This window comes from Arachis stenosperma, chromosome 10 (genome assembly GCF_014773155.1).
Source record: "Arachis stenosperma cultivar V10309 chromosome 10, arast.V10309.gnm1.PFL2, whole genome shotgun sequence".
Lineage (NCBI taxonomy): Eukaryota > Viridiplantae > Streptophyta > Magnoliopsida > Fabales > Fabaceae > Arachis > Arachis stenosperma.
In genome coordinates this window covers 107,164,022-107,236,110 of record NC_080386.1, presented here as the reverse complement: position 1 = coordinate 107,236,110, position 72,089 = coordinate 107,164,022, and the positions used below count along the sequence as shown (strand labels likewise).

At 36.5% G+C, this 72,089-nt stretch overlaps 3 protein-coding genes, 1 long non-coding RNA gene and 1 other non-coding gene across 6 annotated transcripts; 4 read left to right on the top strand and 1 right to left on the bottom strand.

The window, feature by feature from the left end:
* Nucleotides 1-8,687: 8,687 nt before the first annotated feature.
* LOC130954922 (uncharacterized) lies at nucleotides 8,688-14,202 on the bottom strand. 2 transcript variants are annotated; one of them, XR_009076494.1, is made up of 4 exons: nucleotides 13,677-14,202; nucleotides 13,462-13,571; nucleotides 10,564-10,631; nucleotides 8,688-10,004 (listed from the first exon to the last, which is right to left on the bottom strand). It is a non-coding gene; the product is annotated as an uncharacterized LOC130954922 (long non-coding RNA). The 2 variants fall into 2 exon arrangements; XR_009076493.1 differs by lacking the exon at nucleotides 8,688-10,004 and having other exon boundaries at nucleotides 10,403-10,631.
* Nucleotides 14,203-19,354: 5,152 nt separating this feature from the next.
* On the top strand, nucleotides 19,355-23,363 carry LOC130957432 (uncharacterized). Its single transcript, XM_057884288.1, has 7 exons — nucleotides 19,355-19,709; nucleotides 21,675-21,916; nucleotides 22,009-22,212; nucleotides 22,320-22,412; nucleotides 22,516-22,623; nucleotides 22,852-23,193; nucleotides 23,328-23,363. The coding sequence occupies exons 1-7, from the start codon at nucleotides 19,355-19,357 to the stop codon at nucleotides 23,361-23,363; spliced, it is 1,380 nt and encodes a 459-aa protein (XP_057740271.1).
* A 7,955-nt stretch (nucleotides 23,364-31,318) lies between these two features.
* On the top strand, nucleotides 31,319-43,361 carry LOC130955780 (callose synthase 5-like). Its single transcript, XM_057882740.1, has 39 exons — nucleotides 31,319-31,508; nucleotides 31,608-31,708; nucleotides 32,924-33,045; nucleotides 33,146-33,353; nucleotides 33,435-33,656; nucleotides 33,789-33,880; nucleotides 33,984-34,113; nucleotides 34,242-34,456; nucleotides 34,571-34,646; nucleotides 34,755-34,880; nucleotides 34,973-35,087; nucleotides 35,279-35,622; nucleotides 35,790-35,842; nucleotides 35,928-35,988; nucleotides 36,119-36,200; nucleotides 36,300-36,349; nucleotides 36,553-36,639; nucleotides 36,883-37,005; nucleotides 37,088-37,182; nucleotides 37,261-37,345; nucleotides 37,446-37,606; nucleotides 37,880-38,003; nucleotides 38,124-38,218; nucleotides 38,326-38,443; nucleotides 38,558-38,709; nucleotides 38,816-38,925; nucleotides 39,011-39,136; nucleotides 39,230-39,298; nucleotides 39,652-39,841; nucleotides 39,943-40,054; nucleotides 40,138-40,257; nucleotides 40,330-40,445; nucleotides 40,538-40,621; nucleotides 40,741-40,853; nucleotides 40,959-41,188; nucleotides 41,276-42,070; nucleotides 42,198-42,248; nucleotides 42,338-42,523; nucleotides 42,742-43,361. Exons 1-39 carry the CDS (start codon nucleotides 31,319-31,321, stop codon nucleotides 42,970-42,972), a joined length of 5,760 nt encoding a protein of 1,919 aa, XP_057738723.1. The 3' UTR covers nucleotides 42,973-43,361.
* LOC130959328 (small nucleolar RNA J33) lies at nucleotides 39,227-39,307 on the top strand. The gene has a single exon (XR_009078419.1). It is a non-coding gene; the product is annotated as a small nucleolar RNA J33 (small nucleolar RNA).
* A 926-nt stretch (nucleotides 43,362-44,287) lies between the features above and the next one.
* Nucleotides 44,288-47,013, top strand: LOC130954175 (BTB/POZ domain-containing protein At2g13690-like). Its single transcript, XM_057880911.1, has 2 exons — nucleotides 44,288-45,404; nucleotides 45,689-47,013. Exons 1-2 carry the CDS (start codon nucleotides 44,700-44,702, stop codon nucleotides 46,628-46,630), a joined length of 1,647 nt encoding a protein of 548 aa, XP_057736894.1. The 5' UTR covers nucleotides 44,288-44,699; the 3' UTR covers nucleotides 46,631-47,013.
* Nucleotides 47,014-72,089: the final 25,076 nt, after the last annotated feature.

Sequence of the window (72,089 nt, the reverse complement as noted above, 5' to 3'; positions counted from 1 at the left end):
ATCCAAGGCTTCCAACAAGGAGATAATGAATCCCTTTATGATGCCTGGGAGAGATACAGAGAGATGCTAAGAAAATACCCCTCTGAAATGTTTTCAGAGTGGGTAAAGTTAGACATCTTCTATTATGGGCTTACAGAGAAAGCTCAGACTTCTCTAGACCACTCAGCTGGTGGGTCTATACATATGAGAAAGACAATTGAAGAAGCTCAAGAGCTCATTGATACAGTTGCAAGAAATCAGCATCTGTACCTAAGCAGTGAACCTTCCATCAACGAAGAGGCTAAAACAGTAACTGCTGAACTCAGTCCTACAGAACAAGTTACTGAATTCAATCAGCAACTGGATTTTCTAACAAAACAGCTAGCCGAATTCAAGGAGATACTACAAGAAACAAGAATGGCTAATATGAATATGGAAGTACAGTTGAATCAAACAGAACAGCAATTATCAAAACAAATAACAGAAGAATGCCAAGCAGTTCAATTAAGAAGTGGAAAAATATTAAATACCTCACTTCAAGATAGCAGGAAGCCAAGAAATGAGCAAACTAACCAAAATCCCTCTGAGGACAGCAAGAGCCCAGAGAGGAATAATTCTGGCGCTCAAACGCCAGAGAATGGGTGGAAAAGTGGCGTTGAATGCCCAAACCATGCTCAGTCCTGGCGTTCAACGCCAGAAGCAAGCAAGGAATTGGCGTTGAACGCCCAAAGGAAGCACAGTTCTGGCGTTCAGATGCCAGAAACAGGTAAGGAGTTGGCATCTAACGCCACTCCAGCTTCTACCCTTGGCATTCAAATGCCAATGGGGGATCAGACACATGCAAATGCTGATAATAACCCTTCTAAAAAGGCTTCTCAACCTACATCTGTAGGCAATAAACCTGCAGCAACTAAGATTGAGGAATACAAAGCCAAAATGCCTTATCCTCAGAAACTCCGCCAAGCAGAACAGGATAAGCAATTTGCCCGCTTTGCAAACTACCTCAAGACTCTTGAAATAAAGATTTCGTTTGCAGAGGCACTTGAGCAAATACCTTCTTATGCTAAGTTCATAAAAGAGATCTTAAGTCATAAGAAGGATTGAAGGGAAACTGAAAAAGTTTACCTCACTGAAGAATGTAGTGCAGTCATTCTGAAAAGCTTACCTAAAAAGCTTAAAGATCCCGAAAGTTTTATGATACCGTGCACATTAGAAGGTACTTGTACCAAGCAAGCTCTATGTAATCTTGGGGCAAGTATCAACCTAATACTGGTATCTACTATCAAAAAGCTTGGGTTGACTGATGAAGTCAAACCAACCCGGATATGTCTCCAACTTGCTGATGGCTCCATTAAATACCCATCAGGCATAATTGAAGACATGATTGTCAAGGTTGGGCCATTTACCTTTCCCACTGACTTTGTGGTGCTGGAAATGGAGGAGCACAAGAGTGCAACTCTCATTCTAGGAAGACCTTTCCTAGCAACTGGACGAACCCTCATTAACGTCCAAAAAGGGAAAGTGACCCTGAGAGTCAATGAGGGCGAGTTTAAGTTGAATGTTGTCAAAGCTATGCAGCATCCAGACACCCAAAATGACTGCATGAGCATTGATACTATTGACTCTCTGGTAAAAGAGGTCAATATGACTGAGAGTCTCGAATCAGAGCTAGAGGATATCTTTAAAGATGTTCAGCCTGATCTGGAGGAACCAGAGAGAATAATAGAACCTCTGAAAATCCCTCAGGAAGAGGAGAAACCTCCCAAACCCGAGCTCAAACCATTACCACCATCCCTGAAATATGCATTTCTGGGAGAAGGTGATACCTTCCCTGTAATCATAAGCTCTATCTTAGAGCCACAGGAAGAGGAAGCACTAATTCAAGTGCTAAGGACACATAAGACAGCTCTTGGGTGGTCCATCAGTGATCTTAAGGGCATTAGCCCAGCCAGATGCATGCACAAAATTCTATTGGAGGGTGACGCTAAGCCAGTGGTTCAACCACAGAGGCAGCTGAATCCAGCCATGAAGGAGGTGGTGCAGAAGGAAGTCACTAAATTACTAGAGACTGGGATTATTTATCCCATTTCTGATAGCCCCTGGATAAGCCCTGTCCAAGTCGTCCCTAAAAAGGGTGGTATGACTGTGGTTCATAATGAAAAAAATGAACTGGTTCCTACAAGAACAGTTACAGGGTGGCATATGTGTATTGATTACAGAAGGCTCAATACAGCTACCAGAAAGGATCATTTTTCTTTACCATTCATAGACCAGATGCTAGAAAGACTAGCAGGTCATGAATACTACTACTTCTTGGATGGATATTCAGGTTATAATCAAATTGCAGTAGATCCCCATGATCAAGAGAAAATAGCATTCACATGTCCATCCGGAGTATTTGCATACAGAAGGATGCCATTTGGCCTGTGCAATACACCTGCAACCTTTCAAAGGTGCATGCTCTCTATTTTCTCTGATATGGTAGAAAAATTTCTGGAAGTCTTCATGGATGACTTTTCAGTATTTGGAGACTCATTCAGCTCCTGTCTTGACCATCTAGCACTTGTTCTAAAGAGGTGCCAAGAGACTAACCTGGTTTTAAACTGGGAAAAATATCACTTTATGGTAACTGAAGGAATTGTCCTTGGGCACAAAATTTCGAACAAGGGAATAGAGGTGGATCAAGCTAAGGTGGAGGTAATTGAAAAATTACCACCACCTGCCAATGTTAAGGCAATCAGAAGCTTTCTAGGGCATGCAGGATTTTATAGGAGGTTTATAAAGGATTTTTCAAAAAACACCAAACCTCTGAGTAATCTGCTAGCTGCTGACACGCCATTTATCTTTGATAAAGAGTGTCTGCAGGCATTTGAAACTCTGAAAGCTAAGCTGGTCACAGCACCAGTCATCTCTGCACCAGACTGGACATTACCATTTGAATTAATGTGTGATGCCAGTGACCATGCTATTGGTGCAGTGTTGGGACAAAGGCATGACAAGCTTCTGCACATCATTTATTATGCCAGTCGTGTTCTAAATGACGCACAGAAGAACTACACAACCACAAAAAAAGAGTTACTTACAGTGGTTTACGCCATTGACAAGTTCAGATCTTATTTAGTAGGATCAAAAGTGATTGTGTATACTGACCATGCTGCTCTTAAATATCTACTCACAAAGCAGAATTCAAAACCCAGACTCATCAGATGGGTGTTGCTTCTGCAAGAGTTTGATATAGAAATAAGAGACAGAAAAGGGACAGAGAACCAAGTAGCAGATCACTTGTCCCGAATAGAACCAGTAGAAGGGGCGTCCCTCCCTCTTACTGAGATCTCTGAAAACTTTCTGGATGAGCAACTCTTTGCCATCCAGGAAGTGCCATAGTTTGCAGACATTGCAAACTACAAGGCAGTAAGATTCATACCTAAAGAGTACAGTAGGCAGCAAACAAGGAAATTGATCACGGATGCAAAGTACTATCTTTGGGATGAACCGTATCTCTTCAAGAGATGTACAGACGGAGTAATCCGTAGATGTGTGCCTAAAGAAGAAGCACAGAAGATCCTCTGGCACTGCCATGGATCACAGTATGGAGGACATTTTGGAAGTGAGCGAACAGCCACAAGAGTCCTCCAATGTGGCTTCTACTGGCCTACTCTCTATAAAGACTCTCGAGTGTTTGTACTTAATTGTGACAGTTGCCAAAGATCTGGCAATCTACCTCACAGTTATGCCATGCCTCAACAAGGAATCTTGGAGATTGAGTTGTTTGATGTATGGGGTATTGACTTCATAGGGCCATTCCCACCATCATACTCAAACACTTATATTCTTGTGGTAGTGGATTATGTATCCAAATGGGTAGAAGCTATATCAACACCCACTAATGATACTAAGACAGTGCTGAAATTCCTCCAGAAATACATCTTCAGTAGATTTGGTATCCCTAGAGTACTAATCAGTGATGGGGGCACTTATTTCTGCAATAAACAATTTTACTCTGCTTTGGTTTGATATGGAGTTAGCCACAGGGTGGCCACTCCATATCATCCACAGACAAATGGGCAAGCTGAAGTCTCTAATAGAGAACTTAAAAGAATCCTGAAATGGACTGTGATTAACTGTAGAAGGGATTAGACAAGAAGCTTGGATGATGCTCTATGGGTATACAGAACAGCATTCAAGACTCCTATAGGGACCTCTCCATACCAGCTTGTGTATGGAAAGGCATGTCACTTGCTAGTGGAACTAGAACATAAGGCCTACTGGCAACCAGATTCCTAAACCTTGATGCCAAGTTAGCTGGAGAAAAACGATTGCTCCAGTTAAATGAGCTAGAGGAATTTAGACTTAATGCTTTCGAGAATGGAAAAATTTACAAAGAGAAAGCAAAAAGATAGCATGATAAGAAACTGTCATCCAGAGTCTTTGAGCCAGGACAGAAAGTTCTTCTATTTAATTCTAGGCTCAGATTATTCCCCGGGAAATTGAAATCCCGGTGGAGGGGACCATATGTGATTACAAGTGTGTCACCATATGGATACGTAGAACTTCAGGATAATGATTCTAACAAAAAGTTCATTGTTAATGGACAGAGAGTCAAACATTATCTTGAAAGCAATTTTGAGCAAGAATGCTCAAAAATGAGACTTAACTAAAGCTCAGTAATAATCCAGCTAAAGACAATAAAGAAGCGCTTGCTGGGAGGCAACCCAGCCATTTACAAAGCTTATTTGTTAATTAATTGATTTTTACAGGTATATGTCAATTATCTTCAAGGTAAAATAGCAATTTCTTAAGTTCACAGAGTTACAGAAGGATTCAGAGGATAAAATAGCAAAAAGGAAGTTGACTGGTGCAAAAAAGCCAGTAAAAGCTATTTTGGGCGTTGAACGCCCAAAAAAAGCACCTACTGGGCGTTCAACGCCAGTAAGGATAGTCATATGGGCGTTAAATGCCAGAAATGAGCATCTTCTAGGCGTTGAATGCCAGAAAGAAGCACCTTCTGGGCGTTCAACGCCAGATTTACAGCATCCTGGGCGTTCAGAAAAACGTCCAGTGACAAAGAAGTTCCTGGCGTCAACGCCAGCTAGAAGCAACAGCTGGGCGTTGAATGCCCAAGAGAAGCTGCACATGGGCGTTAAACGCCCAAAACATGCAGTGTTTGGGCGTTTAACGCCAGGATTGTGGGGAGGAGGTAATTTTGTTTTCAATTCAAATTTTTTCCAATTTTCATGTTTCAATTCATGATTTCTTGCATAAACATGTTACAAACTCTCATCTTTCAACTTCAATTTCAAAATTTTTTTTTCCTAAACATATTTCATGATTTTTCTTTAATTTCTTTTCAAATCTTTTTAATTTCTTCTCATATCTTTTTCAACTCATCATATCTTTTGAATTTCGAAATTGCCTCTCCTTCTATTCCTCTCCTTTCCTTTCTTTTGCTTGAGGACAAGCAAACCTCTAAGTTTGGTGTGATTTTCCATGATCACTGAGCTAAAACTCATCAAGATCATGGCAACTAAGGGAACAGGAAGAGCAAGGATGTAACTTGAAGGAACTGAAGCGTCAGAAATTATCTCTTGAAGGACCAAGCACCCCACAGACTAGAGGAACATCCACTTCCCAAAATAAAGGTTGTTGAGTCCTAATATTTGCCTTAACTCTGTGATAATTGTTCTTATTATGAATTTACCTTAGAAGTTATATATTAGAAGTAGTAATTAGTATCTCTATTTTGATTTTATTTCCAATTAAGTTATAATTTATTTTTCTCATCATCATCAAACATGAATAAAATAGTAGATTTTTAGAATAAAGAGGCAATTTAATTTTTTTCGAGTTCTTAATAAGGAAAATTCTAATTATTTATATGTGGTGGCAATACTTTTTGTCTTCTAAATGAATGCTTGAACAGTGCATATTTTTTATATTGAATTTTATGAATGTTAAAATTGTTGGCTCCTGAAAGAATGATGAACAAGAGAAGTGTTATTGATGATCTGAAAAATTATGAAATTGATTCTTGAAGCAAGAAAAAGTAGTGAAAAACAAGCTTGCGAAAAAAAAAGCAAAAGAGGTAGAAAAAGCCAATAGTCCTTTAAACCAAAAGGCAAGGGTGAAAAGGATCCAAGGCTTTTAGCATCAATGGATAGGAGGGCCCAAGAAAATAAATCCAGGCCTAAGCGGCTAAATCAAGCTGTCCCTAACCATGTGCTTGTGGCATGCAGGTCCAAGTGAAAGGCTTGAGACTGAGTGGTTAAAGTCGTGATCCAAAGTAAAAGAGTGTGCTTAAAAACTCTGGACACCTCTAATTGGGGACACTAGCAAAGATAAGTCACAATCTAAAAAGGTTCACCCAGTTATGTGTCTGTGGCATTTATGTATCCGGTGGTAATACTGGAAAACAAAGTGCTTAGGGTCACGGCCAAGACTCATAAAGTAGCTGTGTTCAAGAATCAACATACTAAACTAGGAGAATCAATAATACTATCTGAATTATGAGTTTCTATGGATGCCAATCATTCTGAATTTCAAAGGATAAAGTGAGATGCCAAAACTGTTCAGAAGCAAAAAGCTACTAGCCCCGCTCATCTAATTAGAATCTGAGCTTCACTTAAAACTCTGAGATATTATTGCTTCTTAATTTCTTTTTATCCTATTTTATTTATCTAGTTGCTTGGGGACAAGCAACAGTTTAAGTTTGGTGTTGTGATGAGCGGATATTTTATACGCTTTTTGGGGTAATTTCATGTAGATTTTAGTTAGTTTTTAGTATAATTTTATTCATTTTTAGGCAAAATTCATATTTCTGGACTTTACTATGAGTTTGTGTGTTTTTTTGTAATTTTAGGTATTTTCTGGCTGAAATTGAGGAAGCTGAGCAAAAATCTGATTTAGGCTAAAAAAGGACTGCTGATGTTGTTGGATTCTGACCTCCCTGCACTCAGAATAGATTTTTTGGAGCTACAGAAGTCCAATTGGCGCGCTCTCAATTGGGTTGGAAAGTAGACATCCAGGGCTTTCCGGCAATATATAATAGTTTATACTTTGCGCAAAGATAGATGACATAAACTGGCATTCAACGCCAATTCCATGTTACAGTTTGGCGTTCAGCACCAAAAACATGTTGCAAGTTGGAGTTCAATGCCAGAAATAGGTTACAACCTGGCGTTCAACTCCAGAAACAGCCCAGACACATGAAAAGCTTAAGTCTCAGCCCTAGCACACACCAAGTGGGTCCCATAAGTGGATTTCTGCACCAATTATCTTAGTTTACTCATTTTCTATAAACCTAGGTTACTAGTTTAGTATTTAAACAACTTTTAGAGACTTATTTTGTATCTCATGACATTTTTAGATCTAAAATTTGTACCTTTTGGCAGCATGAGTCTCTAAACCCCATTGTTAAGGGTGAGGAGCTATGCAGTGTCTCGATGAATTAATGCAATTATTTCTGTTTTCCATTCAAACATGCTTGTTCCTATCTAAGATGTTCATTCGCGCCTCACTATGAAGAAGGTGATGATCCGTGACACTCATCACCTTCCTCAATTCATGAATGTGTGCCTGACAACCACCTCCATTCTACATCAGATTGAATGAGTATCTCTTAGATTCCTTAATCAGAATCTTCGTGGTATAAGCTAGAATTGATGGCGGCATTCATGAGAATTCGGAAAGTCTAAACCTTGTCTGTGGTATGCCGAGTAGGATTCTGGGATTGAATGACTGTGACGAGCTCCAAACTCGCGATTGTTGGGCATAATGACAAACGCAAAAGGATCAATGGATCCTATTCCGACATGATCGAGAACCAACAGATGATTAGTCGTGCTGTGATAGAGCATTTGGACCATTTTCACTAAGAGGATGGGAAGTAGCCATTGACAATAGTGACACCCTACATACAGCTTGCCATAGAAGGAGCCTTGCATTTATGAAAGTGAGGAAGCATTATGTTATAGAAATTCAGAAGACAAAGCATCTCCAAAACTCCAACATATTCTCCATTATTGAGTAACAATTACTTATTCCAAACACTTTCACTTTTTACAATTAAATTCAAAGAACCTTATTGGCATCCTGACTAAGATTAATAAGATAACCATAACTTGCTTCATACCAACAATCTCCGTGGAATCGACCCTTACTCACGTAAGGTATTACTTGGACGACCCAGTGCACTTGCTGGTTAGTTGTGCAGATTGCAAAAGTGTAATTACAATTTCGTGCACCAGACAGCTACTTTAATGCTCATCCAGTGCACAGCAAACAGAGCGACTGATTTAATGGCTAAGACTGCTACTTTAAACAAGCAGGTATACCTAGAGTGGTTACTGCCCCCTAATAATTTAGACATTATTATTAGAGAATAGTGCTACACTTTCTCTTAGGTCTTTTTTCTTTGTGTTATGTTCAGTCACAAAAAAATACTATAACTCACTTTATGATGAACATATAATTTTTGTTTTAATTATTATTACATGTTTTTAACTTAAAGGGTTAAGTACAATTTTGGTCCCTAAAGTATAGGTCAAAAATTTTTTTCATCTCCAATCTCTTTTTGCATAAAAAAATTGTCCTTAAGATTTAACTTAGTTTTAAAATTGTCTTTTTTTCCAAAATTTTAATTTTTATTACCAAAATAACCCTAACCAAAAAATTATAAATTTAAAAAGAAAGGAAAAAAAGAAAAGCAGAACGGATAAGAGGGAAGAAGGGGGGATCACGCGAGGGGGAAGGGGGGAAGGAAGAAGAGGGGAAGGGGGATGGCGCCGGCAAGGCTTGGGGCTTGCCATCGCCGTCGAGAATCAGAGCCAGAGGGAGAATGAGCCTTGGTGGCTGTTGTTATTGTTGTTGTTGTTGGATTGCCTTTGATTCTGATTTTTCCAACTAAAATTTGGGTGATTTCTCCATCCCAAATTGGATGTCTTGGAAAGGGATCGTTGTTGGGTGATCTTGAAGAATTACCCATATAATTGACTTGTTCAGAAAGGGGTTACTCATAGTTATAGCTTCCAAATTGAGACACTCCGCCACCCATGTCATATAATGTGTCATGGGTATTTATAGCTGAAACTTGCATGCCTCCTAAGTGTACGTTGAGTGATGGCATTAATCTGTTGAGACATGGCTTTATTTTGAACAAGAATAGTATCTAAGGCATCCAATTCCATGACACCCTTTCTCATGGTTCTTTCTGAAGAGTATAAGTACTGATTATTGGCCACCATCTCTATCAAATTTAAGGCTTCATTAGTGGTCTTCATGTGCAAAGAACCTCTTGCAGAATTATTCAGTGAAAGTCTTGAAGTCGAAGTGATCCCATCATAAAAAATCTGCAGTTGTACCCAATCTGCGAACATGTCTGGAAGGCACTTTCTCACCATAGTTTTGTACCTCTCCCAACCTTCATAGAGAGACTCACCCTCGAGCTGTTTGAATATCTGTCCTCAGCTTAGTCAATCTCTGATGTGAGAAGAATTTGGTTAAGAACTTACTAACCAAATTTGCCCAGGTTGCTATACTTTTTTTGGGTTATGTCTCAAGCCACTGACTATCTCGATCCCTCACAATGAAAAGAAATAACAACAAATGGTAAACATCAGCAGGAACCCTATTGGTCTTGACTGTATCACAAATCTTTAGAAAATTGGAGATGAATAAATTGGGGTCCTCTTGAGGGCTTCCACTAAACTGACAGTTCTGTTGGACCAAAGTGATTAGTTGAGGCTTCAACTCGAAATTGTTGGCATGCACAACCGGTGGGACTATGCTTCCCACATAATTCCCAGGATTGGGGTTAGTATATGACCCCAGAGTTTTCCTAACAGGTGGGCATTATTGGGGTTGTTGACAATAGCATGTTCATTGTTGTCTGCTATATTGACTTCAATTTCCTTTTTTTATTTGTCCCTGAGAATTTCTATAGCTCTCTGAGCTCTGACTTGTGCTCTGTTTCTCCTACAAGTTCTTTCAATTTTAGGATCGTATAGAAGAGGTTTTTTATCCCTGTTTTCCTGTATAAACAAATAGAAAACAAGAAAAATTAGGTTCTCAACATCACAGTGAAAAGATCCCTAGTAAAGCACATGAAAATAAAAGAAAAATAAATAAGAAAATAAAATGGTGAAAACTAAAGAAAAAAATAAAATAAAAAATGAAATTAAAAACAAAGAAAAAGGTCTAATCTAGGTAATCAATAAACTGATAGTTGTTAATTACGCTTAATGTAACACCCTTACTTTTAACACCTCATGGTCGTACTAAAAGTCCAGGTGTTACTTACCTCTAAACTTTTACTTTGATACTATATTTGTTTAATGTTGAGCCTTCGTGAATATAAACTCAATCTTTAATTATTAACGCGAAAAGTCTTTACTTTAAAATCACATAGTCGCATATCATATTCACATAATCATAAATACATAGGCTTATTTAAAATCTTTCAAATACAAATCCTACCCTCTAATAACCAAACAATAAATAATGAGGAGAAACTAAATTCTAAAACTAAACTAAATACAGAAAATGAAAACATATATATATATATATATATATATATATATATATACACACATTAAAACTCTATAGTCGGTCCTGACTTTGCGCTAAAGCTTCCTGAACCTGTCATTGAAAAAGAAATTCTGTAGGGGAGTGAGAACATCATCCTCGAAAGGGTTATTATAGTAGAGATTTTAAGAATTGCCATAAGAAGATACGTATAAATAGAAGAATTAATTTCAGGGCAGTGATATTCATTCGTCCTATGAATCTTTAAAACTTTAAAAACCAACAGCTAAACATCCAAAAACCTTTTTTTAAAACCAATATTTAAAGATCAAGAAAACCAAAACCTTTCTTTTCTTATAAATGAATCGTAATTAATTTCCTGGACTGTATGAATGACCAATCTGTTCCAAGCATAGGTTCAATAAATCTATGCTAAACCAGCTTAATTTTTCATACTTTCCTAAAATCTCAATTAGAAACCAATCATAGCCTCCAACTCGAGTAACTCAAACAAATCCAGCAATCAAATCATCATCTCATCATCAATATCCATTCTCAAGGTACCACAACAGAAACAAACACAGGCAAAACAGACAAGGAAAGCACAGGTATAGATAGCAGTTACAGCAAATAACTCAGATAGCAGTTAATAACAGTTAAGCAATTAGGAAAATCCAAACAAATTCAAACTCAAGCAAAGCATACAAATGCATATGATGAATGTTTGTCCTATGGCTAATGAGCTCATTTGTCGGTTATACAACCAACCCGACATGTCCAGTAGCTAACCCGGACACTGTCTCTCTGTTGCGCATTAATATCATTAGAAGGAATATGTGCTCTGTCACCATTAGAGGGATTATGTGCCCTGTCACCATTAGAGGGAGTAGGTGCCCTGTCACCCTTACAACTAGAGAGAAAACATATACTAATCATCAAACATCCTCAATCATGACTTATTTACTATATTCATTCCAGTTCATTCATAACCATTCATAAGTCACACGTTAAGATCATAACCTCATTATTCTTCATTCGCATTCTATCATCATCATTCCTCCTATCACACCTCTCACTCCATTCATCAATAATTTCAAATCAAACATAATTCATTTATTAACAAATCACGTTCAAAATATAATTCTTTTCTTACTAAATTGAAACTCAAAGAATAATCTTTTCTTAATAAATCATATGCAGAACATAAAGCTTTTCTTAATAAATCAAAATCACATATGTAACTATTTTCTTAACAATCGAACTCAAACATAATTTTTTTTCGAAATAATTCAAACTTGAAACATACTTCTTTCCTCAAGAAATCAAACTTAAAACAACTCTTTCCGTAATAAATCGAAATCGAATAATATGATTCTTAAATCCAATTTTCTTTTTAAAGAATGCTTCAAACAAATTCTTGGAGTTTTATAAAATTTCGACAACATCTCCTCTAAAACTCGGACTCTGCCACCCTTCTTGGATCCCAACCAAACCATTTTTTTCAAATCCTTTACAACAATTTCCAATAAATCAAACTAATTTCAATACCAAAAGTCATTTCCAAATCTTAGAATCTGACGCAGGAGCAAGTAAAGTTAGTAGGTTAATTATATTAGTTAATTGTAATAAGGGAATACAAGTCCCATATTGTTTAGGATAGTGAACTTTGTGTTATGTTTTAGTCCCACATCGTCTAAGTTATGAAGGCTTTGAGATACAGTTGAAGTTTATTTTTGAATATGAAATAGAGTTGAAGTTTATTTTTGAATATGAAATAAGCTGTGTGCTTATTTTCCTCTAGGCTCTTTGAGAGTAAGAGGTGCATTATTGTCTTGGCCAACCAAGGTGGGTTTATGGCTAATTTCACCATAGTGGAGTTGTTAACCTCGGCAAGATTGGTGACCCAAGCGACGTTCCGACGTCAGTTTGGTATCAAAGCAAGGTCGGTCCTTGTGGCCTTCACCTTGCTTTAGTAGAATTTTATTTGATTTGTGGTGCAGGTTTTTGGCGTTGATTCGCTAATAGGATCTTTTGGTGTAGATTCGTCAATAAGATCGTCTGCTATTACGGATCTTGTAAAATTTATTTGATTTATGAGTGCGGGTCTTTGGTGTGGAGTCACCAATAGGATCTTTTAGTGTGGATTCATTAATGAGGTCGATCAATCTTTTGGTGTGGATTCATCAATGAGATCGATCATCTGCTTTCACAAGTCTTTTCATGCAAGAGTTCTTTCAACCCAGGGAGAATGATGCAGGAGCAAGTAGAGTTAGTAGGTTAATTATATGAGTTAATTGTAATAAGGAAATACAAGTCCCATATTGTTTAGGATAGTGAACTTTGTGTTACGTTTTAGTCCCATATTGTCTAAGTTATAAAGGCTTTTCCTTCTTCTACTAGTATAAATAACTCATGTACCTTTTATTTATGAAATAGAGTTGAAGTTTATTTTTGAATATGAAATAAGTTGTGTGCTTATTTTCCTCTAGACTCTTTGAGAGTAAGAGGTGCATCCTTGACTTGGCCAACCAAGGTGGGTTTATAGCTACTTTCACCATAATGGAGTTGTTAACCTCGCCAAGATTGGTGACCCAAGCGACATCCTGGCGTCAAAATCATATCCGATAAATCAACAAAACCCATTTCCAATATCGGTTCCTTTTCAATATCAAATTAACTTCAAACCGGGAAAATAACTTTTCATAGTATTTAATCAAACCAACTTTTCAACTCAATAATAAAAAACAGTCACAATCCAATCATCATCATAACAACCTTAAACCAAGTACAAACCCGACTAAACATCTTCCATGAATCATAAACCGTTGAAACAGGCATTTACATCCGTTAAAGGCAACTCAAGTCAATTCATAAGACTCATGTAATCACCAAAAATATATTTTTGCATCAATATCGATTTATAATAATTCTCGAAAATAAAATGAGTTTAAGGAAACTCTCTACCTCGATCGCGACTTAATTACGCAATAAGCTCCATTTTCTCTTGGCTTACAATCTCAGCAGCCACAACCACAGCCCATTCCACCCTTGCAACACAACGGCAACTCCAATCGCTACATGCAACAACCAAGAATTGATCCTATGTTACCAAAATCTTAGAATCTTTAACCAAACATAACAGAATACCAATTTCAGAAGTTCCAGAACGAAATGTTTACCGAGACGACAGGGGTTCCACTTATAGTTACCAGCAACGGTGGCAATGACGGTGTCCACGACAACGGCACAGTGGTTCTTCCCAGCTCATTGAGGTTTAGGCCTGCGTCTCCTCTCTCTCGTTTGGGCTCGATGGCGACATGGGCTTCACGATGAGAACGCGACTGGGCGCAGCGGCAACGCACGGTTCCCTCCTCCTTCGGGACTCTCTCTCTCTCACCTCAATTCTGATTCGGGACGGCGGCTTTAAGGCAGATCTGTGGCGTAGTGGCGATGCAAGACAGGGCAGAGCATGGTGGCGGCAAGGCAATAGCCCCTCCCTGACCGGCGCGCTCTTCTTCTCCTCTGTGAACTCTCTCTCTCTCACGCGTCCCCTTTTCCTCTCCTTCCTTTCTCCCCGTTCCACTTTCCCCTTTTTTCTTTTATGTTTAGTTTGTATATAATAGTTGTGCTGATTTATATATACTAAGTACAAATTGAAATTTGAAGAAGTGGACCTTTTGGATGATTGAAAATGTCTAAAGTGCTGAGATAAATGCAATTGCAATGTTTCCCTATGATAAGTTTGGGTTTTATTTGTCTTGTCTTGTGATTTTATTATGCACCGCCATTTACATTATATATACGAGTTGGCAATAATTCTATATAAATGATATTATTATAGAACCAAAAAGGTTAGGTTTCAAAATCTCAATTATTTAATCTAAATCTATAAAATTCTTATTATTTTGTAATTATCAAATTTTATAATTTAAATATAGAAAATTATTCATTAATTATAAAATTAAATAAAATTTTTAATTTAATTATCGAAACTTTATTTAATTATTTTTAATAAAATAATTTCTAAAATTAAAATTTTTAATGAATAAATAAATTGAAATTAATGCATTATAAGATTTTCAAAAAATTTTGGGTGCCACAGTTAATCCTCGGCAACGGCGCCAAAAACTTGATGCAGATTTTACACCACAAACTACCGACAAGTGCACCAGGTCATATCAAGTAATAAACTCACAGTGAATGAGTATAGATCCCGTGAGGATTAATGGACTAAGCAAGTAATGGTTGACTAATTATTCTAGTTAGACAAGTGATGTAAGACCCAAAACCTTTGAAAAGTCTTTTTATGAGTAAGTCTCAAATCATATAGTTATTTATAACCTTAATTTCAGAAATATTTTATTAGAGATAATTAAGGCAATTTTTGATTTATTGGATTTGAGACGAGTTATGATTATTATCCAATTTTATAATAATTGGGTTATTTTCTATATTTAAATTATAAAGTTGATAGTTATGAAATAATAAGAATTTTATATGATATGGACTAAATAATCAATATTTTAATATATTGATATTACTATTTTGGAAAATAGAGAAATTAATTATATTATTTCTAAATTTTGGATTTGGACATTTTATTGAAAATAATTTATGAAATTGATAAACAAATAGTATTTCCTATATATAATTAGTATTGGATTTTATTTGGGTTTCAATTACTATATTGCCCCTAACCCTAATTTTTGGAAAAAAAAAAAACACACACACACACACGCACCAAACACCCTCAGCAAACTCACCCAAACCTGAAACCCTAACCTCCCTCAACACCTTCAGCACTGCAAACCCCCCTTACTGCCGCCACTTCACTCACAGTCAACACACAAACACAGGAACGGGGAAGAAGGGAAAGATAGCGCCGCTGCCGTCACGCTTGGCTGCAGCCGTCGCCGTCCTTGCTCCGAACTCGCCGACGAGTGGTCGCCACTGTGGCGCGCCGAGAGGAGAGAAATCGTGCCTGGAAGTCGTCTTGTTCTGCCGCCAAGGGTTCCATCTCAGTCAACCTGTCACAGTTGGTACTGCGGCCGTCCCTGATGGAATCCACTGTGGAGAAGAGAACGACGCAAGACAGAGGAGGACGCGCTACCGCTCCTGCCATGAATCGCGACCAGAGGAAGAAGCGGGTCATGTAAGAGGAGCAGAGGGTGGTACTTATGCCACTACGCCCCTTGCCGCCGCCGTCGAGGTCACCACGCAGTCCACTCTGCCAGCTTCCGAAAGAGAATCATGGTGGAGCTCCGTTTCTGCTTCTAGGTGGAGGAAAGCCAATGAAGGGAAAGAACGCCATTGAGTGGAGAAAAATGCCGCTATCGTGTTTCTCGGTCACTGGTAGTGGAGCTCGCATCGTTGGGTGAGCTGCCGTTCTTACCATTGCTCTGCTTGGGTTCTGTGTTGAGCACGCCGCCGTTGCCTTTGGAAGCCACTACTGAGGCCAGGATGCTATGGTGGTTGCTAATGGAGCTGCCGTTGATGAATGTGATACGGCTATGCTGATTCTGAGTTGCTGTGTCTCGGCAGAAGTAAGAAACACACTGGAATGGCAGCATCGGAGCTGCTGTTCAGTTGATGCCGCTGCCTGGGTCGTTGTGGTACAAGCCGCCGTTGATAGAGCTGCTCTGTTTAGTGATTTCTGCGAGTTTCGACCTTTCGGTAAGGGTTTTAAATTTGTGGTTTCGGTCATTTGGAATTTTGAAAAGGTTTTGATGCTGCGCGGTTTTTATAGATGACCCACCGGAGCATCTGGCCACCGCCGGAGCTGTTGCCGAGCCGGTTCGAAATTGCAGCTGTTCTGTTTTGTTAATTCGGTGAGTATATCTATTTTCAAAAACTCTGCGTTAGTGTTCTGTTCTGTGCGATAAAGTATTTGCGCTGTTAATGGTTTTAGGAGTTAGAATCCGGTTCGTTTATGCCGCTTGTAGCTGTTTCTGCTTTCGAGAGAGCAAGCAGAGCCGAGGTTCTGATTGCCGGTGATTTCGGGCTGAGCATAAAGGAATCAGTTAACGAGTTTGGGCTATGGAATTGCGTTTTGAGGTAGGGGCGCTTTCCAAAAACTATGTTTTATGTATTGGAATTATTACATATGGATACTGATGTGAGACATTGTGTATTTGGTGATTGTATCTGCCTTATGTATTATTTGATTGACTCGAATGATTATGGATGTTGGTTTGGCTGAATTGTTGTGCGGCTTTGTGAATTGTAATGTTTGAAGTTGATTCTTTAAAGATTTGAAATCTAAGTTTAATCCGTTGAGGATTGATTTGATTTGAGTTAATTATTTTGATGATTTGAGAAGTCGAATGCACTTTTGAATTCAGCCTGGTTTACTTTAATTGACTTGGTTTTGGACAAATGATTTATTTTTGAACCGATTCTTTTAAGTTTTGGAAATGAGTTAAATCAGTTGATATTGAGTTGATTTTGAAATGGTTTCCTTGAGATATTCCACTGAGGTGACTGTTGGATTTAGCTTGCTTTTGAATTGATTTCTGGTTTTGAGCTGTTGAAAAGGAATGAGTAATGGTTTAGTTGGGACCTGAACCGGGTGGCAAAAGTCCAAGTTTTAGGGGAGGTGCTGCCGAAATTTCTACAAAATCCTACTCTTGTTTGTAAAGTTATTTAAAAAGGGTTGGATTTGAGAAATTGTATTATTTGATTTATTAAGAGAATATTTATGTTTTCAAGCTTAATTTATTTAATGAACTTTATGCGTTGAGTTCGGCTTATTTAGAAATGAACTATTTGTACAGTTTGAATCACTAAAGGAAAGAATGATGCTCTAATGTTGATTTCAATATAAAAAGGAGCTTTTAGTGATTTTAAAGGAATCTAGACTTTTGATTGAGTAATCAAGTTTGAGGCATTTTGGAAGAGTTAGAAAAATGGGTTCCAAAAAGAAACCTGAAAGTGGTTTGATTCAAATGAACCGGTTCCGTTTCAAATGAGTCGATTTTTGGACCGGGTTGGAACTTGTGATTTAGTATGGCCGATTTTATATAGTAAATTCAGTTTTATTTACTTGAACCGAGAATCTATGATTTTAAGAGTTTCAATGAATTTTAAGGAATTGATATGGGTTGACCTTCCCTAAAGACTTGGGACTCTGCCGAGAAACTTTTGTTATAAAATCCCATTGTTGGAGGGGTGATTTTGAATACTTTGAAATAAATCTTTAACTTTCCATGGTTTTGGAAGTTTTGGAAAGAGAATGCCGAGAGTGACTTTGTTTTAAAAAGAGAACTCACTTTGAGTAAATTTGGCTTATGAGCCTGAGATGATTTGAGAAATGAGATCTTTAAAGCCAAGGCTAAAAAGAGTTAAAATTTGATTTCAAAGTGAAATGGCTTGAGAAAAGTGAGTTATGGCTTAAATGCCAGTTTTATGAATTTGATGATATTGAATGATGGAAGTACTGTTTTTGTTATGGGCCAGAATGGCTATGTATGATTATGAATATTGGCTGGTTCTAGATTGAACCGTGAGCCGGAATGGCTGTGTGTGATATTGATTTATGGCTGATTGCCGAATGAGTTATAAGCCGTATGGCTGGCTATGAATTATGAATTTAAGCCGAATGACTGTATTTATTGATAAATTGGTTGGTTCTGGATTGAACCATGAGCCGGATGGCTGAGATGGATGGTGATCCATGATTGAATATAAATGCATGTATGCAATTGAATGATTTGTGAATTTAAGCCAAATGGATGAGATGAAAGTTGTAAGCGAGTATGCTTGTGTTTTCTCTCTGGTTGTAAGGGTGACAGGGCACCGATCCCCTCTAATGGCGACAGGGCGCAGATACCCTCTAATGGCGACAGGGCGCAGATACCCTCTAATGATATTAATGCGCAACAGAGAGACTGTGCCCGGGTTAACTACCAGACACATCGGGTTGGCTTGATAACCGACAGATGATATCATCAGCCACTAGGACAGGCATGCATCATATGCATCTATGTGACATTGTTTGGGTGTGCATATTGTACATGGTTTGCCTTTGTGATTAACTGCTAATTGTTCTACTTGCTGTAACTGTTTGTTTGTGCTTGAACTCCTTATCTGTGTTTGCAACTGGGACTCTGTTGGAATGTGGTGATTTGATTGATGGTTGGATTGCTTGGGCCTAGGGCCGTGGTTGGATTGAGATGGACCGACGGTTGGTTTCGGTTTTGTGTTTCTGGTTTGGAAAAATATGAAAGGCTATTTTGGTTCAGTATAGATAAACCTTTTGAAAGGCTTTTGATGTTTTTGAGAACTGAACGGTTCCTCTTTTAGAAAAGATTTTCGACCTTACTTTTATTGTAAACTGATGTTTTTGAAAAGAGGCATAAGACGGTTATTAATCACTGGTACGATTTATCTTCACGTATCCTATTACAGTAATTCCCAAAAACCCTCTACTGAGAACCCTTTCGAGGATGATGTTCTCACCCCCCTACATTTTTTCTCTTTCCGGATGTGGGCACAGAATTCACGAAGAGTTTATTTAATTGTTGTTCAGATGTTCTGTATTGCTTTAGATTATTATTTATTGTACCCTCGCCTTTATCTTGAGATATTCTGTAAGAAGGATAGGAATTGTATTGGATACTGCTTGTGATATTATTTATAAATATATGTATCTATATGGATGTATCCTTTATGAGTTTTTGTAAGTTATATGGTATCTATGGATGTACGTTGTCGAATGAAAGTATTCTTGGGAGCGGTATTGCGGTTTAAAGTTTTAAACAGGCTCATATTTTTAGTATTAAATAGTATAAGTGTCGTCGTAATGTCCGAGCTATCAGAGTTGCACAGCCGGAAGCGTGAGCTTTGGTAGTTTGCAAGTATGACTCACTCACAAGGATCAACATGTAGACAAGAAAAAGAACTTCCTTCTAAATCTACTGCTGTGGCTCACAAGATTACTAACGAAGTAGATTCTAGAATGACTCAAGATTTGAAGAGAAAAGAGACCACAAATGAAGATGATATTGAAGAGTGTGGCAGTTTGCAAGAAAGGCCAACTAAGAAGGGAAAAACACGTCAATTTGCTTCAATGCCGATTGATACTTTTCTTCAACTTAACAATGAACCTGATGATGAAGAGCAATTGGATGAGAATGAAGGAGATATTATAGAGGAGCAGGACAAGGATTATATTAATCCAACTGAGGCTGAGAACATAGACAATACTTTGAAAGGTAAACTTTTTGCAGGTTCTCAATTTTTTTTCCTGTTTACTTTTTCTTAGTTTAGTTAGTTTGTTCAGTTTTTGTTAAATTAGTCAGTTTAGTTATGCATGCTTAGTGGATTATAGGTGGTTAGGAAGTTTTATCTGAATTGTAGTGGATTTAGGTTGAACTTTTTGGTTGCTGCTGATGCCTTTTATGAATGGTTTTATGAGCTGCTTTATCCTTGTTAATGGCTGATTTCATGCCTTATTTTGATTGAGCAATGATGCTGATGGCCTTATTCTGAGCCGGTTTATTAATGCTGCTTTGGTTTTAGCGAGTTCATATGGGTTGATCCCAGCTGTTTAGTGCTGCTTTATCCCTGTTAATGGCTGATCTCATGCCTTGTTTTGATTGAGCAATGATGCTGATGGCCTTATTCTGAGCCGGTTTATTAGTGCTGATTTGGTTTTAGTGAGTTCATATGGGTTGATTTTGCTGTTTAGTGCTGCTTTATCCTTGTTAATGGCAGATTTCTTGCCTTGTTTTTATTGAGCAATGATGATGATAATGGCCTTATTCTGAGCTATTTTATTAGTGCTAATTTTGTTTTACTGAGTTCATATGGGTTGATTTTACTGTTTAGTGCTGCTTTATCCTTGTTAATGGCTGATTTCATGCCTTGTTTTGATTGAGCAATGATGATGATGATGGCCTTACTCTGAGCTATTTTATAAGTGCTAATTTGGTTTTAGTGAGTTCATATGGGTTGATTTTGCTGTTTAGTGCTGCTTTATCCTTGTTAATGGCAGATTTCTTGCCTTGTTTTTATTGAGCAATGATGATGATAATGGCCTTATTCTGAGCTATTTTATTAGTGCTAATTTTGTTTTAGTGAGTTCATATGGGTTGATTTTACTGTTTAGTGCTACTTTATCCTTGTTAATGGCAGATTTCTTGCCTTGTTTTTATTGAGCAATGATGATGATAATGGTCTTATTCTGAGCTATTTTATTAGTGCTAATTTTGTTTTAGTGAGTTCATATGGGTTGATTTTACTGTTTAGTGCTGCTTTATCCTTGTTAATGGCAGATTTCTTGCCTTGTTTTTATTGAGCAATGATGATGATAATGGCCTTATTCTGAGCTATTTTATTAGTGCTAATTTTGTTTTAGTGAGTTCATATGGGTTGATTTTACTGTTTAGTGCTGCTTTATCCTTATTAATGGCAGATTTCATGCCTTGTTTTTATTGAGCAATGATGATGATGATGGCCTTATTCTGAGCTATTTTATAAGTGCTGATTTGGTTTTAGTGAGTTCATATGGGTTGATTTTGCTGTTTAGTGCTGCTTTATCCTTGTTAATGGCAGATTTCTTGCCTTGTTTTTATTGAGCAATGATGATGATAATGGCCTTATTCTGAGCTATTTTATTAGTGCTAATTTGGTTTTAGTGAGTTCATCTGGGTTGATTTTACTGTTTAGTGCTGCTTTATCCTTGTTAATGGCAGATTTCTTGCCTTGTTTTTATTGAGCAATGATGATGATAATGGCCTTATTCTGAGCTATTTTATAAGTGCTGATTTGGTTTTAGTGAGTTCATATGGGTTGATTTTGCTGTTTAGTGCTGCTTTATCCTTGTTAATGGTAGATTTCTTGCCTTGTTTTTATTGAGCAATGATGATGATGATGGCCTTATTCTGAGCTATTTTATTAGTGCTAATTTTGTTTTAGTGAGTTCATATGGGTTGATTTTACTGTTTAGTGCTGCTTTATCCTTGTTAATGGCAGATTTCTTGCCTTGTTTTTATTGAGCAATGATGATGATAATGGCCTTATTCTGAGCTATTTTATAAGTGCTGATTTGGTTTTAGTGCGTTCATATGGGTTGATTTTGCTATTTAGTGCTGCTTTATCCTTGTTAATGGCTGATTTCATGCCTTGTTTTGATTGAGCAATGATGCTGATGGCCTTATTCTGAGCTCTTTGTATAGAGACAACAGTGAAGAAAACACGAGGTCCTACACAATGCTTGAAGATTCATGCAAGACAGATGGAGGATAGAGAAGAAATTACTCTAGATAATGAAGGAGAGGCAATTGGTCCTACTGATGAAGCTGTAAATAACTTGAGCAAATTTTTGGGCACAGTGGCAAGGAATTCAGATTTTTGTCCATTAATTTACACAAATTGGAAGGGGATTAAAGATAAAGAAGCCATTTGGGAATATGTTAAAGTGAGAATATTATTATTGTTTCTTTTAGAAACTTTTTGGAAATGTACACATGTATTTTATTCTTACTAGCAAACAATTTTTGTGTTTTATAGGCTAAGTTCATTATTCCAACTGAAGGAAAGAGGATAGTCCTTGCTCGTATCAATGACAACTGGAGACGGTATAAGACCACAATCAAGCAAAATCATTTTCTGCCATACAAATGTGTTAACGAAATGCTGAAAAATCGTCCTAAAAGCATACCTGAGAGTCATTTTCGCAAGTTGATTGCTTATTGGAGAACTGAGAAAGTTAAGGTAAGACATGTGCAACTTATTGTAGTCTGTTTATGCAATTATGAGTTATATGAATTTATGAGTGAAATATGATAATTTTTTGATAATACTTGTCTCTTGCTATGTAGAAAATGTCTGCGCAGAATAAGAAAAATAGGGCACAACAGAAATTTAGCCATCGAAAGGGACCAATAAATTTTGCAAGAATACGTGCAAGATTGGTACAAATTTTTATTCTTTGTGCATTTGTATGTGTATGTGGGGTGCAAGAATACGTGCATTATTTTTAACTCTATATAAATGCTTGTTGAACTGGACTTATAGGCTGCTTCTAAGGAAAATAATGAACCACCTACTCAAGCAGAAATGTTTGTTGAGACTCGCCAAAGCACAAAGGGAAAATCATTGGATGAAGACACTTTGGATGTTATTGTAAGTATTGGGAGTTAATTTGATTAAAATAGGTTATGGATTTCTTGTGTCTTGGTAATTTGTCCATCATTTGTGGTTATCTTTATGCTTGCAGTTGAGTTAAAACAATGCTGATACTATTCTTAATTGCTATTATTTGATTTGATGTTGTCAAATGATATATGTTTTGAGTCCAAGTGTGTAGTTACTCTTTTTTGTTATTATTATTTTTTCTTCACATTAATATAGGCACATCTGCAAGCTGAGAATAAAAAGTCTAAAGAATCAGCAATTAGAGCTTTTCAATCCATATTTGGCAAAGAGAAGGCAGGGAGAGTGCGATGTCACGGAAGAGTTACCACACCAACTTTGTTGAAGAAAAATGAAGAAATTGCCACCCTTAAGCAGCAACATGCAGTTGAGAAAGCATCATTAGAGGGTAAAGTTGATGTGATGCAAAAAGAAGTAGATGAACTAAAATCACTTGTTAAGATGATGTTGCAACAAAAAAGTTCAGGAGTGGACCTTGAGATGTTAGCTGCTCAACTAGGAAGCACTTTAGGCAATCCGAACAATGATGCGCATGAGGAGGTATTATTTATTGTTAAAGTTTCTATATTGTTATGATATATATGTTTCTCCTCTCTCTCTCAAACATTTTTAGTAGACATTATTAGTATTAAAGATGTGTAGTTTTATATTTGATTTTTTTTCTTTTTTTACAGGAAAACTATGTTGAAGGGGAAATCGAACTTGGTTAAGGTCAAATTTTTAAGAGCAAATGTTACAGAGTAAAAGTCATGAACTTGTGGATCGGACATGATGATAAATCTATTTGCTACTTAGCTATTTTAACTCTTCTTTGTTATATTTTTTGCAACATTAGATGATATAGTTGAGGTTGTCATGATAGTATTGTGGTATCTTGAATGTGATTGTGGATCTTACAACAATCTTTGTAAGTCAAATTTGATGAAAAATGTTCAATTATTTTTTTTTGTGACTTTATTTAAATAGTTTAGATTATTTATTGACTATAAATAATTAAAAAAATGAAATTAATTTCATTCACGAAAAAACTACTATTGTAAATAAAGAATTATATATTACAAAAAACCGTTGTCAAAAGTTAAAAAGGACAACAGTGTTAAAACCGTTGCCAAAAAATAACAACAACGGTAACGCTTTAAAACCGTTTGTCTTACATTACTATAAAATGGCAATATTTTAAAACTGTTGCCAAAAAAACTAATGGTAACGCTTTTAAACCGTTGTCTTAGATGACTATATAATGGCAATGGTTTCAAAACCGTTGCCATAAAACCAGCTGGTAACGGTTTTAAACCGTTGTCTTAGACAACTATAAATTGGCAACAGTACAAAAACCGTTACCAAAAAACGACACCAACGGTAATGCTTTAAAACCGTTGCTATTGTGGATAACAAAACTACAACAGTTTAAAACCGTTGCCAATCCAGGTACGATTTTAAACCGTTGTATCAAGATAGAGAACGGTCTAAAACCGTTGCTTTCCGAGTAACGGTTTGAAACCGTTGTTTAAAATTTGTGTTCAAAACCGTTGCCTATACCAGTAACTTTGGCAACGGTTTTTTGGTTATCGTTGCCTTAGGTCAAAAACCGTTGCCTTTGAGCATTGGCAACGGCCGCATATACCACAGGTCAAAAACCGTTGCCAAAGCGTTGCCTAAAGTTTAGGGAACGGTTTTTCAGTCTACGGCAACAGTTTTTGACCGTTGCGAAAAGCCTTATTTGTTGTAGTGGCTATTTTGGTTCAGTATAGATAAACCTTTTGAAAGGCTTTTGATGTTTTTGAGAACTAAACGGTTCCTCTTTTAGAAAAGATTTTCGACCTTACTTTTATTGTAAACTGATGTTTTTGAAAAGAGGCATAAGACGGTTATTAATCACTGGTACGATTTATCTTCACGTATCCTATTACAGTAATTCCCAAAAACCCTCTACTGAGAACCCTTTCGAGGATGATGTTCTCACCCCCTACATTTTTTCCCTTTCAGGATGTGGGCACAGAATTCACGAAGAGTTTATTTAATTGTTGTTGAGATGTTCTGTATTGCTTTAGATTATTATTTATTGTACCATCGCCTTTATCTTGAGATATTCTATAAGAAGGATAGGAATTGTATTGGATACTGCTTGTGATATTATTTATAAATATATGTATCTATATGGATGTATCCTTTATGAGTTTTTGTAAGTTATATGGTATCTATGGATGTACGTTGTCGAATGAAAGTATTCTTGGGAGCGGTATTGCAGTTTAAAGTTTTAAACAGGCTCATATTTTTAGTATTAAATAGTATAAGTGTCGTCGTAATGTCCGAGCTATCAGAGTTGCGCAGCCGGAAGCGTGAGCTTTGGTAGTTAGGGTGTTACAAGTGAAAAGTAAGAGTTTTGAATATCAAATAGTACAGAAGACAGTGAATTGCAGGATACAAATAATAAACGTGTGAGAGAATAATATGAGAAGAGAGATAAGACTTTGGAGATGTTTAAGTTTTCGAATTAACAATCATTGTCAACTACCTTGATCATACAAAGATTTAGTTCAAGACAAACCTTAGGTGAATGAATTTCAATTCCTTGACAATTCAATCTTTTCTAACCCAACCAACTGTCAATTTCTTGATCAATCAATTGTGTTAAAAGATTAGGTTCAAATTCTGATTTATAAGCTACACAATCCCTAAGAACCAAGAAATAATTCGATTATATGTTGCATATCACATTAAATCGAGAGAATTGAAGAATTGTGAGAAAAGGGGTTTCAAGATTTGATTCCAAGTATTTAACTTTTCCAAGATTCAAAGAAATTCAATGTAGATTAGAGTTATTTTCCAATATACTCAATCCGTAGGATGAAGAACGAAACCAAATCTTAAACAGAAATTAATTGATAAGGATTTAAAAGGATAGATAAATGGGGTTTCCTACTAGACATCTAAGATACTTGTTCTTAGCAACCTAGGTCACTAGAAAGGATTTCCTACTAGACCTTTAAAGAACTTGTCCTTGACAACCTAGATCAGAGGGATGAAAATTAAATCACTCAATTTTCTCCATGCAACAAGCGAAGCAAATCACTCACCTCACCTAATCACACTAAAAAAATGTGCATAAAGCACTAAAGAAATTTTATTCATCAAAAATTATCCTAAATGGTCTCACCAGAGGTGTTTAAATAGGCTACTAACAAACTAACTAAAAGATAAGATAAGATAACTTAATTTAAATCTCCTAAAGATAAGATAACAAATTTAAATCAGATTTGATCTTATTGGATTAGATCAGATTTGATTTAAATTTTAAAATCCTAAAGATATGATAACTAATTTAAATCAGATTTGATCTTATTAGATTAGATCAGATTTGATCTAAATTTAAAATCCCTAACAATACTACTAAGAAAATTAGAAGTAATTCAAATCTTCTAACAAACTCTGACAGCAAAACAAATTTAAAATAAATTACTAAAATTTCAAAAATTAATAAAAATTATGCCTCCCATTGAATTTGAAAAGCTTTATTGGGCTTCTTGTTGTCTTGTCAAAGCCCAACGGGCCTTATGAATTGTTGCTCTTTCAGAACCACTATTTTTGAGACGGACTCTTGGTCTTCTTGATGTCCAAGATTGGCATGACATAATTCTTTTAGAATTCCGATCCTTGAATATGACAAGATTATCATTCCATCCCTTAGCTCTAAGATGACGAAAATGTCCTCCTGACCACGTATCATTCTCTCCCTCTTCAAAAAGATTCGTTCTCGAATCTTGAATGAGATGCTCTTCGTCCTTCCAAGGAATCCAAACTCAATCTTCGGGTTCAAATACCATTGTTTGATGGCTCTTCTCTATCCACTGAATTGTAGCTATGTCCCTCATGTGTGCAAGTTCAATCTTTCCAACCATCTTTTTACCATCTTGTCCAAATTGTACAATTTGTCTTTCTTCCCTTTCATCCATATTAATGCCTCCATAATTGACCAGTGAATCTACAAAGCTTGGAAGAGTTGATATAAAAGCACTAGAAATTTTATGATTAGATGTATGAGAAACTAAGGACTCTGTGGAATTCAATGATACTAATGCACTCTTGTCTAAGCTAGAATTTTCTAGATCTCTCTCACAAGTGTGTTTACTGCTTTCAGTTTCTTTTTCGCTCATTGACTCCTCTCGCTCAATATTCTCATCTTTTCTCTCAAAACTCTCACTTTCAAATAAACATGGATTCTTTTCACTCAAGTACTCACTCTCTTTTTCAATTTCTTTTCTCTCATATTTTTCAAATTGCTCACATCCCAAGGACTCAGTTGAGAAATTCTGCACGTTTGAATCTTCCAAGAATACATCACCATCTACAGCATACTCAACAGATTCTTCCATCTCTGACTTTGAAGAAGAATAAAAGATAGGTGTAGAAGAAATCCTCTTCTTATGGGGATCTATCATTTATTGCACCTGCTCCCAGTCAATGGCCAATTTGACCAAATCCTCCATGGTTGCGTAACGGTAATGTTGGACGTTATCTGCAAGTTCTTCACGTAATTCAAACAAAAATTTACCTCAGGACTCCTTTTGATATTAGCCTTGTCCATCAAATATAAAAACTCCTTGTGGTACTCCATCACTGATTGTGAACCTTGTTGCAACTTACAAAATCTTCCAAAAAATTCATTGTGGTAAGATGATGGTACAGCTGGATTCCTCATGTGGTATGATGATGGCACAAACTGGCTCCTCATGATTTTCTTCATCTTCTCCCAGCTGTAAATTGGGCTCTTTCCGTACCGTCTTCTAGATCTTCCTAATTCAGTCCACCATATACAGGCAGCATCGGAAAAATTGGCTTGTACCAATTGAACCTTCTTTTCCTCTGAAAGGATGTAATTTGCAAAAATCGATTCTACCTTCCTTTCCCATCTAAAATACGCTTCAGGATCATTCCTCTCTTTGAATGTAGGGATTTGAAACTGAGAACACTTTTTCGCATATGAGCTTCCTTCATCATCACTATCGTAATACGCAATCATTTTTTTTTTTGCAAGTCTTTTTGTTTTTTTGGTTTTTTTTTTGGGACTCTATTGTGAATTTGCAAAAATTAAAGAGAAAAAAAAGAGATTAAACAAGACCCATATAACGTGTAGATAAATAAGAATTTATCTATAATCTATAACTGATACCAGATGATAAGGATTTAATAGGATAGATAAATGTGGTTTCCTACTAGACCTCTAAGATACCTATTCTTAGCAACCTAGGTCAGCAGAAAGGATTCCCTACTAGACCTTCAAAGAACTTGTTCTTGACAACCTAGATCAGAGGGATGAAAATTGAATCACTCAATTTTCTCTATGCAACAAGCGAAGCAAATCACTCACCTCACTTAATCACACTAAAAAACGTGCAAAAAGCACTAAAAAATTTTTATTCATCAAAATTTATCCCAAATGGTCTCACCAGAGGTGTTTAAATAGACTCCTAACAAACTAACTAAAAGATAAGATAAGATAACTTAATTTAAATCTCCTAAAGATAAGATAACTAATTTAAATCAAATTTGATCTTATTGGATTATATCAGATTTGATTTAAATTTTAAAATCCTAAAGATATGATAACTAATTTAAATCAGATTTGATCTTATTAGATTATATCAGATTTGATCTAAATTTAAAATCCCTAACAATACTACTAAAAAAATCAGAAGTGATTCAAATCTTCTAACAAACTCTGACAGCAAAATAAATTGAAAATAAATTACTAAAAATTTGAAAATTAATAAAAATTATGCCTTCCATTGAATTTGAAAAGCTTTATTGAGCTTCTTGTTGTCTTGTCATAGCCCAATGGCCTTATGAATTGTTGCCCTTTTAGCACCACTATTTTTGAGACGGACTCTTGATCTTCTTGATGTTCAAGACTGGCATGACACAATTCTTCTAGAATTCAGAACCTTGAATATGACAAGATTATCATTCCATCCCTTAGCTCTAAGATGACGAAAATGTCCTCCTGACCACGTATCATCAATCCATTACTCAAGAGTAGAAGAACAAATAGTATTAATCCATTAAAGTAAACAGAACTCCTAACCTTAACATTGGAGGTTTAATGACTCATGGTGCAGAGAAAATCTTAAAGTGTAAAAGTGTGTAAAACTAAAACGTGTCAAAGCGGAGAAGAGAGAAGAGCTTGCAGGGCAAATTTTTTCTCATTTTATATCAAATCCTAATTGATAAAAAAAAAATAAAACTAACTAACCCTAATCATATCTTTTCTATTTGTTTATTTGATTAAAGAATCAAATCCATTGCCTTTCGTATGATTGTTGATGTGCATGGGGACCACTCCAGGTTTCACTCCCGGCGCTAAATGGGTCTTTGCTTTTTCAGGATAAGAAGGGGTAGAGAAAATGTCTCGAGCCAATGTTCGAGTACCAGGTGCTACGACACTAAAGTAACCCATGCCATACTCCAAGAAAAAGCTCAAACGACCTTCAACAAAAGGGTACCTATACCCGAAACTGACACCGGTGGGTAGGTAGAGAATACCTAGGGACGCGAGACAACTCTCTCTAAGGAACTTGGCAAAATAGCCCTGTAATTTCGGGAGAAGGGGTGCCCCCTCACAAAGGAGGTCGTAGTGACCAGGCGGGTGATGTGGCGTTTAGCGCACCTATCCAAAAAATATTGCACACAAATCCAGGGGCTCGGCGCTGAACGCCGAGTTGTGGCGTTTAGTGCCACCTATCTTGCAAGGCCACACACACTTTCCAAAGACCCGGCGCTAAACGTTGGTGATGTGGCGTTTAGCGCCGCCTATCCAGAGAAGAATGGAAAGTTCGTGTGACCGGCGCTAAGCGTCAGTGATGTGGCATTTAGCGCTACCTTTTCAGAAGGGGATAGTGAGCTTCTTCTTTAAACAGTTTTCCACGTCTTTTCATCCAAATACTACCTATAAATAATGTAATGCAACAACGATTTAAAGAAGTATCTAATAGAGTGTAAATCACTTAAATCTTTTAAAAAATCAACTAGTCACCATATAAATCATGTAGAAAAGCTATGAATGATACTCAGGCATTTGGTACTTAACAAATAACCCATTGACACATCATCATCGTTAAGTGACACATAAATAGATTCCATCAAATTTTAATACTAGAGATAACAGAAAGACCACCATGTCTCACGACTACTGAAAATAAAAACAAAGTGGTACTTTTTTTTTGACAAGGTTCAGCTTATCCTTCCAAAAAATGGATAGAAATTAAGTTGAGATTTTACTCCAATCATAACTGATCCTTTCTTTATTTAGCAACTATATCAGCTCTTTAAACCTCTATACAATTATACCTTATCATTATTATTATCTCATATACCGTTATCAACACTAACACTATTAATGTTATCATTTTCTTATGTTGTAATTTTTTGTGTGATGCTATTTTTTTAAAAGATTTATATACTGCAATTATTATTTCTTCTTTGCAACATTACTTTCTGTAATAATCTTTTTTTATTTAACTATTATTAGTAAAAGAATTTTTTAAAAATAAATTTATTAATAATTTGTAAAGATTCAATAAAAATACTGAAAGTCAAAATATCCTCTTTTTTTGGGACAAAAATCGACTTATAATTTAAAAAATGATTAGAAGCCAAGGTCTTTACTCTCATCTTTATATGAAACATCTCTATATAAATAACTACTATAATTCATTTTAAAATTAAATGTGCATTATTGTTTGGCTATTCACATGAAGATAAATAGAATTATCTTACGTAAAAGAACTAAAAATACAAGTTCAATAACTAACAGTTATCATGTGACAGTTTTACCGAAAAGTGGGTTTATTTATAGAAACGATTACTTGCAATATGACAAGAAAATCAACCAGCCCGATTCGATTCAAATAATGAATCACTTTTCAAAAACAAATCAATTTTTGTATGAACCGTAATATCAGTAAACCTACAATTTTGATGAGTTGTTTTCTACTTTTTAAAGTCTTTCTACGTTACATGGTATTACTGAAAGCAGCTCCTTAATCTTAGTCGCTTATTAATATTTTTGAGGTGTCATGCAACAACATATATAACAACACATTATTACCGCCATAACCGTAGAAGAGCTTCGTAGTTGTCAAGTTCGTTTCACGCAAGCTAAGCATTATATTTGTATATTTTTGGCGCTTCTCCTCCGAAAACTCTGCTCTTCCAATCATTACTACTCTTTGACGCTCTTACAGCTAGTCATCACTCTCCCCCATGATGCCACGTGTCACATCTCTCTCTGTGTCTGTGCTTCTGTCCCTCTATTTTTCTTCTTTATTCTTCACAGTTCACACCATAATAATAATAATACCTTAATAGAAGCGTGCAGCGGGGAACACCTCTTCAGCGTCTCTTCTGAAAACTCGAAATCCATTTGCTCTTCTTTTTTTACTCTCTTTTTGGAGTGTTTCATCCCTGAACTCATAATAGGTGCCTACATTATTTAATTTGTTCTTAATTATAATGATCTTAGTTAATTAATATAAGTACGTGCATGCATGCAAGAAGGTAATTAACGGTTAGGCTTTGATATGATGATGAATATTACTGATTTTGATGATGCAGGGGGGAGACTAAGAGGTGAAATTAGAAAGAGGGAGGGGTGAGGAGGTCGACAGAGATGTCGAATCTCGAGCCGGCGGCTCCGCAGACGCTGGTACGGCGGCCGTCGAGGAGCGCAGCCATGACAACGTTCTCGACGGAGGTGTTTGACGATGATGTCGTAGTGCCGTCGTCACTGGCCTCCATCGCGCCCATCCTACGTGTCGCCAATGAAATCGAAAGCGAGCGCCCTAGGGTTGCTTATCTATGTGCGTTAATAACCTTCGACTTAATTAATTACAGATAAATCATAATTACCGTTGGTGGAATTCAAAATTAAAATTGGTTGTTAATTTTTTGTTATGAAGGTCGATTCTATGCGTTTGAGAAGGCACACAGGTTGGATCAGAGCTCCAGCGGGCGTGGTGTGAGGCAGTTTAAGACGCTGTTACTTCAACGTTTGGAGAGGGTACGTACGTGTTTTTAAAGTTTAAATTTTAGGATATTTTTGGATGTTATTAAACTAAAATAAAAATTTTAATTAATTTTTTCATAAAAATTTAGTGTATTTGGTAAATTTTTAAGTAAAATTAAAATTATTAGAAAAAATACATTTTTTTAAAAAATTACAATTCTCATATGTTTATTTTTTTATTTTAGAAAAATATATTTTAATATAATAAATAAATAATACTTTTATATTATTATATTTAAAAATAAGTAATAGATAAAAATTATTTTTATATAAAATATTCAAATGTTAAATTATTTTTATTTTTTTTATTTTTTTATAAGAAAAAACCACTTAATTTTTTTTTTAAAGTGCACACAAATAAACTTTTAATATATAAAGCATTTTATATGAATATGATCATCTAAGTAGATTCGTGTATTTAGATAATTTTTTAACTAATAAATTTTAAAATTAGTTATGTTTATTAATATAATAATATACCGTTAGTTATTTGTATAAATTAATTTTTTTAGTTTGGATAAATAACATGAGTGGTAATAATAATATACAGGGACGGAAGTATATGAAATATTAGAAGGGATAAAAAATATGTATATAATAAAATAAAATTAAAATAAAATTTACAAAAAAAGATTAAATTAAAATTTATATATAATTTACATGTAATATGTTACTATGTAGCTCTACCCTAATAATACAATTAGAGATGGAGAAGCTAAATACAAAAGAAATGCCAAAGTTGAATAAAATATTAAATTTTTATTATTTTATCAAATGTTTCATATATATATAAAATTTACATTCGTATTAAACAGAATTTGTATACATAAATTGATAAAAAATATACATTATTATTAATATAATTTTGCACGCCTTGATTTCTCATAATAGTTATGTTTTAATTTACTATTTATATATTATGTACAGTTACATAATTAGTAAATATTATTTTTAGTCAATAATAATTTATAATATTTTGTATATAAAAATATATAATTTATATTCATATTTTTTAAAATTTTTATACATATAAATTAATATAATTAATTCGTATATTTTTTAAAATTTATATACATAAATTAATAAAATTTATCTATTAAAAATAATTTAATAATTATATTAGTTAAATAATGACTAAAAATATTAAAAATGGTTGAGTTTCTCGTTATATTTGTATGGAAGTGAAAATATGCGCATGCATGTGTGTAGGACAATGCGACAAGTCTTGCCTCCCGAGTTAAGAAGACAGATGCAAGGGAAATCCAGGCCTATTATCAACAATACTATGAGCACTATGTTAGAGCTCTTGACCAAGGAGAACAAGCTGACAGGTCCATGCACACCCTTAATTTATTATATGTTATTAACCTTTTCACTAAACTAACTGGTTGGTCTCCTTTGAACTGAAAATTAAACTCTTTGTTGTTGCAGAGCACAGCTTGGTAAAGCATACCAAACTGCAGGGGTACTCTTTGAAGTGCTTTGTGCAGTTAACAAGACTGAGAAAGTTGAAGAAGTTGCTCCTGAGATTATTGCAGCAGCTAGAGATGTCCAAGAAAAGACGGAGATTTATGCCCCTTTCAACATTCTTCCATTGGATTCTGCTGGGGCTTCTCAGCAAATTATGCAGCTGGAAGAGGTATCCATATGCGCACCATGTGTTTGATGTTTTGTTTATTTGTAAATATTGTGCTGATTTGTTCCTTGGTGGTGTTGGTAGATTAAGGCAGCAGTTTCTGCTCTGTGGAACACCCGGGGGTTGAACTGGCCAAGTACGTTCGAGCAACACAGGCAGAGAAGTGGGGATTTGGACTTGCTTGATTGGCTTAGAGCCATGTTTGGCTTCCAGAAGGACAATGTCAGGAACCAAAGAGAGCACTTGATTCTGCTTCTTGCTAACTCTCATATAAGGCTCAATCCAAAACCTGAGCCTCTCAACAAGGCACCTACCCTCTCCTTTATTTGAAAAACAAATAAATAACAACTAATTAAACTTGGTTATTATTTATTATACTCTATTTTCACTTACATCAGGTTGACACACACTTTTGTTTTTGTTGAACAATTATTACAGCTGGATGACCGGGCTGTTGACGAAAAGATGAATGAACTCTTTAAGAATTACAAGAATTGGTGCAAGTTTTTAGGAAGAAAACATAGTTTACGGTGACATACATATAAATATAACAGATCTGTTTTTCTTTTTTCGTTTTTTCCCCGACAAAATTAACTTTGCATAAAAATGTTCTTGTCTTGTTATTTGACACAGACTCCCCCAGCAAGGTCAGCAAGAGATACAGCAGAGAAAGCTACTATATATGGGGTTATATCTTCTCATATGGGGTGAAGCTTCCAATCTTCGTTTCATGCCAGAGTGCCTATGCTATATATTTCACAATGTGAGTACACATTTTTATATTTTTTTTCTCTTCAGTCTTTACACTACTACTGTCTGAGTTTTCAAATAATTTTAGAAGCTACAAGTAATGTTCTACAAAGTACTAACAGAATCCAACAATAATATCAGATGGCCTATGAACTTAACGGTCTATTGGCCGGAAATGTTAGCATTGTCACGGGTGAAAATATCAAACCTTCCTATGGTGGTGAGGATGAGTCATTCCTTCGCAAAGTTGTAACTCCCATATACCGAGTTATTGAAAATGAAGCACAGCGGGGTAAAAATGGAACTGCACCCCACTCATCATGGTGCAACTATGATGATCTAAATGAGTATTTCTGGTAGCACATTTAGCTTTATTTTTCTTATTTCATTTTGTAGTTAATAGTTTCTTTTCTTTTCTTTTTTGGCTTTAACTTTGGGATAATTGCATTATTCTATATATATACATTCAGGTCACCTGATTGTTTTTCGCTTGGATGGCCCATGCGTGATGATGGTGATTTTTTCAAGTCCACATTTGTGTCACAGGTATATCTCATTGATATTAATTTCCATATATTAATATGGAAGCAAATGTAAAATACGTAGTTTCGGTTCAATTCTAATATTGAAATTCCATGCATATTTATATATCAGGGAAGACACGGTGCTCGTAAGAAAGCTGGGAAAACGGGCAAATCAAATTTTGTTGAGAGCCGTTCATTCTGGCACATCTTTCGCAGTTTTGATCGTCTCTGGACATTCTATATAATGGCATTGCAGGTATGTATATATAGAGAACGGAAATGCGCTTATTACAAAGTAGATATTTTTCTCTTAAGGCCTAAAACACTTGGTTCTTATTCTTGTTACAGGTTATGATTATTATTTCGTGGAACAATACTCAATTGAACGAACTCTTTCAAAAACCACTCTTATTCAAACTCTCTAGTATATTCATCACAGCAGCCATACTACGCTTACTACAAGGTATGAAGCGCTACCTTCATGCAAATTAATTAAACTTCACATGACACTATCAGAAGAATTAATTAATTAATTAATTAATTAGCAAGAAGTCTTACTTGAACAAAGCTACTATTATTTTCCATGCAAATATATATCATATATCTATCATCTCACATCAAATGTTCCTCCTTGCTTCATTTGTTTTGTCTTAGGTATCTTGGACTTGGTTCTGAACTTTCCTGGGTATCATCGTTGGAGATTCACTAATGTACTACGGCTTTTACTGAAAATAATTGTTAGCATACTTTGGGTCATAATTCTTCCACTGTTGTATATTGGTTCCTTCGAGAATAATAATAATGTCCCAGAGTTTATCACGAAGATACTTTCGTTCTTGGGTGATACAAAGGGCCTTCCACAATTGTATTTATTGGCAGTTGCAGTGTACTTGCTTCCCAATGCATTGACAGTATTTCTCTTCTTCTTCCCAATGCTCAGGCGTTGGATTGAAAACTCAGACTGGCGTATTGTAAGATTCTTCATGTGGTGGGCTCAGGTAGGAAACTACTATTTTCATTCACATTTAAAAAATATGAAGATTACAAGGGACTATTATATGTGTGGCCTAAAAATAATTATATGAACATTTTATTGAACAACTTGTGATCTTTGGGTATAGCGCCTGCATTAATTATTTTCTGAGTGATTCTTCAACCTGTGCAGCCAAGAATCTATGTTGGAAGAGGAATGCATGAGAGTCAATTTTCTCTCTTTAGGTGAGCTTTTCAGGACACCATCTTATTCCAGTTTTCCACTAGAAATTTATCTCACCATTGAACTAATTTTGGTTTTGATTTTTAGGTACACATTCTTTTGGCTGCTTCTTTTGGCTTCCAAAGTGGCATTTAGCTATTTCATCCAGGTAATTTTTATAGATTTACATGTGATTTTTTTATTATTAGTATTATTTTTTAAGAGTAGCGGTGTACTCACCTTTTATGTTCGCTAATTCATTCTCGCTCTTTTAAACTATGTGACTTTTGCCACTTCAGATTAAACCTCTAGTGGAGCCAACTAAGGAGATAATGAGGATTCGCCATGTTGATTATGCTTGGCATGAGTTTTTCCCTAATGGTATACTTTCTTCTTTTTAATGTTTTTGCTATAATTAGTTCATCTGAGATCTATTGGTCTAGTCTAATACATATATATATATTTTTGCTAAATGTGCAGTTACACATAACTATGGTGCAGTCATTGCACTCTGGTCACCTGTAGTGCTGGTGTGTATCCTATACTTTTCTGGTTACGTTAATGAAATATTTAAAACTCATAAAAATCGATGTCTTAAAGTTTTAGAGAATAACCAATTCTTTTTTTATTTAATAATTAGGAGGATGTTTAAGAAAATCAATTAAGAAGATAAATCATTATTCTCATTATTCACGTCATGGCAACATCTCAGTTCACATTTATGAATATACAGGTCTATTTCATGGACACTCAAATTTGGTATGCCATTTTCTCAACTTTGTCTGGTGGTGTTGTTGGAGCCTTTGATCGTTTAGGAGAGGTAATTATCACTTTAACTTTATTTCTAGCTAGCTTCCTAGATGTGGAAAGAATTTCATATTAAACTACTTTATTTATTTTCTTCATTTTTGTGCATACAAAAGATTGAACTTATTTTATCAAGAAATTTGTATTATCCATTTTGGTGCATGAAGTACTGAATCATGATTATGCATGCTTATTGTTCAAATTTAAAGGTCTTCAAGGTGTAAAAAACTCAAATTTCCATTTCCATTTTCTGCAGATTCGAACTTTGACCATGCTAAGATCACGGTTTCAGTCATTGCCCGGCGCATTTAACGCATTCTTGGTCCCTACTGACAAAAACCAGAAGAGGAGATTCTCTTTGTCAAAGCGTTTTGCTGAGGTTTCTATCATTTTCATTGGCAACTAACTACATGAAACTAATGTAATCATTTATGTTCACTTATGTTTCCATTCTTTTACAGGTTACTCCCAGTAGAAGGGTTGAAGCTGCTAAATTTGCTCAATTATGGAATGAAATTATCTGTAGTTTCCGTGAGGAAGATATCATAAGTGATAGGCAAGCCCTTAGAACCAAACTCTAGCTATTTGCAAAATCACTTATTGGGGTCTAACCTCTCAGTTCACATCACTGCAGGGAGATGGATCTTTTGATGGTTCCTTACTCATTAGACCCTAGCTTGAAAATAATTCAATGGCCACCATTTTTGCTTGCAAGCAAGGTCAGTGGGATTTTCTTTTAATTCATTATTCATTTACATTTTTTGGGAAGGTTTACGTGTTACTATTTCCTCTAATTAATTCCATGTTATACCTTTGTAGATTGCTGTAGCACTAGATATGGCAGCTCAATTTCATGGAAAGGACTCTGATCTTTGGAAGCGCATTTGTCATGATGAATATATGAAATGTGCTGTCATTGAATGCTATGAAGCTTTTAAGAATGTTCTAAATACTTTGGTGGTTGGTGACCTTGAGAAAAGGTAACTTTTTGAATCTTATCTATTGACCTTTTTGGTTATTTATTAGTTGACCTTTGGCCATTTATGTTTACGTTTCATGATATCAGATATGATATCCCCCACGTTATTTTAGGAATTACTTGCTTGATCAAATTTTAGGTTGAACCACAGTAATTCAAAATTTGACATAAGCTTCTTTTGTTGTTATTCTTGATTAACCTAGAATTGAAGCTATAGAAATTTCATAAGCATCAAATTTTTGAAAGTACATCTGAATTCATTATGATGACACAGGACGATCTCCGTGATCTTCAAGGAAGTTGAGAACAGCATCTCCAAGAATACCCTTCTTACAAATTTCCGAATGGCATTTTTGCCCAACCTTTGTAAGAAATTTGTTGAGCTTGTTGAAATTTTGGTAAGTCATTCATAGGAAAACCAATCTTTTTAGTATCTTCACTTTATTTTAGTCTTAATTCTTAATTTCATCTCTGTAGCTATATTTTTTGGAAACTTACACATTCCTTTATGGTTACAGAAAGATGCAGATCCTTCGAAGCGAGGAACAGTGGTAGTCTTATTGCAAGATATTTTAGAAGTATTTACCCGTGATATGATGGTGAATGACATTAGGTTGGTTGACACTTAATTGCTACTCTAAACTTGGAATGTAGTTATACTTGCACCACTTTCACTAAAAAGTAACAATGCTTGCTTTTGCATGGTGTAATTTTCATCAGTGAGTTAGCAGAACTTAATCATAGTAGCAAGGACACTGGAAGGCAACTTTTTGCTGGTACTGATGCAAGACCGGCCGTGTACTTCCCTCCTGTGCTTACAGCACAATGGGAGGAACAGGTAATTAATTAGTGATACTATCATAAAATCAGAGGAAAATTACTCTCTCATAGGTTATATTTTGACTAAGAGATGCTTCTATAACTCATGAGTCACGAACCGTTGTTGTTTCAGATTAGACGCCTGCATTTACTTTTGACAGTGAAGGAGTCTGCTATGGAGGTCCCAACAAACCTTGAGGCACGCAGAAGGATTACATTCTTCACCAATTCATTGTTCATGGATATGCCGCGTGCTCCAAGGGTTCGCAAAATGCTCTCATTCAGGTTTGTGATGCTTATTTCTTGTGCAACAGCCCATGGCGCTGTTGTATTTCTGAAGTTGTACAGTGCCTTCGTATGTATTAAAGAACATTTTGGTTTTTCTTTGTAGTGTCATGACTCCATACTATAGTGAAGAGACTGTCTATTCCAAGAATGACCTTGAGGTTGAAAATGAGGATGGTGTGTCAATCATATATTACCTGCAAAAGATCTACCCTGGTAGGAATAGCTTACTCTATACAATTAGTTTGATTTCATTTTTTTTTTCTAAAGAGGAAAGATTGCCTAAGAAGTGTATTTATAGATGAATGGAACAACTTCATGGAGCGACTTGATTGCAAGAAAGATAGCGAGGTCTGGGAGAAAGAGGAGAATGTGTTGCAATTACGTCATTGGGCCTCGTTAAGAGGACAAACTCTTTGCCGGACAGGTATATATACAAGGGTGTCCCTCCCTTTTCCTTCCCATATGCAAGGTTTGATCAACTAATAATTTTTCTTCTTGTTCCTATAAATTAATGCAGTTAGGGGAATGATGTACTACAGGCGAGCTCTTAAGCTCCAAGCTTTTCTTGATATGGCTAATGAAAGGGGTAAGAATGGATACTCTTTTAATTTTTATATAGCCATGAATAGAGTTAAACACTACAGCCATCTTTCATCCACATTTTCATACATTTTTGTAGAGACAAAAAGCTTTGTTTAGCAGTCCTCAACTATTGACCAAGTTTAACCCCATAAAGAAGTATTGCCCATACATTTGAAAAGACTAGACATTAGTAACATTTATTTATACAAAACTATACTATATATGACAGCAAATATAAACTTCTGCATCAAAATATTTCTTGTTATTATTAAGATACCAGTCTTCAACAATATTATTGGCAAGGCAGTTAGTTATGTGCTAAGATGATTGTTTAAGTTTTTTGCTACTTGTGGACAGAGATACTCAATGGCTATAAGGCTGTTACTGTTCCATCCGAGGAAGATAAGAAGAGTAAGAGATCTCTGTATGCCAGTATCGAAGCTGTTGCTGACATGAAATTCACATATGTCGCCACGTGTCAGATCTATGGTAATCAGAAGCGCAGCGGAGACCGCCGGGCAACAGACATATTGAATTTGATGGTTAAGTATGTCATTGTTCTCCAACTGATAAATTCGAAGTTAGTCCATTTGGAATTTTTATTTCACTTAATTTAAGAAAATTACATACGGTTCTTAATTTTTGTAGCAATCCTTCCCTTCGTGTGGCTTATATTGATGAAGTTGAAGAAAGAGAAGCCGGAAAAGTACAGAAGGTTTATTATTCTGTGCTAGTCAAAGCTGTGGACAACCATGACCAGGTAAATTCTCTTATATAATAATACCTTTAGTAATTTACTTATGCTTGGTTAACTTCATTAGGACTTATGTTTTTATTATACAGGAAATATATAGAATAAAATTGCCAGGTCCACCCAAGATAGGAGAAGGAAAACCTGAAAATCAAAATCATGCTATCATTTTCACTAGAGGGGAAGCTCTTCAGACAATTGACATGAACCAGGTATATATAGCATTATATTATGTAACCTTTGAAGCTATATAATAAAATTCACACTGGACATATTCTTTCTAGGATAATTACTTGGAAGAAGCTTTGAAAATGCGTAACCTTCTAGAAGAATTTAATGAGGATCATGGCGTTCGTCGACCTACTATACTAGGTGTTCGTGAGCATATCTTCACTGGCAGGTAGGAAGAATTATTTTCCATGTATACTGTTGGTGACCACTGCATCAAGTTATAATTTCTATATTATATAAAATTTTGTCTCTTGTGTGCAGTGTTTCTTCCTTGGCTTGGTTTATGTCAAATCAAGAAACAAGTTTTGTCACTATTGGCCAAAGAGTTCTTGCAAGACCCCTAAAGTAAGTAGAACTCATCCAAACATGAGACAATAATTTACTTTAAAAGGGAAATGAATGCAAAATATGTAGACCCTCAAATAAATGTTTCTTTTCTTTCCATTTTCCTTGTCCAATTGCAGGGTTCGGTTCCACTATGGTCATCCTGATGTTTTTGATAGAATTTTCCATATCACCCGTGGAGGTATCAGCAAGGCTTCTCGTGTAATAAATCTTAGTGAAGACATTTTTGCTGGTAAAATTCTTGTAACATGTTTCTTAGCACTATATATAGTAATTTTTTACTTTTATATTCCTTCCTCTATGCTGCATCACATGCATGTCTTTTACCTGAAAACAGGATTCAACTCCACACTAAGGCGTGGAAACATTACTCATCATGAATACATCCAAGTTGGAAAGGGTAGAGATGTTGGTCTCAATCAAATCTCACTCTTTGAAGCAAAGGTGGCCTGTGGTAATGGAGAACAGACACTTAGCAGGGATGTCTACAGGCTGGGGCATCGTTTCGACTTTTTCCGCATGCTATCATTCTATTTCACATCTATTGGATTTTACTTCAGCTCAATGGTAATGGTCATTTCATCCAGAAGAAAGAAAAATTTTTTTGGTCCCGTATGCATATGACATTAAATTATTTCTTGTATTCATTCACAGGTTGTGGCCCTCACTGTTTATGCATTCTTGTATGGCAAACTTTACCTGTCATTGAGTGGACTTGAGGCTGCAATAGTTAAGTTGGCAAATAGAAGGGGAGATGAGGCACTGAGGGCAATAATGGCTTCACAATCCCTTGTTCAAATAGGGCTATTAATGACTTTGCCCATGATCATGGAAATAGGACTTGAGAGAGGTTTCAGATCCGCTATGGGAGAGATGATAATAATGCAGTTGCAGCTAGCACCCGTTTTCTTCACTTTCTCTCTTGGAACCAAGTTGCACTACTACGGACGCACCCTTCTTCACGGAGGTGCAAAGTACAGAGCAACTGGTCGTGGCTTCGTTGTTCGCCACGAGAAGTTTGCTGAGAATTACAGGCTGTACTCTAGGAGTCACTTTGTGAAAGGGATTGAGCTTTTAATATTGCTCATAGTTTACAGGGCTTATGGTTCAGCAGCAATTGGTGGAGCTTACGCTTTCCTTTCATGGTCAATGTGGTTCTTGGTTTGTTCTTGGCTGTTTGCTCCTTTCCTTTTTAATCCATCTGGATTTGAGTGGCAGAAGATAGTTGAAGACTGGGATGACTGGAAGAAATGGATAAGTAGCCGAGGTGGCATTGGTGTTCCTGGAAATAAAAGCTGGGAATCATGGTGGGATGAGGAACAAGAGCATTTGCAATACACTGGGTTCATGGGAAGGTTTTGGGAGTGTTTCCTAGCCCTGCGTTTCTTTGTCTATCAATATGGCATTGTGTATCAGCTCCATATATCAAGAGGCGACAAGAGCATTGTGGTAATTATTCTAAGTACCTTTTATTTTGCATTTTCATGCATGTACTGGCACAAAATAGTATACTTCACTCTGGTAATTGGTAGTGCCTGAAATATGTTAACTTGTTCATATGCAATTTTCCTTGCAGGTTTATGGTCTGTCCTGGCTTGTCATAGTAGCTATCATGATCACCTTGAAGGTCAGTATCACCATTTTGAAAGATTAGCAGCGTTTTTCTTTCCTTTATCTTAATACTGATATCATTTACTGGTGGCATGGAAACTGCAGATTGTGTCCTTGGGTAGCAAGAAGTTCAGCGCGGACTTCCAATTGATGTTCCGTCTTCTCAAATTCTTCCTATTTGTTGGAACCGTTGTCGCCTTTACCTTAATGTTTGTCCTGCTAGGTCTCACCGTTACTGACATATTTGCCAGCCTCTTAGCCTTTTTTCCAACAGGCTGGGCTCTTGTACAGGTACTCTTTTAGAACTCACGCAACTAGATACAACCCTCTTACAATGTTTCTGTCTTGTCTTTGTCCCCATTATCTTAATATCTCTGTATTTTTGTCATGAGATACCAAATACATTCTTAGAGTGAAAATGTGAATATGCTTGGTATACAATACAAAGTCTAAACCATTTTTTGTTCCCTTATGATCCATGTACTTAGAATGCATCTTAACATGTGCAGATAGCACAAGCATGCAAGCCTATTGTGAAGGCCATAAGAATGTGGAGTTCTGTCAAAGCTTTAGCAAAAGGCTACGAATATCTGATGGGAGTTATTATCTTTGCACCTGTTGCTGTATTGGCATGGTTCCCTTTTGTATCAGAATTTCAAACTAGGCTTCTCTTCAACCAAGCTTTCAGTAGAGGGCTTCAAATCCAGCGTATTTTATCTGGCGGTAAGAAGAATAAGTAAAGAATCATCCAAACACCTTTGTGGCAAATTGTTGCTGACAGAATATGAGATAAGAGTACATGCAAATTGGGAAATCAAAGCAAATTTACATGATCAAAGAGCACATGCTGCGGTTAGATTATTGTATTGTAGAAATGGCCAGTTGAGTCATGGTTTTTGGAGGGGGAGTTCAGCCAGCATTTGTTCATAAATTATTTTATTGCAAAAGAATTATATCTTGATTCTAAAGTATCATAAAATTTCACCTTCAATTCTTCATTCTTGTTATTCTTTTTAATTTTAGGAAAGGAAGAATTGAATGTGAACTTTTGTATGTACCCTATTGATTCTGTACTCTAATATTCCTAATTGTGACTCTTCAGCTTTTAGAGTCAGAAGGGCAAGTTTTATTTGTGGGGTGTTTGTAACTCAATGAAAAATGAGAATTCTCCAAAAGTTTGTTGACCAAATCTTCATGATAATATTAGCTTATAGCAATTTTTTTATTGAATAATAGCATATAATTAATTAGTGGTAAATAATACCTTGAAAATTACTTATAAATTTTTTTATATCATAACTCTATTATTACTGCAAGCAAACCATGTATCAATTAACCTGTTTTTGCAAATATAGTTGGATTGAACCTTTACCCGTAAAAGGGGGAGGAAAACACAAACAGGCTTTATTTAACTTATATTGTTCAAAAGAGTCAATTAGCAAACCCCCAAATATATATATATATATATATATATATATATATATACAAGAAAATTATACTAAAACAACATCTCATTGGTCTCGAGAGGATAATAAGACACTTAAAATGTATCATAACATAATAATAAGTAAAGTATTATTTGTTTAAAGTAAACCAATAGCTTTCATACAGTACGATACTCGATAATAAATTAAAAAGTAGAATTATTAGTTAAGTTAAAATTGAATAAAAAGTTAAAAACACTTGCTGAAGAAGCACCGCAAGAATCTCATCATCGCATTCGCATCATTTAACTTTGCGGGTCTGTGCGTAACAAACAGACAATAGGGGTGAAGCAACTAAACAGAAGAAAATAAAACATTGAACGTAAAGAAAAGCAAAATCTTATCTATCCCTTTAATGGAATGAATGATTGGATTGGAGTCCGAAAGGAGATTATGCCATCCCTGACCAACAAGCAACAAACAAGGCAAAAAAGCATAAATACATTAATTGATTTTTTTTATATTTATATTTATATAATATAACAAAACAATTCCCCAAAACGATGCTATTGATGGGGCCACCTCAGTAATAGAGTAGTACTACTTTTCATCATTCATCATCATCTGTCCCTCACTTCGGTCGCTCTTTTCTTTTCCTCCTTAAATTCCAAACTAACATTACAACTCATACAAACAGAATCACAAAACTCCCTAAGCCTAAAACACACCACTAAACCAGATTAATTAAAAGGTCACAGCTTGCAGATGCTAAGCACTATTTCCTCAATTTCTTCACCGGAACACAAAAACAACCAAACAAAACCCATAAAATAAAAAACACAATTCCCAAGAAAGTAAGTAAATAACACCCGTTCCAAGGAAAGAAAATAACAACTATAACATTTAACAGAGCATGACCATGATATGATGCTCCTGCTCCTCACTCTTCAGCTCCAAACATAAAAAACAGAGCACCCACTTTACCCATTCAGTCACAACTCTTCAATTTTCGACCTTTATCGGTTTTTTGAAACCCCATTTCGATGGAACGTTCGTATCGCCGGCGCCGGCGAACATGGTGCTGCTCCTTTGCCGTTCCGCCGTCGAGCCCCGACAACTTCTATTCTTCAACCCATTACTCGAAACCGCGTCAGGGGAAGTCTGAAACCTTCTCAAAACCGAATCTTTCGGTCCCAAGCTCGCCCCAGAGCACCAAATCCGGGTCCAGAATGGCGGGTCGGATCGACCCTCGGAGGATCTTGTCCCCCGGCAGAGTATCCCCCATTGACTCCGATCCCGCCGCCGTCGATTCCGCCGCTCCCGTCCCCTCTCCGGCCATCGATTCCGAGCCCAAGTTGCGATCTCGGAGCTTCCGGGCACCGACACCGCCTCCGCTGCCTCCTGCGGTGGTGGAAGAGGAGGGTTCTGGCAGCGGAGGAACTAAAGACGGTGTTTTTGACGTGAGGATGTGTTTGAGAGGGAAGGATGGTGGGTGTATGGTTTTGGAGCTGAATTCGGTAGTTCTGTACGCGAATTCCGAGGTTTTTGCTGGTTTGATAAGTGATTACAAGAAGGGTTCAGGTTCAACTTCAAATGGTAGTGGCTGTAGCAGCAAAATGTGCAGGATTGAGGTTCCTGAGGTTGATAACTTGGGGTTGTTCAGAGAAACCATTGAGCTCATGTTCGAGGATGATGTTACCAAAAGGCTCGCTAAGATTGGTGTTTTTCGATCCATCGACGTTTTGGAGGTACCTGAGTAGTTGTTACTTTCTTTTCCTTTAGTAAAATATTTTATCTTCATTTCTGTGTATGTTTTGTTGATGATTTAATTTGCAGCTAGTATATGGTAGGTATGGTTTTTTGAGTGTTTTGGGAATAAGCTGGTTTAGTATTGTGTGGCATGAAATTAAAAGGAAGAAAAATGGAGAACTGGAACTTGCATTTGAACATTTTGATTTTTCTAAGAAAACAATCTTGGTTGTGTTTGAATAATTGCATTTGTCTTACATGGTTGTTATGATTGTGTTTATAGGTGGCTGCTGGTATCAAGTTCACAAGGGGTGTATTATCCTGTTTGAAGTACCTCGAGGCTGTTCCTTGGACTGAAGAGGAAGAAGAGAAATTGAGGAGCTTGTTCACGAGATTCAAGTTCGATGATACGACAACCAGGGACATCCTAGGTAGATTCTACTTGAATGATTCAGCAGATTCACAGCCAAATGTAGCAATGCAACTCGTTTGGTCTATCACCGGTTCTGCAGATGCCAATGCAAGGAACGAACTTAAGTCACTAGTAAAGGGTCTACTAAGTAAAAGCTCAGTCTATGAGAAGAACCATGTTGACCTCAGCAAGGAGGATCTATATTCTGTTTGCCACTCGTGTCTCGCTTCTCTCGTTAGCCTATTTGAGGGGAAACCCGATGACAACCGTCATGAACAATCATTGCCGATGAAAGATATGAACAAGCCTTTGATCGAACGTGTTGCAAGACAGGTTGATAACATCAACTGGTTGCTGGAAATCATGTTTGATGGGCAAATGGCGGAAGACTTTGTTGATATATGGGCCAATCAGCAGCAGCTACTTAAATTGCATGATGATGCCTCTCCCATGGTAAGATACGAACTGAGTCGAGTGTCGGCAACATTGTTTGTCGCCATCGGCACCAGAAAACTACAATGTCGGTTGGAAGCTAGGTGGGGGCTTCTTCAGGCGTGGTTCAAACCAATGCTGTTGGACTTTGGGTGGCTGCAGAGATGCAAAAAGGGGCTTGATATGAAGGCATTGGAAGAGGCAGTGGGTCAGGCACTTCTTACTTTGCCTCTCAAGCAACAACACATGCTGTTTATGGAATGGTTTCGGTATTTCTCAAAGCATGGTACTGAGTGTCCAAATCTAAGTAAGGCATTCCAGATATGGTGGCGCAGATCATTTTTAAGGGGCTCTGAGACTCATGAAATTGAATCAAGGTAAAGAAAAAAAGAATACTGATGCTTGTGATGTTTACTTCTGTCTACTCTGTAAAGAGTTGCAATTAGGTGAGAAATTCTAAGCTATGTACACTGAATAAAGTAGATGAACTCCATATGAATATGATCATTGTATTAGTTGATTGATGCCTAAATAGTATCGAATTTTCTAGGAGGTTTTTGTATTATTTTTAATTTAATTTATTAATATTTTCTTAATGGCCTAGGTCCTAATGAGGCCTCCAAGAAATCCTCATAAAAAAAGAAAACACGTTGCTGTACCTTAGAAAGGTCTATTCTTGTAGCACATCTGTTGCCATGGTCATGCTATTCTCGTTTGTTTAACTTTGTACAAAGTGATGAACATCTATTTTTATCTGTCTTATATGCTAATTCTCTTGTGATTTTATTTTGGTGCCGAAATTGTGGAATTTATTTTTAAGGTAGGTATCAAATATTTTAAAATTATTTGTTTTTATATTTTTAAATTAAATATGGACTTTTAAGCTTTTTTAGTAAATTAAACACTAGACTTTAAACACCATAGCAATTAATATATATAAAGGAAATACTCTTTTTTTTTTTCTACAAACGCTCTGATTTATATTATTCTATTGATATTTTTTTGTTATAATTTTTCGAATTTTATTTTTTATAGATTTTTCACTTTCTTTTATTATCTTTCTTTGTCTTATAATTTATACTAGTATTTTCTCTTAATTAATAATAAATTTAATATCATTATTTGATTATTTTTTAGCCAAAAAAATTGTTTTATTGTTTATTTGTCTTTCATTCTATTATAATATATTATTTTGTTTTTATATTTTATTTTATGAATCAACAACTTATATGTTAAATAATTAAATTTTTATAAATCGTTATTTGAAATAGAATTATAAGTGAAGTCATTTCATATTAAATGATGTTAAGAGAAATTACTGAAAACATATTTAAATTAATTTTATGTATAATAATTTTATATTTTGTAACTTAGTGTAAGTGATGTCAGGGGTGTACCTCGCCCAGCTTGAAAGTCCTGTCAGACCCGAATACTTTAGGGGGTTAATTTAATGTGATTTTATTGGGTTTAAGGTCGGATAAGAGTCTCAAAAATAGGTTCGATTATTATTTAGAGTCGGGTCCGGATTAATGCGAAACCGGCTTCACCCAGCTTGTTGTGCACTTTAAGAAGATTAAAAAAGGTATATATGTTTTAAATTAATTCCAATATTATGTTATATTGTTTATAAGCTTATTTTTTATTTTTAATCACACTTAATTGAATTAAAAAATAGATCAAAGAATCACGAAATTAGAATTTATGGACAAATTCAAGTTCAAATATAGATATTAACTTCTTGGTAATAAGTATATTTTTTTTTCTTCTTTATAAATAAGTGTATTATAATTTTTTGACATAAAGTTTATCAAAACCCGAACTTCACCGATTTAGACCTGGTTCTAGTGTGGCCCGAAAGTAGTATGCTTTCACCGGGTTTAGGACTGGGTAAAGGTCTCAAAAAATAGACTCGATTATTATTTAAGGTCGAATTCGAGTCAAGACAAACCCGGCTTTACCCGAGCCATATACACCCTAGGTGATGTATTGTAACATCCTACCATACAGAGCTTTATGCCTAAGACGTAAATCAAAGGTGGTGAGGCGCTACAACCTCTAAAAATAAAAATAAAAATACTTATATAATATAATTGAAAGAATTTATAACTAAGAGTCTTGAAAGAGAAGTCATACAAAATACAAACAGAAAAGTATATCACTCACGAAAAATAAGCATAGATTGATAGAAAGATTTGGAAAGAAGGTAAAAAACATAACTATATGGATGAAAATTCCAAAATACAGATAACTAACTCCGAACTCAACCCACGAAACTAAGGCCAACCAGATTATATATATATATATATATATATATATATATATATATATATATATATATAACCCAAAATATAATTCAAACTACAGAATAAACATTTGTTTCTCCAAGTCAACCTCTAGGAGAGACAAAATACAAAATATACATGTGGAGATTCTATAAACATATATACATAGTATAAAACAAAATATAACAGCCCAAAAAATAGTTCTTCGCTTGTAAGGAGGGTCTCCAGATGCTCAACGAGGTGCCTCTCGACCTATATTTGAAAAACAACAGAAATATGTATGGAATGAGAACCGGAGGTTCTCAGTATGGTAAACGTGCCTGCATAGTTAATATAAAAGGTCTCGAAAAATTCAGAGGCATTCCTAGAACTTTGACACTCAAATTTCAGTTTAATGATTCAACTAAACCAGAAATTAAGTAAATTATCTAAGGTATTCCAAGTTCTGAATCTAACTTTAACCTAACACTCTACTTTCTGTCTTCTCCAATCTTCCGAATCACCGGTGGAACAAACGCTCCCCCCCTCCCGCCACCCCTCACACCTCCGCCAAGAGAGTTCTCTCAGAAAACATGCACATACAATTCAAGCAAAGAAAACAAGATAGAGGTGCAATTACAACAAGTAGAACAAGTAGCAGATAAGCAAAGTTAAGTAGTTAAGCAAACGAAAACAATGTACACTCAAGTAAAACAAATAAATGGATATGATGTATGTCTGTCATATGGCTGATGAGTCTTATCTGTCGGTTATACATTCAACTCGATATGTCCTGATAGTTAACCATTGGATAGTCTCTCTGTGCGCGTATTCCCAAGCTCAAAAATAATATCCATGGCGTCAAACTCTAAACTCAATAATTTAATATTCTATGGGTGAGACAGCCCAAGCTCAAATTCATATATATACATATATATGAAGGTTGTGGTAGGCTTAGAGAAGGGGGTTGAATCTATGCCTTCCTTTTTTAAGTTGCTGTTATGACCCTTTTTAAACAAAATTACAATTCTGATTCTGTTTGAACTCAGCAACGGAAATTTATGAGACAATTTATTTTTGTCTCATGAATATCAGAAAACAGAACTTAGCAAAGAAGAGAAAAGCGAACACCAGCATGTATCCTGGTTCGGTTACCTTGTGCTATGCAACCTACATCCAGTCTCCTCCATAATTATAGAAGAATTTCACTATAGTTAACAGTATTACATACACCAATTTCACACTCAAGTTCTAACCTAACTTGACATTGGCTATGCTAACTCCTAACTATTCACTCTTAGTGCTAACCCAACTAAGAAAGGGATACCAAACAGGTACAAGATACAAGACACTTAACCAACCTAAAGAAATCAGAAAAATGACTCTAAGCTTTTCTCTCAAGTGTATCACTCAACCTTTTTCCACTCATGGCTTTTACTTGAGCTTTCTCACAATGCCTTTTCTCACAAGAAATTACAGAAAGATAAACGTAGAAAAGTACATTACAATCAGTAAAACATGAAGGAGATTGACTTCATCAGCAGCCTCTTTGCTATGTGCAAAACCAGATTCGCAAACCTCAGATGCAGTTCTTCAGTATTGGCTGAATGCTTCTTTGAAAGAAAGCATTATCCAAGTAGAGGAACTTCTTAACAGCACACTGTTCTCACTCTCTGGTTTTCTCTCCTTGCCTCTGAATGAACAACAAGCTTCTTTTTATCTCCTTGCATGTTTCTTGGTTCTTCTTCCAAGGTTAACACCTTGAGTCTTGAGCTTTACCAACCCACATGTTCACTTTCACTCTTTAATCCTCAGAGTAGAAACTTTCCCTCTGACTTCCTCATCTTGACCGAAAGCCACAAAGCAGCAACCATGGAAATCTTCTCATGGTCAACTTGATCTTAGCCATTGAAAAACTACTTGGTCCCCAAGTATCACTTGTGACCGTAGATGTGAAGCAGAATAGGGCAGAGAACAACTTTTCCTTGAATGCCATTTTCGGATAGAGCAGAGAGTTGGGAAGAAGAGAAGAAGATCTGATGCATGCAAGATGAGATGGATTACCTTTAACCAAAGCTTGATTTGGTTTGGATTTTCTGTTTTAGCTTTCTGTGCTTCAAGCTTAAATTTCTCTCTCTCTTGCTTCTTTGGTTACTAGCTTAGGGAGGAAGCTTTATCTCTTTCTCTTTCTTACTTTTCTGAAGCCTTGATGTGACTTGATTAGAGAGGAGAGGAACGTTGCTTCTGGTAAGGTAAGATGGTGGGAAATTGAAAATCAATTTCGGGCTTGGATCGGGTTCTTCTCTACTTCAGCCCGTTGGTGCCTTGCTTTGCTTCATTGATGAATTTTGTTTGAGATGAATGACTTAGGCTTGTCTTTATTTTTCACTTACCATTCAGCCCATTAGCATATTTCTTTTGTTTGATGTTGGGCTGCTGCAACACTTGTTTTTGGCCTGCATCACTTATCAACAATAATCAAAACTAATTGGGTGATTAGCCCACTAATCAAATGTTTGTCATCATCAATTTTATTACTTAATTTCTTAACTCAACAATCTCCCCCTTGATGACAAACATAATTAAGCAATGATCAAAGGAATTAAGATTTTGGTAAAGTTAGAAAACTTCCCTTTGATGTTTCTTGCTTTAGTGTTGCTCCCCCTTTCCTTTTCAAGATTAGCTCCCCCTGGATTTATGCTTTCTTCTTTATTCCTGTTTTACATTGTACTTAAAGATAACACACTAGAGAGCTGTACACAATTATCTTGTCTAAGGGATATCAAGCAAACAGCACTGTATAAACAGCCCAACATTAAGCTAATATCATCAACAAGTGAAATCATCAGCAAGTGAAATCAAGTAAATACTAGTAAAACATCATACTAGTCAAACATCATCTTATATTGCTTTTACTCCCCCTTTTGTCATCAAAAGTGGTCAGTAAGCATGAGCAACAAATTCATCACTATAAATCCTGCAAGAAAGGTTAGTGCATAGTCCAAATAACTAACTAAACTACCATAAGTGCATCAGTATCCAAAGTTATTACAGTCATCCAAGACAACAAAAGTAAGCCAAACAGTAGCAAAATAAAACAGAGTTTATGAGACAGAAAACAGAACAGCATCAACAGTTTTCATGAGACAAATTTTAGGCATCAGAACCATCCCCCTCCGAAACAGCTTCCTCTTCAACATCAGTGGCAATGTCTTCATCATTATTAAGGTTATCAATGAAGGTCATGAGCACAGCCACCCTATCTCTTGATTTCTTCAGGAAGTTCTCATGCTTGCTAACTAGCTTCCTTTGTTCCTTGCTCATGGCAATTAAGTGATTTGATTGTGAAACAAACTCTTGAGCAACATCCTTGACCACATTCAGCAAAGCAGATTTCTTCCCAGTGGAAATGGAAGTACCCTCAGTGGAATGAGGAGGAGAGTCATCTGGGATGTATTCTTCATCATCATCATCTAGAACTACTCTCTCAGATCGAGTTGGTCCTTTTTGCTGTTTCACTGAACCACCCTTTTAAGTATGAATGTTTATTTTCATAAGCCTCATTTGACAGGTCAACACCAAAAGTCTCAAATATGCAAGTCAAAGTGCTTTATCTTTCACACTTCTAACAGAATCAAACATGTATCTAGCCATCAAATAGGCAAAAGAGATTTCTGTTTTAGTGATTAGGGCATACAAAACAAGTGTGTCCGTGTAAGAAACCCTTTGATATGAACCACTTTGAGGAATTAAAATGTGGTTGACAATACGGTGTAACTGAGCACGTTCATATCCGAGGGCTTTGTGAGTGGGTGTGATGCCATCGATTAATGAAACATGTTCACAAATGTGAGCCAAAGCATCATGGTAAGAGATACCAACACCTTCATCCTACTTCACAGATGTATAAGCACACGGCCCTACATCAGTGTACTTCAAGGAGTCACTGATTGTCTCATTATTCAAGATAATGTCTCTGCCCTTAATATAAGAATGCACGCTTCCTTCATGGTAAGTCATGTTTGCATAAAATTCTTTGACTAACTTAGGATATACTGGTTTTTTGATTTTGAAAAGGTGATTCAGTCTAAAAATTCTAGATTTTCAACAAAAGGAAAACCTTTCTTTTTCAAATCAGGTAAATCAGCAAGAAAAGATGGACAAAGAGTGCGATACTTAATAACTCCCTCATAGAAATCATGGTTCATGGCAGATTTGAAACGATGGGGGTTAAAGTCTGAGTGAGATGTCATGAAGTGTGATTTGTGAGCAAAGGGATCAATGTCTAGTTCGCTAACAGATTTGAGAGGGTGATGAGGGTTACCTCTTTGTGAACGCACAGGAACAGACCTTGACTTAGGTTTTGTAGCCTCAGGAACAGGCTCTTCAACAGCAGGACGCTTACCCTTGGATGAACTAGGTTTTGTGGAACTTGGTTTGGATGGCGTTGCCTTTGATGGTGGCGTCGGTTTGGCAGGAGCAGGATACCTTGGAGTGGTCTTGGTACGCGCCATGGGATCAGTTCGAGGAGGAGAGGTAGGAGGAGAAGGTGAGGGAGTGAAAGTGGTGTCTTGAGAACGGGTTGATGGTCTAAGAAATCCTGGAAGTTTATGGATTTTCTCACGAGGTGCTCTTTTAGCAATAACTTTCTTCCCCATTTTGGTTGGATTTAAGCTTTTGGTGGAGGAGACAGTGGAGTGAGAGGGAAGAAACCGAAGGGTTGAGGAGAAGTTATGGAGGGAAGAGAGGGAGTGTTGGCAACCGTACCCAAAATTGGTTTTCCAAAACCATGCAACTGCATCACCCTTTTTGAAATGACATGAAAAGACCTGACCTCATAAATTTAAGATTTGATTTGAATTGAAAATAAAATAGGCAATGAATTTTAAATTTTGAAAAACCAAAAATAAACTGAAATCTTTTTTGGATTATAAACATTAAATGAAAAAAATTAAAAAATAAACACACAGCCCATCACAAAAAAAATGTAACATTCACATATGGGCCCAGAGATAGTTGGATTTAAGGAAACACAATGGACCATTCTAGATCTGATTTTGAGGTTGGCCCAGATTATCTTTCATTTGAAGCAAACCCAGAACACGCTGGCTTGATGGAGACGTTCATCACTTGCCCAGAATTGTCTCATACTTGACCAAACATTTAAGGACTTTCCAAGGAAGCAACATAAACCAGAAGCGCTCCTTCTATCAACTCTATCACCAGCAAAATCTGCATCACAATAACCAACTGCAGAAAAATCATCAATCTTAGGATACCAAAGACCAAAATTAGATGTGCCATGAACATATCTAATGATCCTTTTAACTGCAGAAAGATGTGACTCTTTAGATTTGGATTGGAACCTAGAACACAATCCAACACTTTGCACAATATCGGGTCTAGAGGAAGTTAGGTACATAAGAGAACCAATCATCCCTCTATACCTAGTCTCATCAACATCTTTCTCAGTTTCTCCCTTATCTAATTTAGAACTAGGATGCATGGGAGTTCCCATGGGTTTGGCATTTTCCATACCAAATTTCTTAACTAATTCCTTGGCATACTTTTCTTGATGAATGAAAATACCTTTTTCAGTTTGTTTAATTTGCAGCCCAAGGAAGAAATTAAGTTCACCCATCATACTCATGTCAAATTCACTTGTCATGAGTTTTCCAAATTCAGAACAAAGGGATTCATTTGCTGATCCAAAAATAATGTCATCAACATATATTTGGACTAGAATAAAAGAATCATTAGAGTTCTTGATGAATAGAGTTGTGTCAGTGGTGCCTCTTTGAAAACCATTTTTCAAAAGAAAAGAGCTAAGTCTCTCATACCAAGCTCTAGGAGCTTGTCTTAAACCATAGAGAGCTTTAGACAATTTGAAAACATGATTAGAATGTTCTTTATTTTCAAAACTAGGAGGCTGCTCCACATACACTTCTCTATCTATCACACCATTCAAAAATGCACATTTCACATCCATTTGATATAATTTAAAACCACAAAATGCAGCATAAGCTAAGAGAAGTCTTATGGCTTCCATTCGGGCAACAGGGGCGAAGGATTCATCAAAGTCTATTCCTTCTTCTTGGTCATATCCTTGAGCCACTAGCCTTGCCTTGTTTCTTGCAATGCTACCATCTTCTCCCAACTTGTTCCGAAATATCCACTTGGTGCCGGTCACTTTCTTTCCACTTGGCCTTGGAACCAAAGTCCATACTTGGTTCTTTTCAAACTCAAGAAGCTCATCCTCCATAGCTTTAACCCAAGAAGGGTCACTAAGTACTTCCTTGACGTTTTGAGGCTCTATTTGTGATAGAAGGGCAATGTTGGATCCTTCATTGACCTTTCTAGTGGAAGACCTTGTTTGCACTCCATGAGAGACGTCCCCAATGACAAATTCCTCAGGATAATTCTTCAAGAATCTCCACTCACGAGGTCTGGTGGACTTGGAGGCAGATTCAGTCATCAAGGGATTCTGGGCGCTGCTGGCCGCAGGATTTCCTTCAGATTCATGAGACAAAATGGAATTGTCTCTTGAATTTTCATCATTTGCAGTTTCTGGTTTAGTTTGTCCAGAATTTTCTTTTCCATGATTTTGAGCGGTTTCATCCTCCTTTTGAGCTTGATTTCCTGCATCACAATCTTCCAAAATGCTTTGCACCAAGTTAGTATCACAAAAAGTAACATATATGGACTCCTCAATAATTCTAGCATCTTGATGATAAACCCTATATGCTTTACTAGTTGTGGAATACCCTACAAACAAGCACTCATAAGCCTTTGGATCAAATTTACCCAAATTTTCTTTGTTATTTAAAACAAAATATTTGCATCCAAAGATGTGCAAGTAATCTAAGTTTGGTGGGTAGCCTTTCCAAAGTTCATAAGGGGTTTTCTTCAAAAGTTTTCTTATGATTGTTCTATTCAAAATGTGGCAAGCCGTATTGACCGCTTCAGCCCAAAGAAATTTTGGAACATTACTCTCACAAAGCATAGCTCTTGTCATCTCTTGTATGCTTCTATTTCTTCTTTCCACAACACCATTTTGTTGTGGTGTTCTTGGACAAGAGAAGTTGTGAGATATTCCAAATTCCTCACAAAAGGATTCAAACAAATTATTTTCAAATTCAGTTCCATGATCGCTTCTTATAGAAGATATTTTTAAATCCTTTTCATTTTGAAGTTTCTTGCAAAAAGGTTCAAAGGCTAAAAAAGCTTCATTTCTGTGTGCAAGAAATAAAATCCAACCAAACCTAGTATAGTCATCCACAATTACTAAACCATAATGTTTACCACCTAGGCTTTGAGTTCTTGTTGGACCAAATAAATCAATGTGTAGCAACTCAAGTGGTCTTTTAGTAGAGATGTCTTCCTTTGGTTTAAAAGAACTTTTTGTTTGTTTTTCCATTTGGCAAGCATCACAAGTGATGTCTTTGTCAAATTTTATCAAAGGAAGACCTCTTACTAATTCTTTCTTTACAAGTTTGTTTATTTGAAACATACTTGCATGGCCCAATCTCTTGTGCCATAACCACTTTTCAGATTCTTTAGAGTGAAGACAAGCTACATTTTTATCCTTTAGTTCATCAAGAGTAAGTCCATACATATTATTGAAACGCTTGGCAACAAACATCACTTCATTTGTCTTTTCATTAACAACACAGCATTCAAGCCTTTTGAAAACAACTAAATATCCTAAATCACACAGCTGACTTATGCTCAAAAGATTGTGCTTTAAACCACATACCAAAAGCACATCATCAATGAAAGTAGATTGCTCATTACCTACTTTTTCAACAGCAATGATTTTACCTTTACCATCATCTCCAAAAGTCACAAAACCTCCATCATACTTATTTAGTTTGATGAAGTAGGTTGACCTTCCAGTCATGTGCCTTGAACATCCACTATCCATGTACCACATGTCCTTTTTGTTCTTGGATGCTAGGCAAATCTGCATGATGAGTTTCAAGTAGCCTTAGGTATCCAAATTAATTTGGATCCTTTGAAGTTAATCCATCTTGGTTGTCCAAGTACATTGAAATCACAAACAATATTGTAAACTTTGTTTCCAACAACTCTTTTTTCAATGAAGCATTGTGCATATGAGTGACCAAATTTCTTGCAATTAACACAATGATTTTCTGATGTGTGCCGCTGAAGTTGAGGTGAGTTATATTGCTTGAAATGATTGAATGGTTGAAATTTTCTGGTTTTTGGAGGAGATGCATTTCTTTTGACAAATTGATTTTTATTAAAGTTATTCCTCTTTACAAAAGCATTTTCACCAGAATTTTTTTGAACATTTTTACCTTTCGAATATGAGGTTTTGTTGTAAAATGGTGGTTTCTTGAGAACAGCCTCATTTTTCGAAATGTAACCCAAACCTGGCAGGTTTGAACTCGGTTCAGTTCTTAGTGAAGGCTCAGCTTCACTTGTGTATACTTCATCAAATTTTTCTTCAAGTGTTGGAGTATTTTCGATACCAGATTTGTTTGGTATGGTTTTGGTATTTGATGAAGAAGCCACAAATTTTATAGATGAAATATTAGAAACTGCATCTTCCTTGGCTATGTAGCCTAAACCAGATTTTTCAAACAATGGTCTTTGACTTGCAAGTAATTTGTCCAAGTTACTAGAACCTTGAGCAAATTTTGCTAAGTCACCATTCAGCCTTTTAATCATGTCATTTAATCTTTCATTTTCAGCAATTAACTCATGTGAAGGATCCACGATGTGCTTTCCTTTTAATTTTTCAAGTTCAGATTTTAGAAATCTGTTTTCTTCAATGATGTCCAAAGCACATTCAGTTTCCTTCACTTTTTCTTTTAAAAACTCATTTTCAGCTCTTAACACATCTCTTTCAGATCTGCATTCATTGTATTTGTCAAGCAGTTTTGAGGTGTTTAAGGTAAGATCAACAATAATAGCATGCAAGTCCTCAATGGTCAAATCATAATAATTTACCTCATCAAGATTGTTGTTTCCAGCCATGAAGCAGTCTTTGTTATCTCCTTCAGATTCTTCTTCTTCATTTGAGTCATTCTCAAGATCCTTGATGATTGGATTTTTGATGGTAAAGAATTTCACAAATGAATTCTCGTTGCAAGTATAGTTTCTAAACCAATCAATAATCCTTTCATACAAAAAGTTGTTTGTCACTAGTACAAACCCCTAAAATTTATAAACCAAAGTATTCAAACCTCGGGTCGTTCTCCCTAGGAATTACAATAAAGTGTCTTGTTATTGGTTGTGAGTTATTTTGGGGTTTGATGAGAAGCATGAAAGATAAATGACAAGAAAGTAAACTAAGGCCTAAAAAGATCTTGGCAAGGGTTGGTGGTCAAGGATCTCTATCCTAATCACTAACCACAATATGAGAATTGGCAAGGATTAATCTCATTAAATCATCCTCTAACTAGTAGTAAAGGAAAGTCAAATGAGCTATATCAATCCTAGTCCATAAGTCCTAACTTTCCACTAATTCAATTAGTGAGAACTAGAGTCAATGGATCCCAATCATCAATTACTTGGACATTAGTAACTCAAGAGGTCCTAAGTTACCTTTCCAAGCTAAGAGTATAAAATTCTACTCTAAAATCCAACCAAGCATTTCATCAAACACTTGGAAGGCATAAAAGGAAAGCATAGTAAAATTGCAAGAAAAGTAAATCTACACTACTCAATTGCAAGGAATTAAACAACAACAAATCAAATGAACACAATTATTATGAATTACCTCTAATTGAATTGAAAGAGAATAGGAGGAACAAAAGTAGATCCACAACAAAGCATAAGAACAACATAAAGGAAATTACAACAAAAGAATAGAGGAAGATGAATGTAACAACAAAGAATTGAAAGGTAGAAGTAGAAGAAAGCAAAGATTAAAACCTAGATCTAAGAACTAATCCTAATCCTAATCCTAGAGTGAAGTGAGAGCTTCTCTCTCTGGAAACTAACTCTAACTACTAAAACTATGACTAATGGTAACTAACTTATGTTTCCATCTTCACTCCTTGAGTTAAATAGCATCAGAAATGAGTTGGATTGGGCCCACAAGGCTTTAGAATTCGCTGGCCACGTTTTGCTTTAAGTGAACCAGGTGGCAGTAACGGCGTGTGCGCGTACTATGCGCGTACGCGTCACCATGCTCGGTTCAACCATAGCAAATCTTATATTGTTTCGAAGCCCCGGATGTTACCTTTCCAACCCAACTAGAACCGCATCATTTGGATCTCTGTAGCTCAAGTTATGATTGTTTAAGTGCGAAGAGGTCGGCTTGACAGTTTTCCGGTTCTTTCATTTCTTCATGAGTTCTCCAACTTTTTATGCTTTCTTTCTTCATTCCCTTGATCCAATCTTTGCCTCCTAAACCTTAAATCACTTAACAAACATATCAAGGCATCTAATGGAATCAAGGTGAATTAGATTTAGCTATTTTAAGTCCTAAAAAGCATGTTTTCACTCTTAAGCACAATTAAGGGAGAAGTTATAAAACCATGCTATTTCATTGAATAAATGTGGGTAAAAGGTTATAAAATCTCCTAAATTAAGCACAAGATAAACCCTACAAATGGGGTTTATCAACCTCCCCACACTTAAACCAAGCATGTCCTCATGCTTAAACCAAGAATGAAGTAAGGGTATGGTGTTTATTCAATGGAAACTAACTAAATGCAATCTACCTATATGCAACTATCTACATGAATGCAATTGCTTGGTCAAGATAAATCAATCTCGAAGAAGAATATATGCATAAGGGCTAAGGACTAGCAAGTCTAATCCACAATTGAATTGAGTTATTAAATTTTTTTCCAAACTTGCATGAAAAGTGATACTTATAGATGGAAACATGTAATTGAGCATCAAACCCTCACCGGATGTGTTTGCGCTCTATTCGCTCAAGTGTTTAGGGTTGATTCTCTCAATTCTCTTCTATTTCATGCTTTCTAAGATTTGTTTTTCTTCTAACAATCAACATATATTTCATGCATGCATACATCTATCATGAGGCCTTTTCTTTAGGTTGTAATGGGGCTAGGGTCAAGGTAGGATGCATATATGGTTAAGTGAGCTTTGGAATTTGAATCTTTGATAAGCTTAGACTTCCCACCTAACCTATATAATGACCTATACAATTAAGTACTAATCTAACTACCCATTCCTCACTTTTTCACATACTTATGCATTTTCTTTTCGCTTTATAACACATATGCAATGATCTTTATTGGACTTTACTTTGGGGCATGTTGTCCCCTTTTTATTTCTTTCTTTTTCTTTGTTTCTTTCTTTTTCTATATTTTTTTTCTTTTCCATATTGTTTTTCTTTTTTTCTTTTCTTATTCTTTTGTTTTTCTCATTTTTCTTTTTTTCCTTTCTATGTACAAGAACATCAATGCATAAGGTTTTACATTTGATCAATACATGAGTATGTACCCAATTCCCAATAATTTTCAATAACAATACAAAACTACCCCTTTTATTCACCCAATGTCCCAAGGTTCCCACACTTGAATGATACTCACACACTAGCCTAAGCTAATCAAAGATTCAAATAAAGGACTATTATTGTTTTTCACTTTAAGGCTTGTAATGTGCTAAAATAAGAACAAGGTGGGTTAATCGTAGGCTCAAATTGGCTAACGAAGGAATATAGAAGGTTGGCTATTTGGATAAGTGAGCTAATGAAATGATGGCCTCAATCATATAAATGCATGTATACACAAAATAATGGACATAAAGAATCAAACAAAGCAAAGATTACATTTATAGAAAGAGAATAATGCACACAAGAAGGAAAATAAGTGGTTATAAGATGTAACCACACCATTAGGCTCAAATCTCACTTGCTTGTGTTCTTAGCTCCAAACATGATCCATAACATATATAATTCAAACAAGTTTTATGAAAAGTTTTCACTCAAATCAATTGGTGCCCTATAGATAGAAATCTTGAAAAATTTCATTATTTTGACTAAGCTTATTGTGTATATATATGCAAAAATAAGAAAATGCAAGTAAAAACCATAAAATCCTAGAATGAAATGCAAAAGTGTTGGGATTAGAAATTTGTCACCCAAAATCGCCGACCGGTCGGACGACCTCCCCACACTTAAAAGTTTGCACCGTCCTCGGTGCACTCAAAGATGAGCAAGGGGGTACGGCGACTCTCCGGATTGCTACGTGTTCTTAGTCTTGCTTCCGTTATTGCTTGTGGTGCATCATTTATGAAAAACAAAAATATAACACCATAAGATGAGAAGATATAAAAGCAAGGAAGCATACTTTGTTGGAATGAGGTAAATCACTAGAAATGAGTGAGTGAATTAGTGTGACATGAATGACGAATAAGTGTGTGAATTCTAAATTACGCGGTTTAGAACACACATTAGCCTAAAAGTTATGTCACAAATGAAGCATGCACTTCACTTATTCTAGTGTGCTTGAGATGCTTTAAGTAAACTTGTAAGGTAAAACAAGCATTAAAGAAGCATGAAAGCATTCAAGTTAAAGCCTATGGATGCATATGATCATGAAACACAATACATTAAGGTAAATGCACAACATCATCTATCAAGAGGTTGCTTAATCAAGGAAAAGGATTCAAATCACATGATGGCTAGCTACAACATGCAATTCAAAAGAGTTATAAGCTCGAAGGCAATTCTCATCACTTGGTATTTTTCAAAAGGTAAGCATGAAAAACTCAAAACCAAGTAGCAACATATAACCTCAATCATAGAATCCAACAAATATTATCTAAAAAAAATAGTCATGCTAAAATAGCATTTAGGCAATAAGGAGGCAGCAATGCATAGTAAACTAAGTCAATAATCCAACACTTATAATAAAAAAAAAGGAGAAAATGAAATGAAAACTAACTAAAACTAACTAATCGACTAACCAACTAACTAATTAACTAACTAAAATAAATGGTTATCCATGGTGTTTGGAAGTGTTGGATGAGGGGTAGGAGGAGGGAAGAAGAAAGGAGGAGGAAAGAAATAGAAAGAGGAGAAGAAAAGAAATGTGGTGAAGGAAGGAAATCCACGCGTACGCGCGCGGATGGTGTATTTCGAGAGTGGCGCGTACGCGTCATGTGCGCATGCGCGCGAGTGGGGTTGTGCCAAATGCACAACGTTGGCGTGGCGTAGGCATAACTCTCTGGAAAATGTATGGAATGTGAAACTTCTTAATCCACGCGTACGCACGCATGGCGCGCTCGCGTGGATGGTCGAAAACGCTTGATGCACGCATACGCGTACAGTGCGCGTACGCGTGGATGGTGCTCTGTTTTTCAAAAATTTTTGCTATGTTTTTGCACCAATCCAAGCATTCCAAATCTCCAAACAGCTACCAAAATACCATAAAACCTTATTTAACATACTAAAATACCAATTAAACTCATCAAATCAATCAAAACAAGAATTTAAACTAATTCTACCAATATGTACAAAAAGAGAAAATGAAAAGAAGTTACCATGGTGGGGTGTCTCCCACCTAGCACTTTTGTTTATTGTCCTTAAGTTGGACTTATGGGGAGCTTCTCTCAAGGTGGCTTGTGCTTGTACTCATCTTGAAACTTCCACCAATGCTTGGACTTCCAATAAGCTCCATCATTCAAGATTAATATCTCCAAGCTTTGATGGAGTTCTTCACAAACCATGGGTTCCTAATGTTGATCCTCATGTGTTCCCGGATCCCATATTTTGTCTTCACACCCATCTCCAAGTTGATTATCATTAATCCATGTGGGTGGTGAGCAAGGTGAATTCTCAATAAAGTGACCAAACATCCTTCTAGACCCATGTACTCTAGTTATACACCAACCTTTGCTATCAAGCTTTGGACATGTGACCATAATGAACCTAGAATGATGCTTCTAACCACTAACCATCTCCTTTTTACTCTTAAAGCCACAAATATATCTAAGTTGACCATCCGTTTTAAGCAAACCATATTCAAGGGGAATAATAAAGCTTGAGTATAAGGAATTTACCCACTTGAATGAGAGAGTGGATGGTGGTGGCTTGGGGAGAGGTATTTCCAATGTGCTAGTAAGCTCCACTCCCTTATTTTCTTCCTTGATTGCCTCCACCTCTATATCACTTTCAAATTCATTAGGAGAAGGTTCTTCAAATTCAAAGGATTCTTCACCAAGAAGGTTGGATGCATGATCTTCATCACCAAGGGAACTCAATTCTTGCTTCACTCCTTCCAAGTCTTCATATGGGATATGCCTTGGAGGTTGTGCACATTCCTCCTCAACATCAACTTCAATCTTCTTGGAGGAGTTTTCTATAACTCTAGGTTCCCATGGAGGTTCCGCATCTCCTAAGTCTTCAACCATTTCTTCCTTTTCTTCAATAATCATAGGCTTCTCCAATTGTTCTAATACAAAGTGGCATTCCTCATTTTCCACCGGAGTTTCCAATCTCTCCTTCATGCTATGTTCCTCTTTAGATTCTCCACATGTGACCATGGGAGTGCTTTGAGTGCTCAAGCATTGGAAGGCTAAAATGCTTACTACCTTGGTTAAGGTAGCCATAAATTCTAGTGTCTCCCTTTGTATTTCTCCTTGTCCTTGAAGTATAAGGCTAAGAATTTCATCCATTGAGGATTGGAGTGGATAAGAGGGTTCATTGTCTTGGAGAAAGGGTTCATTATAGGAAGGTGGTTCTTCTTGGTAAGGTGGTGGTGTGTATTGAGGTGGCTCTTGGAAGTAGTAATCTTGGAATGGTGATTCCATGTAGGGCTCATATGGTTCAAAAGGTGGTTGGTATGGTGGATAAGGATTAGAGTCATATGGAGGTATTTGGTGAAAAGAGGCTTATGAGTATAGTTGATGATCATGTTGAGGAGATAATTCATAGGCATATGGTGGTGGTTCTTGAAAGTCACAAGGAGATTCACCATAGCCATTGGATTGGTATGCATCATAGAATGGCTCTTCTTCATAGTGCATTGATGGAGGTTGTTGCCATGAAGATTGATCATATGCATATGGCTCCTCCCACCTTTGGTTGTCCCATCCTTGATGCATGTTATCATTGAAATTCACATCTCCTACAAGATAGTTGTAATCATACTCATAGCCAAAATGAGAATTCATGATGAAAAGAGAAAGTAAAATTCAAAAGCTAATAGAAATTAAGAGAAACAAAATTCTACAACTAGCAAATAAAGCAAAGGGCAATATATTCACAATATTCACATATATACAATAACCAATAACATAACACCATTGCAATTTCCAGGCAACGGCGCCATTTTGATGATTGGATTTTTGATGGTATAGAATTTCACAAATGAATTCTCGTTGCAAGTATAGTTTCTAAACCAATCAATAATCCTTTCATACAAAAAGTTGTTTGTCACTAGTACAAATCCCTAAAATTTATAAACCGAAGTATTCAAACCTCGGGTCGTTCTCCCTAGGAATTACAATAAAGTGTCTTGTTATTGGTTGTGAGTTATTTTGGGGTTTTGATAAGAAGCATGAAAGATAAATGACAAGAAAGTAAACTAAGGCCTAAAAAGATCTTGGCAAGGGTTGGTGGTCAAGGATCTCTATCCTAATCACTAACCACGATATGAGAATTGGCAAGGATTAATCTCATTAAATCATCCTCTAACTAGTAGTAAAGGAAAGTCAAATGAGCTATATCAATCCTAGTCCATAAGTCCTAACTCTCCACTAATTCAATTAGTGAGAACTAGAGTCAATGGATCCCAATCATCAATTACTTGGACATTAGTAACTCAAGAGGTCCTAAGTTACCTTTCCAAGCCAAGAGTATAAAATTCTACTCTAAAATCCAACCAAGCATTTCATCAAACACTTGGAAGGCATAAAAGGAAAGCATAGTAAAATTGCAAGAAAAGTAAATCTACACTACTCAATTGCAAGGAATTAAACAACAACAAATCAAATGAACACAATTATTATGAATTACCTCTAATTGAATTGAAAGAGAATAGGAGGAACAAAAGTAGATCCACAACAAAGCATAAGAACAACATAAAGGAAATTACAACAAAAGAATAGAGGAAGATGAATGTAACAACAAAGAATTGAAAGGTAGGAGTAGAAGAAAGCAAAGATTAAAACCTAAATCTAAGAACTAATCCTAATCCTAATCCTAGAGAGAAGTGAGAGCTTCTCTCTCTAGAAACTAACTCTAACTACTAAAACTATGAATAATGGTAACTAACTTATGTTTCCATCTTCACTCCTTGGGTTAAATAGCATCAGAAATGAGTTGGATTGGGCCCACAAGGCTTTAGAATTCGCTGGCCACGTTTTGCTTTAAGTGAACCAGGTGGCAGCAACGGCGCGTGCGCGTACTATGCACGTACGTGTCACCATGCGCGGTTCAACCATAGCAAATCTTATATTATTTCGAAGCCCCGGATGTTAGCTTTCCAACCCAACTGAAACCGCATCATTTGGACCTCTGTAGCTCAAGTTATGGTTGTTTAAGTGCGAAGAGGTCGGCTTGACAGCTTTCCGGTTCTTTCATTTCTTCATGAGTTCTCCAACTTTTCATGCTTTCTTTCTTCATTCCCTTGATCCAATCTTTGCCTCCTAAACCTTAAATCACTTAACAAACATATCAAGGCATCTAATGGAATCAAGGTGAATTAGATTTAGCTATTTTAAGTCCTAAAAAGCATGTTTTCACTCTTAAGCACAATTAAGGGAGAAGTTATAAAACCATGCTATTTCATTGAATAAATGTGGGTAAAAGGTTATAAAATCTCCTAAATTAAGCACAAGATAAACCCTACAAATGGGGTTTATCAACCTCCCCACACTTAAACCAAGCATGTCCTCATGCTTAAACCAAGAATGAAGTAAGGGTATGGTGTTTATTCAATGGAAACTAACTAAATGCAATCTACCTATATGCAACTATCTGCATGAATGCAATTGCTTGGTCAAAATAAATCAATCTCCAAGAAGCATATATGCACAAGGGCTAAGGACTAGCAAGTCTAATCCACAATTGAATTAAGTTATTAAATATTTTTACAAACTTGCATGAAAAGTGATACTTATAGATGGAAACATGTAATTGAGCATCAAACCCTCACCGGATGTGTTTGCGCTCTATTCGCTCAAGTGTTTAGGGTTGATTCTCTCAATTCTCCTCTATTTCATGCTTTCTAAGATTTGTTTTTCTTCTAACAATCAACATATATTTCATGCATGCATACATCTATCATGAGGCCTTTTCTTTAGATTGTAATGGGGCTAGGGTCAAGGTAGGATGCATATATGGTTAAGTGACCTTTGGAATTTGAATCTTTGATAAGCTTAGTGGTGGACAAAATTGTGAGCACATCAATGTAGTATTCTTTGTTATTGTATGGAATCATTATTATGGCTCTTGGCTATGTGTGGACACAACTCCGTTCAACTTAACCAGCAAGTGTACTGGGTCATCCAAGTAATACCTTACGTGAGTAAGGGTCGATCCCACAGAGATTGTTGGTATGAAGAAAGCTATGGTCACCTTGTAAATCTCAGTTAGGAAGCTTAAATGGTTATGGGTTTCAAAAATTAATAATAAATAGAAAATAAAAAGGGATAGAAATACTTATGTAAATCAATAGTGGGAATTTCAGATAGGCGTGTGGAGATGCTAGAATCCTTTTGAATCTCTACTTTCTTATTGCTTTCATCCAATCCTTCTTACTCCTTTCCATGGCAAGCTGTATGTAGGGCATCACCATCATCAATGGCTACTTTTAATCCTCTCGGGAAAATGGTCCTATGCACTGTCACTGCACGGCTAATCGTCTGGAGGCATCACCCTTGTTGATAGCTACATCCCATCCTCTCAGTGAAAATGGTCCAAATGCTCTGTCACAGCACGGCTAATCATCTTTCGGTTCTCAATCAGGTTGGAGTAGAATCCCTTGATTCTTTTGCGTTTGTCATCATGCCCAGCCTTCAGGAGTTTGAAGCTCGTCACAGTCATTCAATACCAGAATCCTACTCGGAATACCACAGACAAGGTTAGACTTTCCGGATTCCCGGGATCCTACTCAAAATACCACAGACAAGGTTAAACTTTCCGGATCCCCATGAATGCCGCCATCTATCTAGCTTATACCACAAAGATTCTGTTGGGGAATCTAAGAGATATGTGCCCGGCCTAAGGTAGAACGGAAGTGGTAGTCAGTCACGCACGTTCATAGGTGAGAATGATGATGAGTGTCACGGATCATCACATTCATCAAAGTGTTGTGCAACGTATATCTTGGAATAAGAATAAAAGAGAATTGAATAGAAAGTAATAGTGATTGTATTGAAACTTGAGGTACAGCAGAGCTCCACACCCTTAATCTATGGTGTGCAGAAACTCCACCGTTGAAAATACATAAGTGAAAGGTTCAGGCATGGCCGAATGGCCAGCCCCCCTCCCCCCGAAATGATCAAAAAGACCGAATGATCCAAGACTAAATAGTCAAAAGATTAAACTGTCAAAAGATAAGACGTCTAATACAATAGTAACTTATCCTATTTATACTAGACTAGCTACTAGGGTTTACATGAGTAAGTAATTAATGCATAAATCCACTTCTGGGGCCCACTTGGTGTATGCTTGGGCTGAGCTTGATCTATCCATGAGCTGAGGCTTTTCTTGGAGTTGAACGCCGAGTTATAACGTGTTTTGGGCGTTCAACTCCGGATCATGACGTGTTTCTGGCGTTTAACTCCAGACAGCAGCATGTACTTGGCGTTCAACGCCAAGTTACGTCGTCAATTTCCGAATAAAGTATGGACTATTATATATTGCTGGAAAGCTCTGGATGTCTACTTTCCAACGCCGTTATGAGTGCGCCATTTAGAGTTCTGTAGCTCCAGAAAATCTATTTTGAGTGCAGGGAGGTCAGATTCCAACAGCATCAGCAGTCCTTTTGTCAGCCTTTTTCAGAGTTTTGCTCAGGTCCCTCAATTTCAGCCAGAAATTACCTTAAATTACAGAAAAACACACAAACTCATAGTAAAGTCCAGAAATGTGAATTTAACATAAAAACTAATGAAAACATCCCTAAAAGTAGCTTGAACTTACTAAAAATTACCTAAAAACAATGCCAAAAAGCGTATAAATTATCCGCTCATCACAATACCAAACTTAAATTGTTGCTTGTCCCCAAGCAACTGAAAATCAAATAGGATAAAAAGAAGAGAATATACTATAAATTCCAAAATATCAATGAATATTAATTCTAATTAGATGAGCGGGACTTGTAGCTTTTTGCTTCTGAACAGTTTTGGCATCTCACTTTTTCCTTTGAAGTTTTAGAATGATTGGCTTCTCTAGGAACTTAGAATTTCGGATAGTGTTATTGACTTTCCTAGTTAAGCATGTTGATTCTTGAACACAGCTACTTATGAGTCTTGGCCGTGGCCCTAAGCACTTTGTTTTCCAGTATTACCACCGGATACATAAATGCCACAAACACATGACTGGGTGAACCTTTTCAGATTGTGACTCAGCTTTGCTAGAGTCCCCAGTTAGAGGTGTCCAGAGCTCTTAAGCACACTCTTTCTGCTTTGGATCCTTTTTACCCTTGCCTTTTGGTTTTAAGGGCTATTGGCTTTTTCTGCTTGCTTTTTCTTTTTCTTTCTATATATATATATATTTTTTTGTCATTTTTTTTCGCAAGCTTTTGCTATTCACTACTTTTTCTTGCTTCAAGAATTAATTTCATGATTTTTTGGATCATCAATAACATTTCTCTTTGTTCATCATTCTTTCAAGAGCCAACAGTTTTAACAACAAAATCAAAAATATGCACTGTTCAAGCATTCATTCAGAAAACAAAAAGTATTGTCACCACATCAATATAATTAAATTAAATTCAAGGATAAGTTCGAAATTCATGTACTTCTTGTTCTTTTGAATTAAAACATATTTCATTTAAGAGAGGTGAAGGAGTAATGGAATTATTCATAACTTTAAGACATAGTTACTATATACTAATGATCATGAAGTAGAGACATAAAATATAACATAGAAACCGAAAAATAGAAAGAAATAAGAACAAGGAATGAATCCACCTTAGTGGCGTCTTCTTCTTGAAGGACCAACAATGTCCTTAAGCTCTTCTATGTCCCTTCCTTGCCTTTGTTGCTCCTCCCTCATTGCTCTCTGATCTTCTCTTATTTCATGGAGAATGATGGAGTGCTCATGATGTTCCACCCTTAATTGTTCCACATTGTGGCTCAAATCTTCTAAGAAAGTGTTGAGTTGTTCCCAATAGTTGTTGGGAGGAAAGTGCATCCCTTGAGGCATCTCAGGAATTTCTTGATGATGAGCTTCCTCATGCATCTCTTGAGAACTGTGGAGGGTTTCTCTTGCTTGCTCCATCCTCTTCTTGGTAATGGACTTATCCTCTTCAATGGAGATATCTCATTCTATGATAACTCCAGCTGAGTAACATAGATGGCAAATAAGGTGAGAAAAAGCTAGCCTTGCCATGGTGGAGGGCTTTTCGGCTATTTTGTAGAATTCATTGGAGATGACTTCATGAATTTCTACTTCCTCTCCAATCATGATGCTATGAATCATGATGGCCCGATCCACAGTAACTTCAGATCGGTTGCTAGTGGGAATGATGGAGCGTTGAATGAACTCCAACCATCCTCTAGCCACAGGCTTGAGGTCCAGTCTTCTTAGTTAGACTGGCTTGCCTTTGGAGTCTCTCTTCCATTGAGCTCCTTCCACACATATGTCCATAAGGACTTGGTCCAACCTTTGATTAAAGTTGACCCTTCTAGTGTAAGGGCGTGCATCTTCTTGCATCTTGGGCAAGTGGAACGCCAATCTCACATTCTCCGGACTAAAATCTAAGTATTTCCCCCGAACCATTGTGAGATAATTCTTTGGACTCGGGTTCATACTTTGATCATGGTTCCTAGTGATCCATGCATTGGCATAGAACTCTTGAACCATTAAGATTTCGACTTGTTGCATGGGGTTGGTTAGGACTTCCCAACCTCTTCTTCGGATCTCATGTCGGATCTCCGGATACTCATTTTTCTTGAGCTTGAAAGGGACCTCAGGGATCACCTTCTTCTTTGCCACAACATCATAGAAGTGGTCTTGATGGCTTTTGGAGATGAATCTTTCCATCTCCCATGACTCGGAGGTGGAAGCTTTTGTCTTCCCTTTTCCTTTTCTAGAGGATTCTCCGGCCTTAGGTGCCATTGATGGTAATGGAAAAATAAAAAGCTTATGCTTTTACCACACCAAACTTAGAATATTGCTCGCCCCCGAGAAGAAAGAAGAAGAGAAGAAGAAGAAGAAAATATGGAGGAGAAGGGTGAATGTGTATTCGGCCAAGGGGAGAAGAGAGGGTTGTGTTGTGTGAAAATGAAGTGGGATGGAGGGGTTTATATAGGGAAAGGGGAGAGTGAAGTTTCGGCCATATAGGGTGGGATTGGGTGGGAAAGAAAATTTGAATTTGGAAGGTAGGTGGGGTTTATGGGGAAGAGTGGATGGATGTGAATGGTGAAGATGGTAATTGGGAAGAGAGATTGAGGTGATTGGTGAAGGGTTTTGGGAAGGAGTGTTTATTGGGAAGAGTAAAATAGGATTAGGAGGTAAGGTGGGAATATGTTAGGTGGGGATCCTGTGGGGTCTACAGATCCTGAGGTGATCCTGTGGGGTCCACAGATCCTGAGGTGTCAAGGAATTCCATCCCTGCACCAAATAGGCATGTAAAATGCCCTTGCATACCATTCTGGCGTTGAACGCCCATGTAAAGCATGTTCTGGGCGTTCAACGCCCATATGCAGCATGTTTCTGACGTTGAACGCCAGTTCCGTGCTTGTTACTGGCGTTCAGCGCCAGCTTTTCCTCTAGGCACATTCCTGGCATTCAAACGCCAGGATGTTGCTTGTTTCTGGCGTTCAGCGCCAGATTCATGCTCTGTTCTGGCGTTGAACGCCAGCCAGATGCTTCTTACTGGCGTTGAACGCCAGTCTGTGCTTCCTCCAGGGTGCAATTTTTCTTCTGCTATTTTTGATTCTGTTTTTTTTTTTAATTTTTATTTTTTTTGTGACTCTACATGATCATGTACCTAATAAAACACAAAATAACAATAAAATAAAATAAAATAAAAATTAGATAAATAAAATTGGGTTGCCTCCCAACAAGCGCTTCTTTAATGTCAATAGCTTGACAGTGGGCTCTCATGGAGCCACAAGGTGATCAGGTCAATGTTGTATAGTCCCAACACCAAACTTAGAGTTTGGATATGGAGTCTTAACACCAAACTTAGAGTTTGGTTGTGGCCCCCCAACACCAAACTTAGAGTCTGACTGTGGGGGGCTCTTCTTGACTCTGAACTGAGAGAAGCTATTCATGTTTACTCTCTTTTGTCACAGAGGGATGGCCATGTGCCTTAAACACAAGGTAGTCCCCATTCAATTGAAGGACTAATTCACCTCTGTTGACATCTATCACAGCTCCTGCTGTAGCTAGGAAAGGTCTTCCAAGGATGATGCATTCATCCTCTTCCTTCCTAGTGTCTAAGATTATGAAATCAGCAGGGATGTAAAGGCCTTCAACCTTTACTAACACGTCCTCTACTATTCCATAAGCTTGTCTCAATGACTTGTCTGCCAATTGTAATGAGAACAAGGCAGGTTGTACCTCAATGATCCCCAGCTTCTCCATTACAGAGAGTGGCATAAGATTTATCCCTGACCCTAGATCACATAGAGCTTTTGCAAAGGTCATGGTGCCTATGGTACAAGGTATCAAAAACTTGCCAGGATCTTGTCTCTTTTGAGGTAAAATTTGCTGAATCCAGGTATCCAGTTCACTAATGAGCAAAGGAGGTTCACTTTCCCAAGTCTCATTACCAAACAACTTGGCATTCAGCTTCATGATAGCTCCTAAATATTGAACAACTTGCTCTCCAGTCATGTCTTCATCCTCTTCAGAGGAAGAATAGTCTTCAGAGCTCATGAATGGTAGAAGGAGATTTAATGGAATCTCTATGGTCTCTATATGAGCCTCAGATTCCTTTGGATCCTTAATAGGAAACTCCTTCTTGCTTGAGGGACGTCCCAGGAGGTCTTCCTCACTAGGATTTTTGTCCTCCTCCTCCCTTGTGCATTCGACCATATTGATTATATCAATGGCCTTGCACTCTCCTTTTGGATTTTCTTCTGTATTGCTTGGGAGAATACTGGGAGGAGTTTCAATGACTTTCTTACTCAGCTGGCCTACTTGTGCCTCCAGATTTCTGATGGAGGATCTTGTTTCACTCATGAAACTGAAAGTGGCCTTTGACAGATCAGAGACTAGATTGGCTAAATTAGAAGTGTTTTGTTCAGAATTCTCTGTCTGTTGCTGAGAAGATGATGGGAAAGGCTTGCTATTGCTTAGCCTATTGCGTCCACCATTGTTAAAGCCTTGTTGAGGCTTTTGTTGATCATTCCATGAGAAATTTGGATGATTTCTCCATGATGAGTTATAGGTGTTTCCATAAGGTTCATCCATGTAATTAACCTCTGCCATGGCAGGGTTCTCAGGATCA

Coding starts and splice junctions, on each gene's coding strand:
- LOC130957432 (XM_057884288.1), top strand. CDS start 19,355: ATGACTCACTCACAAGGATCAACATGTAGACAAGAAAAAGAACTTCCT. Junction 22,213..22,319: donor GGAGAACTGAGAAAGTTAAG/GTAAGACATGTG, acceptor CTTGCTATGTAG/AAAATGTCTGCGCAGAATAA. Junction 23,194..23,327: donor ACAATGATGCGCATGAGGAG/GTATTATTTATT, acceptor CTTTTTTTACAG/GAAAACTATGTTGAAGGGGA.
- LOC130955780 (XM_057882740.1), top strand. CDS start 31,319: ATGTCGAATCTCGAGCCGGCGGCTCCGCAGACGCTGGTACGGCGGCCG. Junction 38,444..38,557: donor CAGCACAATGGGAGGAACAG/GTAATTAATTAG, acceptor TTGTTGTTTCAG/ATTAGACGCCTGCATTTACT. Junction 40,622..40,740: donor GTTCTTGCAAGACCCCTAAA/GTAAGTAGAACT, acceptor GTCCAATTGCAG/GGTTCGGTTCCACTATGGTC.
- LOC130954175 (XM_057880911.1), top strand. CDS start 44,700: ATGGAACGTTCGTATCGCCGGCGCCGGCGAACATGGTGCTGCTCCTTT. Junction 45,405..45,688: donor GATCCATCGACGTTTTGGAG/GTACCTGAGTAG, acceptor TTGTGTTTATAG/GTGGCTGCTGGTATCAAGTT.